At 41.6% G+C, this 72,089-nt stretch overlaps 1 protein-coding gene across 1 annotated transcript; it reads right to left on the bottom strand.

Annotated features, from left to right (window-relative positions):
- Nucleotides 1-15,418: 15,418 nt before the first annotated feature.
- Nucleotides 15,419-67,594, bottom strand: prr35 (proline rich 35). Its single transcript, XM_048551780.2, has 3 exons — nucleotides 67,510-67,594; nucleotides 25,947-27,711; nucleotides 15,419-21,627 (listed from the first exon to the last, which is right to left on the bottom strand). The coding sequence occupies exons 2-3, from the start codon at nucleotides 27,563-27,565 to the stop codon at nucleotides 20,742-20,744; spliced, it is 2,505 nt and encodes an 834-aa protein (XP_048407737.1). The 5' UTR covers nucleotides 27,566-27,711; nucleotides 67,510-67,594; the 3' UTR covers nucleotides 15,419-20,741.
- Nucleotides 67,595-72,089: the final 4,495 nt, after the last annotated feature.

Raw genomic sequence — 72,089 nt, 5'->3', positions numbered from 1 at the left:
CCATAAGTATGCTGAGTGAGTTGAGCATCTCTTCCACACTGGCTCCATGCTCTGCCCAAAGCCTTGTAATAATTTACTGCTTGTCGCGTTTACTCTCCTCGTCATTGACCGAAGATTTTCGGCAGGGTTCCAAAGGATCAGCATTTTACTATGCATTGTATATTGTTATTGTCCTTCTCCTGCCTCATCATGCTGCTCACCTGAGTCTTCTACGAAAGGACTTGTATCTGACCTCAGTCTCTGGAGAGCTGGCACTTCTTAGCATTATTTTCACCCATTCCTGTTGCAGGCCTCTTCCAAGCCTTTGCCTCACCACACTACTGTGCAGATCCTGCCTCGTTATTCTGTAAGTCACATGTGGTCTCAGAATCTGAGCCAGTGCCTGCAAGAGTGAAATCGTGCTTTCGGGCCTATGTCTTCATCATCATTATAACATTGAAGACAGAGCTATACAGCACAGGGACAGGCCTTTCGGCCCATGATGTTGGGCCAAACATGATGCCAAATTAAACTAATTCCTTCCGTCTACCCTTGGTCCATATCCCTGCTCATCTGAAAGTCTCTTAAGTGACCCTATCGTATCTGCCTCCACCACCACTCCTGGCAGCGCATTCCACACTCCTACCACTCTCTGTGTAAAAGACTTATCCTTCACATCTCCTTTGAATTTTCCCCTCTCACCTTAAGTGCATGCCCCCTAGATTTAGACATTTCAGCTCTGGGAGAAAGGCTGTGACTGTCAACCCCATCTGCGCATCTCATAAATGTACAGACTTCTATCAAGTGTAGAATGCCTCAGGATTCTCTTTACCCTTATTTGCCAAGGTTAGTTCATGGCCCCTTCTTACTCTCCTAATTTGAGTTCTTTCCTGCTTTCTTGATATTCCTCGTGGGCCCAGTCCAAGTTGAGCTTCCTAAACTTTACATATGCTTCTTTTCTCCTTTTGACTAAATTCACAACCTCTGTCGTTACCCAAGCGTCCCTTACCTTGCCATCCTTGTCCTTCCTCCTTGCTGGAACATGCTGGTCTTGAACGCTCATCAGTAGGCCTTTAAACAATTCCCATATGTCAGATGTGGACTTGCCTGATGACAGCTCCTCCCAATTAACACTCTCTAGCACCTGCCTAATACTGACAAAATTTATCTTTATTCATAGCTATCTTAAAACCTAAGTAGTTGTGATCACTGCTTCTAAGATGTTCTCTCACTGAAAGGTCAGTCACCTGGCCAGGATCATTAGCCAATACAAGGTCCGATATGGCGCTTCCTGTCGTTGGATTATCCATATACTGTTTTAAGAAACCCTCACGGATGCATTTAACAAATCTTACCCCTTCCAAGCCTCTCACTCTAGGGGAGTCCCAGTCAATTTTGAGAAAGTTAGTCACACACTATGCCAACTCTTTTTTTTACATCTTTCAATAATCTGCCTACATATGTGTTTCTCAATGCCCCGGTGGCCTATAATACAATTATATCAGAGTGATTGCCCCCATCTTATTTGTGAGCTATTCCCATATTGTCTCAGTGGATGAGCCCTTCAGTATATCCCTTCTGAGAGCAGCTGTGACATTCTTCCTGATTAGTAATGCAACTCCTCCACCTCTTTTAACATCCTCTTTATCTTGTTGCCTTGCTTTTCCTCCACTACCTTAACATATTGGACAGTTGGGGTATCTGAAAGGAGAAAGACACAGGGATAACATTGTTGAGCGTTTAGACTTTCTCAACTTTCTCTAACAAATCACTCCTGAACTGGAAGTTTTACAAACTAAACTCTTTCACTGAGGTAATTTATTTCCTCATTGCTCTGAATAATCTCAGTTTGAAGATAAACTATATTTTCATCTGAGATAACAAGGTGTAGAGCTAGATGAACACAGCAGGCCAAGCAGCATCAGAGGAGCAGGGAAGCCGACATTTTGGGTCTAGACCCTTCTTCATCTGACTTCAAACTTTAAACTGCTTAAAAACTTTCCCAACCTTTGCATTTCTTTAAAAGGTAAATGCATTTGAAAAGCAAAAACAATTTAATATCAAACTTTAAACTCTACACTATAAGCACTTCCCTTAACATCCCCAGGGGACACACACTGGTGCAAAATAATTGTTCAAAAATGACAGACTCAGGTTAAATATTAAATCCCTTCACAAAAATGCACTGACACTTCAATGCCTCTAGTTTCAAATCCAAATTCTTAAACAATAATTTTTTGCATATAAATCATATATCTCTCATCACAATATAATATCTGATGGCATTCCTTATTGGTAGAAGTTGTTGGGAGGTGAGTGCTGCAGGTTTAGTGCATTGAGCAGTGCCGAGATTTGTGCTCCAGAGGGTGGGTAATAGAATATGGGGCTATACTTTCTTACCATGACCACATGGTGTACTCACTGAACTTTTTGTGGCACCGAATTCAGGCCCTTGGCTATTGACTCCTTGAATTGGCCTCAAAGACTATCATTGGCTACTACTACTGAGAATATGTGTGGAGGGGTCCTAGACCCGCAGAAGTTCAGGATATCCCTCCTCTTTTTGATATCATCTAGCAAGGCTTCATGTGCAGTATAGTCCAATAAGCTTAAAGGCCACTCTGTCCCATGGCCATTCTTCTGTCTTTCCCATGTCAAATTCGAGTCCATAAGCCTCCCTGCTCCCAGTCACTTCCCCTTTAAGCAGAATAGGTTCGCTTTAGTGGAAACTGATGCCTCTTTATGTTGCTCCCTTGCTGATAGCTGCAGCTATTGAACAACTAGATATCATCAATCTGTTCAGCGATGTTATAATACACCTCTGGGCCAAGTGTTACTTGAACCAGGGTCCCCTGGATCATAGATAGTGACATGACCACTGGATAACAACAGCCCCCAGTGGCACAGTTAGTACTGGTTGCACTTAGCAATGGTCCAAATGAACAGGAAGCATGAAACTGGTAAGCATTTGGTGACTAATTATTGTGCATCCTGACCTCTGTTCAAATTCTAGGGCTATCAAACCACCCCCACTTTGTCTCTTCAGAACCTGTTGATCTTAATGCGCCAAATGAGGTATTCTGCTGCAGCGGGTTAAGGAAAATATAAAACATCATGGTCTGAGCATGTAACAAAGCTCCAAACAAGTCCCTTGGCCTTTGGAATCCCCACCATGTAGCATCTTAATTATTGGTAAGTCAGGATTTTCAGATGAATGCAAAATGGCATAGTTCACAATGCTGTGAACAAAATAAATACTGCTTGCAACCTGGGTGCAATTTACATTTCTCTCAGGAAGATGATATACAAGTTGCCACCAATTCATCCTTGAAGCAAATCATTTGGCCCCTGCAGTTCTGAGGAAAGGTCACTCAACCTGAAATGTTAACTCTGATTTCTCTTCAAAGATACTGCCAGGCCTGCTGAGCTTTTCCAACAATTTCTGTCTTTGCTTCTGATTTATAGCATCTGCAGTTCTTTCAGCTTTTATTTGGATCAAAGATACCATTTGCTCTTCAATTAGAAATGTACCAAGGAAGCCCACACACTTGTTGACTGAAAAAATGATTTTGACTGAAATGCTCTAAGGCATACTATTTAGATGTAAGCAGTTCTTTCTTTAAGGGAACTTTGTTCAATAAGGTATGAATCGACGTGGCTGTCTTTAACATAACTAGTTTTGTCCATACTTCAAGCCCTTTAGCTGAAATGTGAATGTTATTCAGTTGCCTTGCTAACAAATTTATCTCTCAGCATTACAGTTGAATGCCATATCACTGGCAACAGCTTTAGTTTAATACAAAACATATACAATACCATTCCAGTGAAGGAATAGCGATGGAATGATATGAAATTGAATTGGAGGATGCTAATGAGTGCAAATACCAGGAAGAATCAAAATAAAAGGCCTGTTTCTGAGCTTTATATTCTATGTAAAATTAATTAATGGAACTGTTAAAGTAACAGATTGAACGGGGAACTCAGGAAAGGAAAGAAGTGCAAAGTTTTTTTTTCAGTTTAATAGCTGATGGTGCAACAGATGTTGTCAACCAAATGGCAAATTACACTTGCAGTGTAACACGTACATCAAAATAAAAATGGACAGGCAGGAACTTTTAAAGGCTCTATCGATTTCAGGGAAGCTGTTAATATAACAGGGAGAATTCTTTCAGATATTTTCCTGCAGCAGCTGACAGCGTGCGTCATAGACGGACAATTTATATATGGATGAGCCAGCAACAGAGGCAGCAACATGAACATTTGTTGAACAAAACCCATTGTTCCAGAGGCTGTATAGTGTACCTACAATTCAACATCCATACATATAATAGAAGGCATCAAAAGTATTGGCAATTCCCAAAAGTTTACAAAAATGCATACATTTTCTTTGCTTATTGCGTGGAATTAAAAGGTGTCATAGAACTTCCCATGCAGATGAGCTAGAAGACAAGGTTATTTAACAGGGAAGAACTTGTGTTGATTTTAGTTTGCATGCACCATGGGCAAGTGGGCAAAGTATATCAGGCTGGCCAATACCATGAGGGTCAAGCCAATTAATGCCTGGATCACATTTTGCCAGTTGCTTCAGAGCATTAGGAAGCAAGCCAGTGCTCTGAGGCAATTCATTGTTTGGAACATGCAGGATTCTGGACTTCAGAGCCTCTTTGGAACAAAATAAACATTTAAAATATAATTGCATGGTAGCACAAAACCTGTGTAAAAGAGACAGGCTGTTGCAGCTCTTTGTCTTGCATGAATCAGGGCAGAATTGCAAGAGTACCAAATCTTAAAGGGAACTGCATAAGAAAAGGTGTTGGCAAAGGGATTCTGGTAGAGATGATATGATGGAAAATGCACCAGGGAACAGATACTTACCAAAATTTTGTTTAAATTCAAACCAAAGAATCAGACCAACTCTGAGACTTACACCTTCTTTGCATCCTCTGTCGAAGGGAGCAATAAACAAATATGTAACTCTTGCAATATAATAATACTTATACTCAGCTTGCCAATGTTACTGATTCTGAAATAACTCCACAGAGGGCAGTCTCCTGTCACCAAATCACTGTTTATTTACATGTGGAGAGTCCTTTACATTGATCCAGCTCCCTCAGAGCAGCTCTCAGAGTGAGCAGAACCTCTGACCCTCCTGTTTATATTTGTCAGCCAGGGCTGCCTGATTGAACCAGGTTCACAGCCCCATTCAGGGAACTCATATTCTGTGGCATCTACCTGGCTGTCTTGTTACAATCATTGCAGATTCCAGCAGTGTAAAATGTAGCTTTAGCTCTAGTGAGTCAGAACATCCCTTCATTAAAGACCTCTGCAAGCTCCATTTTATCAGCAGGGTGAGGACTGCATACATATAAAACCAAACACGCAGATAGGGAAGAGATGAACCATGTGGAAGAAAAAGAACTGTACCAAGCAGACCAAAAGTTTATTAAAAAAAGTACTCATTCATTTATTCATGGAAGGGAGATGATGGCCTAGTGGTATTATTGCTAGACTATTAATCCAGAGACCCAGGTAATGTTCCGAGGGCCTGAGTTCAAACCCTACCAAGGCAGATGGTGGAAATTGAATCCAATTTATAAAGTCTAGATTAAGAATCCGGTGATGTGAATCCGTTGATTGTTGCAAAAACCCATCTGGTTCACTAATGTCTTTTACAGACAGAAATGGCCGCCCTTACCTGGTCTGGCCTCCATGTAACTTCAGACCCACACCAATGTGGTTGACTCCTAACAGTCCTCTAATTAATTAGGGATAAATGCTAGCCTAGCCAGTGATACCCACATCCTGAGAAGGAATAACAAAATGCGTAGGGCCTGTCAATGACAAGGTCAGCATTGATTGCCTATTGTTAATCACACTTGAATAGTCACCAATATTGTAAACTGTAGGTTACAACTTTAAACCCAAATCCCAATATCATTTTGTTCATTGAGACTTTAACCGTTCAGGCAGGAAACTGAGGCAACTTTAATGTGGAAGTGCTGGCGTTGGATTGGGGTGGAACAAAGTCAGAAGTCACACCACACTGGATTATAGTTCAACGGGTTTATTTGAAATCACAATCTAGTGGAGCGCTGCTCCTTTGACGAAGGGGGCGAGAACCTGGTGTGGTGTGACTTCTGACTTTGTCCAGGAAACATTACAAAGTTGTAGGTTAACACTTAACAAAGCCAGTGAGTGACCTTGTGATCAGTTTTGTTACTTATTCTGATTGGCCTTGGCGCAGCGAGGCTCATTTCTGATTGGCTCAAAGGATGTGGGATCACCTGCAATCGGCCCTGTCTATTCAAGTGTGAGATGTGGTTGTTGCTGTCTGGCCAGCATTTATTGCCCGTCCCTAATTGCCCTTGAGAAGGTGGTACAGAGATGCCTTCTTGAACTACCGCATTTCCCTTGCTGTAGGTCAACCTGCACTGCTCTGAGGGAAGATTTTGACCCAGTGACAGTGAAAGAGAGATGATATATTTTCAAGTCAGGATGGTGACTACCTTGGAGGGGAACTTGTAGGTGGTAGTGTTCCTTGCTGCCCTTGCCCTTCCAAATGGAAGTGGTCTCATTTTTGGAAGGTGCTGTCTAACAATCTTTATTGAATTTCTGCAGTGCATCTTGTAAATATTGTACGCTGCTCCTACTGAGCATCTGTGCTAGAAGGAGAGGATGTTTGTGGATGTAGCGCCAATCAAGCAGGCTGCTTTGTCCTGGATGGTGTCGAGCTTCTTGTGTCTTATTGGAACTGCGCCCATCCAGTCAAGTGCGGAGTATTCGGTCACAGTCCTAACTTGTTTCTTGCGGATGATGCATGGATTTTGGGGGATCAGGGTGTTTGTTTCTCACTGCAGTATTACTTGCCTCTGTGCTGCTCTTGTAGCAATGGTGTTTATGTGGTAAATCCAATTGAGTTTCTGGTCAATCATATGCCCAAGGATGTTGATAGTGGGGAATTTGGTGATTATAACATCATTGAATATCTAGGGGCAGTGGTTAGATTTTCTCTTATTGGTTAATGCCTGACATTTGTCTGGCATGGATGTTACTTGCTACTTGTCAACTGATGCCTGGATATTGTCCTGATCTCATTGCATTTGAACATGGACTACTTCAGTATTACATTGCGCAATCATCAGCAATCATCCAACTTCTGACTTACGATGGAGGGGATGTAACTGATGAAGCAACTGAAGACGATTGGGCTGAGGACACTAACCTGAGGAACTCCTGCAGAGATGCCCTAGAGCTGAGAATACTGACCTCCAACAACTACGTTTTGTTTTAACATGATGGAGATTGATTGTAATTACTTCATGCCAGCTCCTGATTGGTTCCTTAAGCTGTCAATCATACATGGGGCCATCCTCTTCATGCTGGCCTTTATGAAGAAACTTTTATGAAGGCTAAGGTAAGGATTTTATTTCCTTATTCTATGATATTCCCTGTGACTATTTGTTCAGAACACCACGGTGCATACTGTCTTTTTCCAATGATTGATACTCTGGCCTCATTGTTTCAGTTTTTGATGGATGTTCCTCATTAGTCAAGAACCTATAATTGACTACTTATTTTTGCAGGTCACTTGTTGGTGACATCTTCCTCTCTGTAGTTGTGGGTGCCTGGAACAATTTTTTTCCACCTTAACAATAGAAGATAGAGTGGAGAACTTGCTTATAATCTTAGGACTATATAAGAACATAGGAAGTGGAGTAGGCCATTCATCTTGTTAAGCTGTTCCAACATTCAATGAGATCTTGGCTGAACTGTGACCTAACTTGATATACCTGCCTTTGCCCATAACGCTTAAAGCTCTTTTTTGGTTAAAATTAATCTATTTCAGATTTAAAACTAACAGCAGACACAGCATCCACTGTTGTTAAAATAGTATCAGAGATAATGGGAACTGCAGATGCTGGAGATTCCAAGATAATAAAATGTGAGGCTGGATGAACACAGCAGGCCAAGCAGCATCTCAGGAGCATCTCTGATGAAGGGTCTAGGCCCGAAACGTCAGCTTTTGTGCTCCTGAGATGCTGCTTGGCCTGCTGTGTTCATCCAGCCTCACATTTTATTATCCACTGTTGTTTATTGATGGGAGTTCCAAACCTCTACCACCCTTTGTGTGGAAAAATGCTTCCTAACATAGTCTGGAACTAATTCTCAGGCTATGTCAACCAGTTCTCAAATCCCCAACTAGTGGAAATAGTTTATCTTTATCTACCCAGACATAAAACATGTTACAGGGCTGTAGACTGTCTCAAATTCATTTGAATGGTTGGAGATTCAATATAAGGTTTTGCAAACTCCAGGTAAGCAAGGTTGTTGTTTTTACAAATTACTTCACTGTTCATTGATAGCTGCCGACTACTTCCGCACAAAATCTGGTCAACTTTTCCCTATCACGGAAAACCTCTCAACTGCTTTTATGGGACCCCAGCTGTGTTGTTATTAGTATGAGCAACACAGAAATTGCCTGACTCTGGGGAATCTGATGGGATCAGACAAATTAACCTTGATTTGATGTGATTTTATTGTCCGGTGCATTCAACTACAAAAGTGCAAAGGTACAGTGAAAAGTGTATAATGTCACCACATAAGGTGCCATCTTAAGTGCAAGTACTACAAATAAAACTTACAAATTGCAAACCTCCTACGTTTTAAGTTGAAAATAAATAAATAAAACTGAAAGTTCAAATATTACAGTCTTTCTTAAGTGCTTAAGCATGGTGGGAGCGATCGAGATTGGAAGTCCATGCTGAGGCTACGCTGGGCCGAGTCACCGCCACATAGAATCGAAAGACCACCATGTCAGGCCAAGAGACCACCATACTGGGTCACTGAGAGACCACATGCCAGGCCAAGAGCCTGCCAGACTGTGCTGAAATATTACCAGCTCTGGGAGGGGATGGGGGTAGGGGCTGGGTGGATGGAGAGGAGGGAGATCTGGACATCTGTCGCTTCTTCAGTACAACACAGATTTAGGCTGCATCTTTAATAATCTTGCACTTTGCTCTGAATAGGAGGAATTGTGTATGGTGCCTTTAGACAATTGAAAATCAAATCAAGTGAACAATTCATCTTTCACAAACACTGGGGAATTTTTCATTTCAGCATTACAATCAGCTAGCTATGACTATCGTAATTCTGATCACAGACATGTTAATAAATATGGGATATTTACTGATTGCTGATATGTTTTAGCTCGGTCAGATTACTGTATCCAACAGCCTGCTCCAAATTTGACCCTTTGTTCAGACTGACTGATGGAGATAACTATCTAACTTCTATTTATTTAACTAAGTGGCGAGATAACAGTTTGTGTCCTTTGAACTTGCACTTTCGCTTAAACATTTAATCTTGAACCTTAATCTGGCTGCATATTGGGTGATGTATTTACTGGAAAATTTTAAAACCAGGCAAAATCCATTCAGTCAAGCATTGATGGAAAGAACCAGATTAGGTTGGCTGATGGATAGGGATGCCAAACGCCAACAAAACTCAGTTTGAACTGCATTATATTTCAAAAAATAGTTTGGGCAATGACATGCAGTCCCAAGTTTGCGGTGACTTGGAAATGCAATGTCTTCTATAACTGGTCTCATGTATGACTATAAGCCAAACTGTATAGTCCGTACACCCTCAACTCAGTAACTTTTATCGTCAAGATAACGAAGTGTGGAGCTGGATGAACAGAGCAGGCCAAGCAGCATCTCAGGAGCACAAAAGCTGACGTTTCGGGCCTAGACCCTTCATCAGAGTGGGGGATGGGGAGAGGGAACTGGAATAAATAGGGAGAGAGGGGGAGGCAGACTGAAGATGGCGAGAAAACAAGATAGGTAGAGAGGAGGGTTTAGGTGGGGAGGTAGGGAGGGGATAGGTCAGTCCAGGGAAGATGGACAGGTCAAGGAGGCGGGATGAGGTGGTAGGTGGGAGATGGAGGTGCGGCTTGAGGTGGGAGGAAGGGATGGGTGAGAGGAAGAACAGGTTAGGGAAGCAGAGACAGGTTGGACTGGTTTTGGGATGCAGTGGGTGGGGGGGATGAGTTGGGCTGGTTTTGTGATGCAGTGGGGGGACTTCATTCTTGGGCATCACCGAACTTACATTTATTGCACATGTCTAATTGTCCAGAGGGAAGTTGAGAGTCAGCCACATTGCTAAAGGTCTGGAATCACCTATAGGCCAGACTAGGTAAGGATAGCAGTTTCCTTCCCTCAAGGGCATTTGTGAACCAGGCAGGATTTTCCCTTGACAATGGTTTCATGGTCATCGTTAGATCCTTAATTCCAGATATTTATTGGATTCAAATTCCACCTTCTGCTATGGCAGGACTTGGGCAGAGGTCTACAGAGTATCTGGGGAAACAATCTAGTGATAATACTGCTCGAACATCACCTGCACCTTAGAGCACAACCATTGACTAGCAATATTAGGAATCACGTTTTCGCTGAAAAAAAATCCATCTTTTCCCAACAACCCACAGATTGCTGATTAATTATTGATACTGAGAATGATAAATGTTTATTAGGAATGGGTGTTACTGATAACAGAGCAAAGAAAGGTCAATGGAGTTGAGATATATGCCAGCATGATCTAATTGAAAGCTAGAACTGGCTGGATGGGCTATTTCCATTTCTCTGATTCTAATTCATATTCACAAATATAACTTATTTAAAATATCTGTCTGCATATTTAATCAGAAGGGTGTGTGAAGAAAGCTACACGTTTGTTATTCTGATTTCCTTTTAACTTGTCCAACAGTGCACTCTGACTGTCCTGTTGTTTTCAGTGAAACAAGTGGCTAAGCATTCAATAATCACAGATTTTCATCTGTCTCACTTTATATGTTTCTTTCAATCGAAGTCTTCAACAGAACTTGTGATACTGACCATAGACGTACTCTCAGCTCTTGTACTGGTATAACCAACAAGATTTTATATTGGTTTGTGTAAAAACTTTGTTTAGAATAACAGTCTGTCTCAATCTTTAAATGCTATTGACTGAAGTGTTTTTGATGAATTGGAGACCACAAAATCTCCTTCTGGTGAGTAGAACCCCTGTTATTTTGCCATATTGTAGTGTGTATTGATCATTTTTTATATTACATTAACCTAAGAAATCACCCAATTGCATGTTAAGTTGCACTATTTCTTTAATAAATCATTCTAATTTCTATAAACACTGGCATTATGCTTGAAATATGGACAGATGTTTTCACTGAATTTGTAAATTCAATTGCCGTGTGTTTTGCCTCTGTTATGAATAGATATCTGTGTTTCTGTATAACAGTTGAGGCCTCAAATATTTGACTGTAAAATATGATTAATTACATGTCTTAACTAATATGAAGCTGAAACAATTAGGAATTGCCCTTCATAAAACTTGATGGATTAATAAGGGAACCGTGATCCAGTGAGATACCGTTGTTCCGCCAATTGCTAAAACAAGTATTTGAGAATATGAAACTGGAGACCATAAGATTGTAAGAAATAGAAACAGGAATGGGCCATTCAGCCCCCTCGAGCCTTCTCCAACATTTAGTAGGATCATTGCTATTCTGGCACTCTTCATGGTCACCCCCCTCCCTTTCCCCAGAACCCTTCATTTCCTGACTGATCAAGAATCTATCTTTCTCAGCCTCAAGTGTACACGAGGACTCTGCTCTACAGCTGTCCATGGTAAGGAGTTCCTAAGACTCACAAGCCTGTGCGAGAATAAATTCCTACTCTTCATAGTCTTAAATTGGCATCCCTTTATTCTGAGACTATGCCCTGATGTCCTACACTCTCCCACAAAAGAAGAAGCATCCTCTCAGCATTTACCATGTCAACACCCTTAAGAACCTTACGTGCTTGAATGAATTCATTTTCTATTCTTCAAAACTCCAATGAATTTGAACATGCTCAGCCTTTGCTCATAAGACAATCCCTGCATGCCAGGGATCATTCGAGAGAACCTTCTCTGAAGTGCACCCAATGAAAAGATGCCTTTTCTAAAATAAAGAGATCAAAACTGCTCACAGTACATCAGATGTGGCCTCACCAGCACCTTGTACAGTTACGGTAAGACTTGTCTATTCTTATACTCCAAACCCCTTGAAATAAAGGCCGATATTCCATTACCCTTCCTGATTACCTGCTGCCTCTGCGCGTTAGTTTTCTGTGTTTCATGCACAAGTCCACCAAGTCCATTTGTGTGGCAGCTTTCTGCAGTTTTTCTCCATTTAAATAATACGCTGTTCTCTTGTTCTCCTTCCCAAAATGAGCAATTTTGCATTTTTCCACGTTATGCTCTATTTTCCAAATTTTGCCCAATTATTTAACTTAAGGGATAAGAAAAGATTTACAAGGATATTGGAGGGTTTGAGTTATAGGGACACACTGAACAGATTGGGAATATTTTCCTGGAGTGTCAGAAGTTTATAAGATCATGAGGGGCACAAATAGGACTAATAACTAAGGTCTTTTTCCCAGGTAAGGGGAGTCCAAACTAGAGGGTATAGGTTTAAGGTGAGACGGGGAAGATATAAAAGGAACCTGAGGGGTAACTTTTTCAAGCAGAGGGTGGTATGTGTATGGAAAAAGCTACCAGAGGAAGTGGTGAAGGTGGGTACAATTATAACATTTAAGTGGCATCTGGATGGGTGCATGAATAGGAAGGGCTTGGAAGGATATGGGTTAAATGCTGGCCCATGGGACTAGATTTATTTAGGAAATCTGGTTAGCATGGACGAGTTGGACTGAAGAGTCTGTTTCCATGCTGTACATCTCCATGACACTATGACTCTATCAATATCTCCTTGTGAACTGTTTGTCTCCCTCTCGCACCTTGCTTACATTATCATTTTAGACATTTGACAATATCAGTGCTGTCCTTACAGTTCCATTTACTTCTTTTGATGAAGTGCGCTGCATTGTCTTTATGCATAGTTTTCTTGTGACTGCCATCCCCCCTAGCAATCCCTTCCTCAGAAAGTTGAGAGGCTGGTGTAAGGTCTTTTTCTTTCATGAAATGTGAATATCATTAGCAAGGCCATCATTCCTTCTGTCTCCCTAATTTCCTCCTGAGGACAGTTGCACATCAACTACAATATGATGGATCTGAAATCAGACGTAGATTGCCTTGCCTATAGTGAATTAGTGAAGTAGGTGGAGTTTTATGATAGTGAATAATCATTCCACAGCTGCTATCATTGCAGATGATCATCAGTGGCCTCTCTCCTCCTTTTAAGACCGTCAGTAAAACCTCCCTCTGACTGAACTACTGGCATCCTGTCAAGATCACTTTCCGAGGTGATCTTGGTAATGGAAAGCATGTGGGGTCTCAGGCTTAGCTCCAGATCATTAAGGCCGTGAGGTTGCAACTAATGTTCCTCAGCCTGAGATATTGGCGAGGCACGGGATAGCAGATATCGGCTAGAGAATGGAAATCATGATGTGTGTGCTGAGTCAGTGGCTTTGGCCTTCCTAATGATTAATTGGAGGACTGTTAACAGTAAGCCTGCAGTGTGAAAGTGATATTACTGATATTAATAGCGACATAGTGATCTGAAGGCTATGAAACAGTTAACCTCGTTGCACATAAGGAATGAATTAACTGGAACCTTGACTCCTGATCAGTTTGGCAAACATTAGCAAATAGACGGGAGACTGGAAAAGGATGAATGAAGAAAGAAGTTGGGAAAGGGACAGAAGAGATTTAAACCTCTTGACAATAGAATGTCCAACTGCCTGGGAGAGAGATAAACAAGAAATCATTATGGTAATGGATTCCTTGAAAATGAATGTGGAATCTCTGTCTTAAGGTTGTAGAAGATCAGGATCTGCTAATTGTGGAGAAATGTGACTGATGCTATTGTATTCAATGTAAATTGTGAAATTTAAATTTGTGTTTTAGATCTGAGATGCAGTAAAAAGGACCCTATTTCAATCAGTTGAGGTAGTTTTATATTTATGAGATGGAACTGCATTAACTGTGAACTTATTGTGTTTAGGATGATGGGTTTTTAAGTATATGAATGTGTCAGTTAATTTGAAAAAAACTTTTGTTTTTAACTTCGCCCGTTATCTTATGCTAATTACGTAGTGTAATATCCAGGAAATTAACAATTTCCTTTGGGTCACTGTTTTAAACTAAATCGAGCTGTTACTGATTGAAGACATTGAGAAGTTTTTTTGAATCTATATGAGTCCAAACACCCCATATGTAAACATAAAGGCAGAAATCATTGATGTTACATGATGGCATCACCTAAGAAATGAGTAATGACAATGACAAAAGAGAACCTGAGAAACAAAAGCAGCCTGTAAATAATATGAAATTAGTCCTCTGATAGAAATTATGTTGACATGGTGTCAGGTTCAAAGAAGCAAAGCTAATTGCGTAACACAAAGAACCAAGTTGTGTGCAATTGTCTGACAAAGCCATATTCTGAAAATCAAGCTGTCGATGACCTTTATAAGGAGTAGAATGGCAAAGAGATTTGCAGAAATTATATAAAACAGTTTGACCTCACTGCAACTGTGGTTTCCAATTCTGGGTAACAGAAGCCTTTGTAAAGGGTCTAGAAGAGATTTACTAGAACATCTCTGGAGATGGGGTTTTACAGAGAAGCTGAGAACATTCTTCTGAAAGCCAAGATGCCCAAAGAGATTTGATGGAGGTGTGTCAATTCATGAAGGGTTTAGAAAGGATAGAGACAAGCTTACTTCAACTGCTGAATGATTGATAATCAAATGATCCAGATTTAATACAGTTTAAATTACTTGGCACAAGGATTAGAAGTAACAAAAGACACCAATGTGGTTAATATTTGGGATGCATTTCCACCCTTTTTTGAAGTGTATATTGATTCAAGTTATTCTTCAATTGGACATTGAATAAATGTTTGCTGAAAGAGAAAAGGAAAAGTACATGTTTTGGAGTGGGAAAGGTGTGGAGCAGTGGTAGGACTAATTTGATTTCTTTTTGAAAGTACAGGTGCAGACTCAATGGACTGAATGACCTCCTTCTGTGCTGCACTGATCTATTGGACTCAGAATGCATCTCTAAGGCACTTAGTAGAAGCTGTTGAAAGTTGAAGATGGGGATGAAGGGCCCAGATACAGAAGAAGCAGCAGGGCCCACATTTCACTCTTTGGCTCAACCCAGAGGGAGAAGGAAGCCAATCGAGCTGAATTAGTAATGAATAATCAAATTAGGGGCATAATAAAACACAGTGGCAGACACCAAAAAACCCAAAACTTGACATTGTTGCTCCAATTCCACGTGCGGGGAATCAAGAGGTGCATTTGCTAAGGTTCTGGTGCGCAACTGGCCCTTAATGTGTGATGTATTGAGAAAACAATGCAAGGACAAAGAAGGAGGCACTCTGAGCTATCATTTTCCAAATTTATTTGCCAGTGTTAAAATCACGAAGGTAAGAAGTATCTACACATTTAAAAATAAAGCACAAGGAGCAATTGCTATTGATCCAATGAGGTAAAAAGGAACTGAGTTTCTGATATGGAATATATTCACAGCATGCTTAAACTACCAAAAATTAGCTCATATTATCAAACTTAATACACATTACACAAATAAATAGCTATTACCAGAACATTTTATATAGTTTAATCTTAAAGTGCCTTTTTAGTTTCTGCAATGTTATACTTTATGCGTGATACATCCTAATAGTTTGTATATTGAGAACAAAAACCTACATCCCTGTGAGATGCTCAGTTTTGAATATTCACTATGATATCCTAGTAGTGTCTTTTTCATTTAGCATCAGAATTGTTTGGAGAGATTAAATAATGTAAGTTCCAAGACTACATTAATGGGTTAAGAGGGGATCTGACAAATGAACTTGTACATACCATTACAGCCATGTTTTCCACCATTATCAAATCTGTGAATAAAGTTCACAAAATTTATAAAAATACAACAGATATAAAATTAACTATTGCAACATTGCTCAGGCTATTTTAGATGTTGGAATTGTTCCAATCACCCATATCACATATCTGAGGGCTAGTCTGTGTCTGCTTCCTAACTCTCATAATTGCTTCATTATTACTGAGTGACTTCATGCTTGCTTAGAGCTCAGACGATGTTGTGTAACCCATTTAAAAAGTGAATTCATTGCCAGCAAGATACACAATGGAAATGCAACACGGGAGCTGACATCGAAGGTGGCAGCTGATATCAGAACTGACAATTCTCAGTCAATGGAAACATCAAGAACCTGCTACTGGAGACAGATGGAATCAAACCATGGCTGCTGGTGGTTTGGTAATGGAGAGTACCTCAAATGATTACACCGGCCCACCTTAAGCCTCTCCATTAATCTATTCTGGATTACTTGCTACTGGAATGATAACAGCTGCAAAGATGGGTGGCTCAGTCATTAACGCTACTGCCTCACAGTGCCGGGGGCTCTTCGGTGGGTTAGTGCAGGCTTGGTGGGCTGACTAGTCTCTTTCTGTGCCAAAAGGGATTCTATGAAAAATTAATCTTGGTCCAAACAACAGGTGGAGAAATGGGTAATGTTGCTATGGGGTGGCTCAGATGTTCCACAATTACATTATCTGCAGAAGTAACTTAGGACCTTTGAATCTACAACCCAACCCCCGCTCCCTTTCAGTGAGATCATGGCTGATTTGATTATCCTTACCTCCACTTTCCTGCCATTTCCCCCCAACCCCTGATTCCCTTACTGAGCCTCAAGTATACTTAATGACCCAGCCTCAACAAGCTTCCACAGTTAAGAATCCAGTGATTCACAAATCTCAGAAAAGAAAGTACTCCATGAAATAACTCCACAGAGGGCAGGATCCCAGTGCTGAGTCGTCTTTCATTTACACATGGAGAGTCTTTGACATTGATCCAGCTTCTTCAGTGCCAGCTCTTAGAGTGAACAGAACCTCCGGCCCTCCTGTTTATATCTGTCAGCCAGGGCTCCCTAATCGAACCAGATTAACAGCGCCAATCAGGGAATTTATATTTTACGAGGTCCACATATGCTGATCTCATTACAGTCAGCGCACACAACATCTCTTCGTCTTAAATGTGCGACCCCTTATTGTGAGATTTTTTTTCTGGTCCTACGCTCTCCTATAGGGGAAACAAACATCCCTGCATCTACCCCTATTCAGGTGACCAAGTGAAGATAGCTCACTACCAGATTAGAAATTACAAAGGCGTAACCAGAATATTATAATTCTGACATGTACAGTTGTATAGGGTAGAAATAGCTCTGAATTATGCACATAGTGAATATTTGCTTGGACCTTTCACTTGATCATGTGACCACAAATGGACCCACATTTGCAGCTGATGAAATGAAATCCAATAGACAGGCCACCAGTGCTGGTGACATTGTTTACTGGGTCTCCTTCTGATCTTGGCGGTGGGCAGTAACGAGTAAGCTTTTTGTGTGTTCCTGTTGGAGTTTAACAACAATGTACCTCTCTCTGATAGCGAAACGACACCTTGTCCATGGGCAGCTCCCATTGTGGATTGTGGACAATGGTAGATGTAGTTAGACCCACCACCTGACTCAATCCTAACGGCAGGAGGAACTTCAGCCAAGCTACCCAGCCTTCTGAACGGGCAGTGATGGCAGTGTCAATGCATACAGAGCTAATCCATGATCAACCCTATACCACCTACTGCTTTGCCATTCAGTGATGGCAGAGTGGCTCTGTGGTTAGCACCACCACCTCACAGCACTAGGGACTGAGGTTTCATTCCAGCCTTGGATGACAGGCTGTGGGGGATTTGCACACTCACCCCTTGTTGGCATTAGTTTCCTCTGGGCGCTCCATTTTCCTCCTGTAGTCCAAAGATGGTGGGTTGGCCATGCTAAATTCTCCAGTAGTGTCCAGAGATGTGTAGGCTGGGTACATTAGCCAGGATTAATGTGGAGCTATGGGGTTAGGGTCTGGGTGGGATGGTCATCAGAGGGTCAGTGCAGGCATGATAGGCTGAATGGCCTTTATCTGCACCTGTAGGGTTTCTATGTGTCACTGCCTTTCCCCTCCTCAATTTCCAGCCTCCAGCTGCTATCACTGCAGTATATTTCTCTATGCCAGCCTCAGCTCCTAGTACAGTATTCTGCATTCTCAACTGTTACTTCCCTTACATACTTATGCCATTGTCATCTGGCATGAACCAGGCAGTCTAACCTTAACCTGACAAACTTTTCTTTTTAATATATTCATTCGAGGGATGTGGGGATCCATGGGCTGACTATCCTCATTGCCCACCTTTAGCTGCCTCTTGATCTGAATGGCTGGCTAAAGTCATTTAAAATGGAATTAAAAAAGGAATATTTATCTGAGCCCAGAGGTCACATGTGGGCCAGACTGGGTCAGGATGACAGATTTCCTTTCCCTACGGTGAATCACATTGGCTTTTGCAAAATTCGACAACACTTGACATTGGACCAGTTTTTAATTCTAAATTTCTTCGTGTTGAATTCAGATTTCACCACCTGTCGTGGTGGGACTTGCCCATGTCTCTAAAGAATTAGCTGGGGGTCTCAATTAACTAGGCCAATGACAGTACTGCTACTCCATTTCTTCCACCAATACCAGACAGAAGAAGAGGGAGAAGGCTACGATAGGTCATCCTGAGCTGTCTTCATTTGAAGAGCAGCTTGTTGACATCATCAAGGGACAGATCAGAAACATGGTGTCTGCAGGGATTTGTAACCAGCTTTTGTTTCATCCCAATATTTTGTCAGGATATATGAATGTACCATTATTCTGTCCAGACAAGTAACCTAAACTAGGCAATAAAGAAATAGGGAGTCAAAGTGTCTTGTCTTGTGCTCTCCAGCACTGAAAAACAAGAAAATCAATTTCAGAAAGGGAACCACAATTTATACTGCACAAGAAGAAGGTGCTGATAGGTTGGACAATGGTTGAGATGGAGATGCAGCAGTAACTGTTAACTGTCGATCTGAGCTAACTAATTGCATTCAAACCAAGAAAGTCAACTTTGATTGATCTGTATATTGCTACAGCTACTGCAACAGGTATTGGCTGTCTCCGTTGCCCCTTCCTCATTGAAAAAGATACAATGTGTGGACAAATTCCTTTTGCCTAGAAATAACATGTGTGTACACCATAACGGAAAACATAAGATTATCAGGCAGGCACACAAAATGAATCATTTGTAAGTGTTATATTTATTCACACACAGATCTCAGTTCTTTTAGGCAATCGTGATGTGTCAATACATTGAAAAGATTCAATGAGGAAAGAACAACAGAACAATTCTTCTGCCTTTATATTCTATGTTTTGGTTGATTTTTCTGTGCATTAAGGTAGCGCCGGACAGTGGTGACATTACACAACACTTTACACTTATGACAATAAAAAAAAACAAGTAAATCATGTTACAGAACTCGTTGCACCATTTCTAAACCTGATTAATTTGCATTTCAGCCCTGGAGTGCGAGACAAAAGGCTTCATGTGTCTTTTTAGCAAGGTCTAAACAAGGCATTTCAATGAAAGTGCAGTGAGATGAAGGGGTCAGCTGTATAAAACACTGGGAGCTATATGGATGATGCGGTGCATGTTCAGGTAGTGGGTTTCAATTTTCTGACATAGCGTGCAGCACAGGTAAGTGATGGTCACATCCGCCTTATACACTGCCTGTGCGTGAGGTGCACACGTGGTCATCGTGTCCTGAAGAATCCAGACTCATCTTTGCTTTCATCTTCTACCTGCATATATCCTTGCAGCCAATCCTTGCTGCCTTTTCATGGCCTCCTTCAAGAGTCAAATGGTAAAGTCCAACAGCATTCCTCAGGTTTGAACTGAATGACTCAGTTGTAGACCTTGACAACTGAACTCGAGATATTTTTAGATCAACCTTTCCAGAGACATTGTGACATGCCTCTGGAGCAAGTAGGACTTGAAGCAAGGCCTCCTGGCTAAAGGCATGGACAGTACCACTTCACTATAAGGGCATTTAACAGATTAACGCTACAAAACAGCCAAACAGTTATAGAAGCTGCAACCCTGTCTCACAGGCAATCAAAAAGTTTAAAACAACTGACCAGCTAATTACCTTCATGAACGTGAATAGCCCTTTAGTTATGAGTTCTACAAGCTGCTTTCAGGCTGATTCCACCATGGTGGACAGATTAAGGAAATAACATTTCACAGGCAGTTAGGCATTGATTTGCTGGAGTGTGATTACAATATTTCAATGACATCTGTGCTAATTGAATGAGATTGTGGGGACTTCCTGTGCCTGCATCACAATGACATCTCACGCACATTTCTGTCACTTTTATTGGCACACTCCCGAACATGGTGTCCACTTTGGACCCTGTACAGGCACCAGGTACATCACAATTTCTACCCTGTCATTTTCAAAAAAATACATTGGTTTATCTAAATGGGAATAATTTTGGAGGAAAACGGGAGTTAAAATTTCTCAGACATAATTGTATCATGTCTATACATCTGCCTATAGTAAGCAATGTCAGAGCAAGAAGTTGTAAACACTAACACATAGAATATACATAATTGATGAGATATGGAATTGATGGGACATATTCTGTCATGCAGTACATAGGAGATTGAGACTTGGATTATAAACACAATTTCATTTTGTTCTTTTTGATAAAATTCTGATTTAAACAATGTTTGCATTTCAGTTCTAATATTGTATGGATCTGTTCCAGTGCTGCTCAATAATTGGGCGTGTATGTTTACATATGCACCAATTTCACAGTGTTTCCTTCCTCACATTGCCGAATTCAAATGATCCTGCTCTGCTTTACCAAACCTAATGTCTCTGCTACTAAAGGGTTGAGTGTGCACAATTTCTCGCCTTCATTCTGTCTATTGCTTGATAGGGACCTTAGAGGCACACTGGAATCTGCTTCACACTTTGTGGTTCTGCTTATAAAAGTTCGTTCTGCGGAAACACTTCTGAGCAGCTGGGGGCTACTTGGTTCAGTTAGGTTTGCCTTACTGACTGTACTTGTGTTGATGTTGGAGCTAGTCTTCAGTCTTTCAAAGTTGTGTATTTTGATGCACAAATCTAATGAGGTGTTTTCAGAATCTCCAAAGCAGTTCTCTTGTACCATCAATTTTCTTCCTTTACACTTGTTGCCCATTAGCTTTATTTCCTCTAAACTTCTTTTCTGATTGGCACATTTTTCAACTGCTTCTTGTGAGGCATCATTGCTCGTACAGCTCTTTACAAAGCCATCAAGGGACTTTTTGACAGACAGGTCAAGGGGTCCTTCACTCTTCTTGTTGGTCTCTTCCAGTGCCTGCCGGATGTGCAGCAGTTCCTTTCTAATCTTTGTGAGCTGGCCCCTCAGTTGTTTCTGCCCAGGCGTGTCTTCATTATCCACCGTGCAAAGCTGTTCTTCAACATCTTGATATTCATGTATCGCCTTGTAGAGATCGTCTATCAGCACTGCAGAGTCACCTTTCTCCTGGGCTATCTGAAAGTAGTGGGACATTTTCCTAGATTTACAGAGGCTGTTACTTTTCAGAGAAGATTCAGCTGGGGACAGATGTCTAAACTCTGGACTGTTCCTGTGATGTTCTTTGGCCATTTCGTCAGTCTCTGTGCCCCACTGGGGAAACGCATTTTGATGAGATGAAAAACTCTCCATGCAAGGTTGTAAACTGTAAAGAAATGTTAGAATTCTTGTTACATAAGCATAAAGAAAGGTTGGGATGAGTCAAAACTTCAGTTTGGGTATCATCTTATCTATCTAGGTTTCCTTTGTAAGTCTAATTCACTTATTAGTAAAAATCAACTATCACTGAAGGTGACAGTGAAACATTTCAGATACACTACCCCATGTAAGATGCCTTTATACAGTTAACTGCTGTTAAAACCATCAAGTGCTTCATTGCTGCAGTTCATATGAAGAGTCAAATTTCCATAACAAGGCAAGTAGCTCTACAGAGTATACTTAATATTGAGGCTTCAAATTCAATAGCTCATTAAATAAATGATACAACTTCAGTAACTACGTAGAGTTTCCAACCATGGACGTGTGCTAAGAGTGGGTGGGAGTTGAGCCTGTATCAGGATGGGTTGTAGTTGAACCTGTATCTCAGTGGGTAACCTGCATCAGAGTGGGAGGGAGTTCAACCTGTAGAAGAGTAGGCCAGAGCTGAAGCTGTATCGGAGTGGGCTGTAATTGAACCTGTATCAGAGTGATCAGGAGATGAGTGTGGAGCAGAGTGGAATTTGGAAAGCAGGAGATTGTTTCAATACTTTACCAATTTCTCACGTTTAAATGTGAATAGTTGTCAGTGGTTTGACAACCTTTCCAAATGAATATTGTCAAATGTCAGAATTCCAGCAATTTCTACCTTAATTGTCCTTTAACAAGTGAAGTTACAAACATGCCGTAGAAAGTTAATCCCATTCCCCATCTGTGCACCCAACTTAGATAATGTGCGGCAAAGAAATCAGGAAATATAAAAAAAGAAAAGCCAAAGACATGGAAAGGTTCTGTGCTGTGGACATAGAGTCTTGTAGAGTCAAGATTGGGTGCAAAGCCTCCTTACATCACAACATTGACCATAATTTGAAAGAAATTAATTGGCCAAGGAATAATTTGAGGAGTTGTTGAGAATTAAGACTGCAATTTAAAAATGCATTTTTAAAGATCTCTCACAACATGTTTCTTTAGCTTGCAATTTACAATTATTGACATATTTGAAGAAAGCCTCATCACGCAATTCTATCTTGAATGTGTAAGTACAAAACCCAAGTGAGTTTTTATCTGTTGTTTAAATTTGAAGATATTTATTTAGAAACAGTTATCTTGAGCAACTAATGATTGCAAAATCTGAATTATCAAGTTAAGAGTCAAAGTTCATTTGAAGTTGATCATGTTTTTCAAATAAGGGCTATCAATCACCACTCATAAACTTATTTTCCTTGGTAAATTCTATGATTTACTTGCACTTCATTCGCCTTATCCATAGAATACCTACAGTGTGGAAACAGGCCCTTCAGCCCAATGAGTCTACACCAACCCCTGGACCAACACACCCAGTCCCAGTCCCCAAACCCACCTAATCTATACATCCCTGAACACTATGGGCAATTTAGCATGGCCAATCCACCTAGCCTGCACATCTTCGGACTGTGGGAGGAAACAGGGACCCCCAGAGGAAACCCACACAGACACAGGGAGAACATGTAAACTCCACACAGACAGCTGCCCAAGGGGGAATTGAATCAAGGCCCCTAGCACTGTGAGGCAGCAATGCTAACTACGGAGCCACCATGCACCTTGACTTATTGGTGGATCGTTCTGTTCTTCAGAGCCCTCTCCCTGAAAACTTCGGCCTTGTTACCTCCGTGTTCACTTCTCAGTTGTCTGGAAACCTTGCTTACTCTCAAAGAACAAAGAAAATTACATCACAGGAACAGGCACTTCAGCCCACAAGCCTGTGCCAATCCAGATCCTCTAACTAAACCTGTTGCCTATTTTCCAAGGATCTATATCCCTCTGCTCCCTGCCCATTCATGTATCTGTCTAGGTACATCTTAAATGATGCTATCGTGCCCACCTCTACCACCTCCGCTGGCAACGTGTTCCAGGCACCCACCACCCTCTACGTAAAGGACTTTCTACACATATCTCCCTTAAACTTTTCCCCTCTTACCTTGAAATCATGACTCCCAGTAATTGAATCCCCCACTCTGGGAAAAAGCTTCTTGCTGTCCATCCTGTCTATACCTCTCATGATTTTGTAGGTCTCAGTCAGGTCACCCCTCAACCTCTGTCTTTCTAATGTAAACAACCCTAATCTACTCAACTTCTCTTCATAGCTAGCGACCTCCATACCAGGCAACATCCTGGTGAACCTCCTCTGTACCCTGTCCAAAGCATTCACATCCTTTTGGTAATGTGGCGACCAGGACTGTACGCAGTATTCCAAATGTGGTCAAACTAAAGTCCTATACAACTGTAACATGACCAGCCAACTCTTATACCCAATACCCCATCCAATGAAGGAAAGCATGCCATATGCCTTCTTGACCACTCTATTGACCTGCGTCGCCACCTTCAGGGTACAATGGACCTGAACACACAGATCTCTCTGTGCATCAATTATCCCCAGGGCTTTTCCATTTACCGTATAGTTTGCTCTTGAATTGGATCTTCCAAAATGCATCACCTCGCATTTGCCTGGATTGAATTCCATCTGCCATTTCTCCGCCCAACTCTCCAATCTATCTATATTCTGCATCTATATACTCTCCTTCAATTTCCTATTCACATCACCTGAGAGGATGTTCCTGCTACTGAGATTGTTTTGCATTCTAATGACTAATTGGGTGGATTCCATTTTCATTTTCCTTCTCAATTCATGACTTTGATGTAGAGGCTCCACAGAGAGTTAGTAGATGTTGAGTCAATGAAGTTATTCTAAGCTGAATTGGATAGATTTCTGACAGAGAGCGGAGTCCAAGTTTATGAAAGGCCACACAAGAAAGTAGAGATTGTAATCAAATCATCGATGATCCTGTGGAATGCAGAATGGGCTTGAGAGATTGAATGGCCTGCTGCTGTTCCCAATTCCTTTGGTCCTCTGAGAAACTAGAATTTTCACTTGTATTTTCGCTCAAGTTGTGGTGTAATTCTGGCTCACGTCTTTTCAAAACCCAGTAGTGCCAGTTATGGAAGAAAAACAGAAAGTCTGTTGGAGAAATTCAAAATGTTTGGCAGCGTCTCTTGAGGGAGCATCAGACTTTTGAGTCCAATACATCTCTTCTTCGGAACAAGAAGGAGCTGAAAGAAGGATAATTTTCATGCTGTTGGGAAAGGGAGGAAAGAGGAACGGTGGAACAGGTCATAAGAGTGCTGAGGCCAAATGATAAAGGGAGTGGTGAGGGGAGGATGGAAGTAATAAAGATAAAGAGTTGGTGTAACTGTTTGGTGTTAATGGCAGAACTATGCAGGTCAACTAGATTGAGATTAAACCCATATAAACAAGAGATAGTAGGAACATCAAACAGATGTTCACCTGCACATCTGCTAATGTGGTATACTGTATCTGCTGTTCCCATTGTGGCCTGCTCTATATCGGGGAAACCAAACAGAGGTTTGGGGACCACTTTGTGGAACACCTATGCTTGGTTCTCAACAAACAACTGCACCTCTCAGTCGTGAACCATTTCAACTCCCCCTCCCATGTCCATCCTGGGCCTCCTGCATTGCCACAATGATGTCACCCAAAGGCTGCAGGTACAATATCTCATATTTCACTTGGGAGCCCTGCAGCCCAAGGGTATCAAACTGGACTTCATGAGCTTCAAAATCTCCCCTCCCCTGACACCCAGCTCATCCCCGCCTTCCTAACCATTCCTCCCACCTCAAGCCCCACTCCCATACCTACCCACTAACCTCATCCCGCCTCCTTGACCTGTCCATCCTCTCTGGACTGACCTATCCCCTACCTAACTTCCTACCTACATTCACCTTTACTGGCTCCAACCCTGTCACTTTGACCTGTCTGTGTCCTCTCCACTTATCTTCTCCTCTATCCATCTTCTATCCACCTCGCCTTCTCTCACTATTTATTTCAGAATCCCCTTCCCCTTCCCCATTTCTGAAGAAGGGTCTCGACCTGAAACGTCAGCTCTCCTGCTCCTCTGATGCTGCTTTGGCCTGCTGTGTTCGTCCAGCTCTACACTTTGTTATCGTATACAAACAAGACCCTGGGTTGGAGGGGAGATGAAGGGAGGGGTTTTAATCTATTGGCAGTGACCATTAATGCCTACCCTTCATCTGCACTGTTAATGCCAATGCCAGTAATTAGTTCATTAATTAGTAAGTTTGTTTAACAAATAGAACACACATGTACAAGGAGCAGGAAGGAGCAGATTCCTATCAGGTAGAGCAGTACCATTAGAAAACCTGAGTTGTCGTCCAGTTGGACATCTTACAAATTTGTTTAAATTGTTAACTCACCCATTGTTTGGTTGCTTTAGCGTTTCTACTGTAAGAGGATGTAACGGCAGTGTTGATCTGGTTGAGTTTGTGTTTGGGTCTAGTGAAAACACTGATGACTGTGCCTCATGTTCTACAAAGTTTATTGAAGGTTCACTGACTCCAGCAGAAATTTGCACGCATGCCTCTTGCCCTTTTAGGAGTTGGGGATGAATGAGCACATCTTGGATATCTCTCGAGTCCTTACTAACTTCGGTTGGTGACTTCAAGGTGATCGTATTCTCGTGAGATGTTGCAGTCTTTTCGATGGATGGTGTTGAGCATTTTTCTTGATCATCACGTGACAAAAGGGATTTGTGACTGGTATCAGCTAAGGACACTTCCAGCTGACCAGAACAGTGGCTCATTTGAGGCCTCAGAGTTGGAATCTTATGCAAGTGGGTTTTATCGGGAATATCGAGCGATCGAGGTGTAAGAATGCTTGGAGGTGTGGAATTTGTTGGCAGCTGGTCTTCTCTGCCTGTTGTCACCTTGCTACCTACTGAACTGAACGTGTGTTCGAATAACAGCGGGTAGAAGAATCTTGATGGAGCTGGCAATCTTTCTGGGAGATGTATTGCTTGTAAATGCCCAGAGTGAGGATGGATTAGTTGGGCAGATGAGGCTAGGAAAGGCAGGTGAGCCGGGGTTGTTGCGTTAGGAATGATCTTGGGATTCAAATACGAGAACAGATTTTGGTTCATTGGGTGATTAACTCCAAGAACTGAGAGATTTAGCCCTTGTGCCTCCTGGTAGTCCCTGCGTGTTGGTGGTGGATAGCATGGAATCACATTAGCATTAGCACACGGTGGAGAAATGTCAGCTGCATTTCTTCGCTGCCCAGATGTGAACAGCCTCCACTGTTCCATGAGGATACCATTACTGCTCACACAGTTCTTAGGGAGCTTGGACTGCTTCAGTTTGGCTTCCAGTCCTGCAGCTGGCAAAATCTTATTCTTCACGACTGAATCCTTCAGGGCAAAGACATCAGTTATGATGAAATCAGTTTCAGTCTTTTTGCTAAGTTTAGCCATTTTATTTCTTGGGGGAGGCTGCACATCAGTGTCAGGTGAACATCTGGACTCCTGCACTTTCTCTGTTGCCTCTGCTTCAATGGAAAAGGTTGGCTTTTCCCTGTCTCTTAAAGAGTGGGCCAGTTTATCTATACCTTCCAAAATGGTCACATCTGGGCTTAATTCTCTACTGGCACTAGAGGCATTCCATCTGTCAGGGACTTTGCCCGAAGTGTCTCCTGCAACTGAATTCCTATTGCTGCTTTCTGGTGCCTCGCTAGCTTTTCCTGTTCGAATGTGTTCAGCAGCATTTTGTAGTAAGCACAGATCTGAGTTGAGAATATTGCTCTTCTTGTAAGGCCAGTCAGAATCAATTAGCAATGATAGGGAGTTCTTGCATAAGCTGTACTTCATGTGGTTGTAAAGATGTGATTTTTCCATGCAGGTGAAAGGACACTGGAAGCATTTGTAGTTGTATGGTTTTCCCCATGGTCTTGGAATATAATGAGGTTTCTTTGGCTTCCTCTCCTTGTGTTTGTATACTGCACTAATCTTGCAGGTCACCTCGTCTTTGGACATTGTATTCATGCAATGCAGTGAAAATGTACTTGCTTTATACTATCACAGTAACATGCGTCAGCTCAGTCAATGTTCTATATGGGCAGGCACATTTCATTGGCAATGGAATACTTCTGTTCTTGTCCCATTCATGGATATGTTCCAGAACCTAAAATCTGTAAATAAACAATTAGCTAATCCACTCTTTAAAAATAAACAAGTAACAACATCACTTTAAAGCAACAAAGCATGAAATCATGTTGATAACACTTAAAATAAACTACATTGGCAAATTATTATGTTCATATATCTGAAATAAACTTTGCACAGGTATGTTAAAACAAACATGCCCATTTTCGTACAAATATGCATTATTAATAGCACAAACGCCAAGAATATCATTTAGCTTCTTCACCCAAATGTGTTTTCTTCAGGTCATAGTTAGACATTCAGGAACCTTAGCTGAATTTACACTCTTATCCTAAATGACTGAATCCAATTGAGATCAAAAAGATGATTCAGACCAGCAATCAAATTTGGGGCCTGCTGGTCTGTCCAACTTAATAATCAGCGTTGTACCATTCTCCACTGGGCCTCCAGGGGATCTATGTACAGTATGTTAATAATAAAACTAAAATGCCAATTTGACTGTGAGAACAGACGAAGGCAAATTTAATCTGACTGCACTTTGGTCTTTTGGGAAGTAACTTCAATGGCCAGCTTAATAGAATTTTAACCACATTTCATTTTAGGTTACTTTGTAAAAAACTGAACTGTTTTTAACAAGTTTGCAGACTAATGTATTAAATTCATTGTAGCTGCCTGACATTTCATTAAAATATTACAATGTCTTCTTTGCACAGAACTGTTGTAAAACTTATCTGTCAAAATGAAAATAAGCCAACATGGGGCAGTATACATTTTGATTTGACTTTTGGCATTCAATCACACAGGTCTTTAACTGCTGTATTCCACTTAGACTCAATATTGCAAATCATGTTGTTCAGATATCATGCTTTCCTCCTTTATCTGCCACAAGGTGTTATTAACACTTGACTACAAAACAAAGTAACAATTGAACTATGGCCTCCAGGCATAAAGATGCAGAAGAATAACACCTGTTTCAGGGAATACTCTCTGTCTGAATGACTCACAAGTATTTCCTCTAGGAAAGCTTAACTAATGGCAATAATCATGTATATATCCAGTTAAATGATTTGCTAAGCCTGCATGCATCAGTTACCATGACAGGTGTCAAAAGATGTTTCAAAAAATAATTTAATGCGCACAGGTTTAAAAACAAATATTTTTCTTATTCAAAACTTGTGCATCTGCAGGGGAGTTAAAAATCGGGTGCTCTATGCTTCGACTGAAATGCTTTGTGCACAGATAACATAGAATTTATAAGTCATCATATTAACAACTAATTCATTTCTTTTAGCATCTACCTAATTTTTCATATAAAAAGCACCACATATACAGTGTCTTTCCATTCGTCAATATCTCCTCAGATGTAACAAAGTGTGGAGCCACCAGATGTACTCTACTGGACAGAAGGCACTGATGATAAATTGACTCTGTGTTCTGTAAGAAGTGACGCAGCCCTGCTCTAACAATATAAACAGAAAGTGCTGAAGAAACTCCGGGCAGATCTCATAAAATCTGTGAAGTGAGGAGCAGAGTTAATGTGTCCAGCCCATTATTACTCTTATTCAGAACTGTCACTCCTTAACACCTACAAAGAAGAGAAAGTGTTTCTTAGAGTTTTGGAGTCATACAGCGCAGAAACAGACCCTTCAGTTCAACCAGTCCATGCCAAATATTAGCCCATATCCCTCCAAACATCCCTTATTCTTACTTATCTTACTCTTTTATGCAATTATCTAAATGTCTTTTAAACATTGTAACTGTACCTGCATCCATCACTTCTTCTGGAAGTTCATGCCACACACGAACCACTCACTGTACAAAGAATTTGCCCCTTATATCTTTTCAAAATCTTCTTTCTCTCGCCTTAACAATATGCGCCTTGTCTTGAAATCCACACCACCAATGGAAAAGACACTTGCCATTCATCTTATCAGTCCCCATCATTATTTTATAAATCTCTGTGAAGTCACCTCTTAACCTCCCACGCTGTAGTGAAAGAAGTCCCCACTTATCCAGCCTCTCCTTCTAAACCAAACACTCCATTCCTAGAAACAACCCGTTAAATCTCTTCTAAACCCTTTAAGAGATGAAGAATTACATTGTACTAGTGGCCAGGACAGTTTAGAGATAGTGTGATGCTGATGGAGGTAGAGACAAATGACATTGCATGTGCTCTCAGGATGCAGCAAGAACAGATGTCTGAGGGGCATTGTGTGCTTTGGGCTGATTCAAAATGTGAAGAAAGGATCTTCAGTTCGACTTAGGGATAAGTTGGAGCTGGAGACAGTCACTAAGCAGGGAGAGGTGCCTGTCAAAACAAGTTTTGGTGAACATGTTATCAAAGACAAGGAAGGAAATAGAAAGCAACAAAAGTGAACATCTTCAAGGTGAGACCTGGAGGAGAAATGGCAGTAAAATGAACACAAAAGGACTAAAGATGCTGGAGATTTCAAAACAAAAACAAAATAGAAAATGCTGGGGAAATTCAGCAGGTCTGGCAGCATCAGTGGAGAGAGACAAAGTTAACATTCTGAACCTAATCTGACTTTTATTTGGAAGTTGATTTTGCAATAATATTAGATAAATTTAAATATCACACCAAATGACCAAAAAACTATTTCCTCTGCAATAAGACTGCATACCATATACCATTCTATTTTTGTTATATATAGTGTCTAATCTATTAAGAGAACTGAACAAATCCTTAGACGAATTATTTTATCAGGTGCCATTCAACGACTGCTTTGTTCTAATCTTAGAAAATCACAGTTACCTAACAGTAGGATGCTGTGTGCCATATATTCTTATGTAAAAGTTGAATCTTTGACATTAGATATTTTTGGCAAATAGAACGGGATCGACAATTACACGTGCTCGAGTTTCAAGATGCGGAACTCCACGCCGATTTTTGGGAACTGCCCACGGTGACGTTACCCGGTGGTTGCTGGCCATGGTCCTGAACCCAGTTAGGAATTGCTGCCAAGGGTTACTAATTTTGATAGTTTAAATGAGAAAAGAGCAATTGTGATACCGGAAACTGTTGCTGACAGCTCCAATCCCAAAACTAGAATGAGGTACTTGAAAACTGCAGAAATTTTTGGCCAAACATTGGTGGTCGCCTATAAATGATATCGATTATTCTGTGAGGATATACAGCAATTTCCTAATTATTATTTTGCCCAATTCATTATCAGATAAATAGTGCAGTATGGATAAAGGTTGTCATTACAGTTTTACCTGAGATTACCAGTTTATAATGTAAATAACTTATGAGAAGCAAGGGATGACAATGTTAGTGTATAAAGGGACAAATTGTACTTATGTGGTGAGACCTTGAAAGGAGTGGGAACTTTTCACATGTTGGTGGGTTTGGAAGGTTTGAGCTATAGGGAGAGGCTGAGTAGGCTGGGGCTATTTTTCCTGAAGCATTGGAGTCTGAAGGGTGACCTTTATAAAATCGTGATGGTCATAGATAGGGTGAATAGCCAAAGTCTTTGTCCCAAGGTAAGGGAGTCCAAAACTAGAGGACATAGATTTAAAATGAGAGGGGAAAGATTGAAAAAGGACCTAAGAGGCAACTATTTCACACAGGGAGAGGTGCATGTATGGAATGAGCTGCCAGAGGAAGTGGTGGAGGCTGGCAGAGTTACAACATTTAAAAGGCATGTGGTTGGGTACATGAATAAGAAGGGTTTAGAGACATATGGGCCAAATGCTGGTAAATGGGACTAGAATAATTTAGGATATCTGGTTAGCATGAACTAGTTGGACTGAAAGAGAGATAATGGGAACTGCAGATGCTGGAGAATCCAAGATAATAAAATGTGAGGCTGGATGAACACAGCAGGCCAAGCAGCATCTCAGGAGCACAAAAGCTGACGTTTCAGTCCTAGACCCTTCATCCCTTCAGTTGGACTGAAAGGTCTGTTTTCATGATGTACAACTCAATGACTCTATGTCTAGCTATGTGGGCCAGCAATTAAAGAGACAAATTGTATATTAGATGTAATGCCAGAACATTGAATTATAAATACATAGTGGTTTATACTTGTACATTACACCAAGCATGAGTTTAATTGCATTACTGGGCTGAATGTGGTGGTGGTGGTGCTACGGATATTGTCCACCAACTGGCAAACAGGAAGGAAGTCTTTCCACAGGACACCAGACTCATTCATGTGTAATCAGGTACACACCAAAACAGCCTTCCACTAAATTAAAACCTCAGTAAGGTGGAAGTTCTGCCCCTGAGAGCTGGCAGCCAATCAGAGGCAGACAGCTCTGTAGTGCCAACAGTGTCCACTGGGAGCTGTGGCCACTTCGGATGTTGTACTGGGACCTGCACTGAGAACTGGTGATGGATTCCCAGACAGAGATGATTGAGGGTAAAATGAAGAGTTGTTTGTAGGGAACAGGGTGTGGACCAAGGGACAGGGGATGCCAGCTGATAGCACAATGGCTTGTCTTGGATTTCTGGGGGCTCCCCGTCCTGATGCTAGGATGTGCAATCAGGCAAGATATCCACCCTTCACTTCTCTGACCACACAATACGCACCTGCCTACTATCTCCAACCTTGCCTACATGAGGAGGTACGTTTATGTCCATCCACCATCCTGGGCACCATACTTCAAATGGGACATATGCATACTTTTGTTAGTATGCAGAAAACAAAAACAACAATGATCAGTCTATGTGCAAAGTTTGGTGAATACTTTTTAAATTCTTGAAAAGCTCTAGTCTCAAAAGAAAATGTTTGATCTTATTCAAGTTCATAGAACAAAAAGGCATTTTACACTTATGTGAGGAATAAGAGAATGGTCAAAGAAAGAGTAGGGCCAATCAGGGGTAGCATAGGGAACTTGTGTGTGGAGTCTGAGGAGGTAGGGGAAGCCTAAATGAGTTTTTTGCTTCTGTCTTTACGAAAGAAACGAACTTTGTAGTGAATGAAACCTTTGAAGAGCAGGTGTGCATGCTGGAATGGATAGAGATAGAGGAAGCTGATGTGCTGAAAATTTTGTCAAACATTAAGATTGACACGTCGCCAGGCCCGGACCAGATATGTCCTCGGCTGCTTTGGGAAATGAGAAATGCAATTGCTTCGCCACTAGCAAAGATCTTTGCATCCTCGCTCTCCACTGGAGTCATACTTGAGAACTGGAGAGAGGCAAATGTAATTCCTCTCTTCAAGAAAGGAAATAGGGAAATCCCCGGCAATTACAGACCAGTAAGTCTCACATCTGTCGTCTGCAAGGTGTTAGAAAGGATTCTGAGGGATAAGATTTATGACCATCTGGAAGAGCATGGCTTGATCAAATACAGTCAACACGGCTTTGTGAGGGGTAGGTCATGCCTCACAAACCTTATCGAGTTTTTTGAGGATGTGACTAGAAAAGTTGATGAGGGTCGAGCTGTGGATGTGGTGTATATGGACTTCAGTAAGGCATTTGATAAGGTTCCCCATGGTAGGCTCATTCAGAAGGTCAGGACGAATGGGATACAGGGGAACTTAGCTGCCTGGATACAGAATTGGCTGGCCAACAGAAGACAGCGAGTGGTAGTAGAAGGAAAATATTCTGCCTGGAAGTCAGTGGTGAGAGGTGTTCCACAGGGCTCTGTCCTTGGGCCTCTACTGTTTGTAATTTTTATTAATGACTTGGATGAGGGGATTGAAGGATGGGTCAGCAAGTTTGCAGACGACACAAAGGTCGGAGGTGTCGTTGACAGTATAGAGGGCTGTTGTAGGCTGCAGCGGGACATTGACAGGATGCAGAGATGGGCTGAGAGGTGGCAGATGGAGTTCAACCTGGATAAATGCGAGGTGATGCATTTTGGAAGGTCGAATTTGAAAGCTGAGTACAGGATTAAGGATAGGATTCTTGGCAGTGTGGAGGAACAGAGGGATCTTGGTGTGCAGATACATAGATCCTTAAAATTGCCACCCAAGTGGACAGGGTTGTTAAGAAAGCATATGGTGTTTTGGCTTTCATTAACAGGGGGATTGAGTTTAAGAGTTGTGAGATCTTGTTGCAGCTCTATAAAACTTTGGTTAGACTGCACTTGGAATAGTGCGTCCAGTTCTGGTCGCCCTATTATAGGAAAGATGTGGATGCTTTGGAGAGGGTTCAGAGGAGGTTTACCAGGATGCTGCCTAGACTGGAGGGCTTATCTTATGAAGAGAGGTTGACTGAGCTCAGTTTCTTTTCATTGGAGAAAAGGAGGAGGAGAGGGGACATAATGGGCAGAAATGGCTAACACGAGGGGTTATAGTTTTAAGCTGGTTGGAGGAAAGTATAGAGGGGATGTCAGAGGCGGGTTCTTTACACAGAGAGTTGTGAGAGCGTGGAATGCATTGCCAGCGGCAGTTGTGGAAGCAAGGTCACTGGGGACATTTCAGAGACTGCTGGACATGCATATGGTCACAGAAATTTGAGGGTGCATACATGAGGATCAATGGTTGGCACAACATCGTGGGCTGAAGGGCCTGTTCTGTGCTGTGCTGTTCTATGTTCTATAACATATTTATCAATAATATCCACTGCTTTCATTTCAATTGCTTACATTGTTCCATCATTGTTGCTATGTTAAATCCAAGTATTCCCAAACTAATGGTACACTGACTTCAACAGTTCTAAAAGATGCAAATTGTAGCACCTTATGAGCTATTAGTAATAAACATTAATTGCTAGGTTTGCCAGTCACATTCACATTCTAAAAATAATAAGAAAAAGGAAAGTGCTGAATTACAGAGAGTATTGTGGAAAAACAAGAATCTACGCTACATAGTTAAGATGTGTTAGCTTACTTTCTATAGAATGGGTGGACCATTAAAAATCTGTTTCATCAATAGTCCTTATTTCTTAGTGTAACAGTCTGATAAGATGGCAATGCATGTAGTCATGTAACTTTGTACACTTCATGTTAACTGAGATCGCTGCTGTGTTTTACGGGAATTTCGTTTGAATGCATTTTAAAAGTACTGCCTGTTTTAGGAACAGGATACGCAGGGGACATTTTAACAATGGACAGTGGAGTCAGTTGGGTGATATTAAATTAAACAATGCAGATCCACTTCCTTAATGATTTACACATTCAGTCAAAGATAAAGTATCCCCACTCAATGGTTTCTTGTGCCAGCCTCATTGACATATCCTGCGCATGGTATAACAACAGCTTGTATTTGGGATCTTTATTCTTCCATAGGATATGGATATCAAAGGCATGGCCAGCTTTGTTTGAACACTTCTAGCTGTCCTTCAACCTGAATGGCTTTCTTGGCCATTTCAGACAGTTTTAGAGTCCATTGCATTGCTTGGGGTATGGAGTCACAAGTAAGCCTACTAGTTAAAGATGGCAGATTTCCTTCTCTGAAGGACATTAGAGTTTTAAACAACAATTTTAACCACTAGTGAGATAAACTTCCTAACACAGCTTCATTTATTGAAGTCAAATTTTACTAGATTATGGGTGAGGTTTGAAACCTGACTCTCTGGATTAGTCATTGCAGGATTCTGAGCATCTGGCCTGATTTTGTAGCCACTGTTTTTATATGGCTTGACCCATTCAATTTCTGGTCAATGGTAACCCCAATGATGTTGATAATGGGGATTTCAGTGATGGTAATACCATTGAACTTTGACATCCAGTGGCATTACAATCACTGAGACCCCTACCATCTACATCTTGGAGGTTACCATTGACAAGAAATTGAATGGACTAGCCTCATTAATATAACAGTTACAAGAGCAAGTCAGAGGTTAGGAATCTTGGAATAAGTAACTCACCTCCTGACTCTCCAGAGGCTGTCCAAGGCACAAATCAGGAGGGTAATGCAATACTCTTCACTTGCCTGGATAAGTTCAGCTCCAAAAGCACTCAAGAAGCTTGGCATCATCCAGTCGACAGTTTTTCATCCAGCATGAAAGCTACACTGGGATTTTCAGTGCACAACAGGTCTGTAACTTTTTCGTTATAGGTATTGCTGGCTAGGCTAGAATTTATTGCCTGTCCCTAGCTGTTCTTGGGAAGGTGGTGGTGAACTGACTTCTTGAACCACTGCAGTCCTCCTGCTGTGTGTACACCCACCATTAAGGAGGGAGTTTCAGGATTTTGACTGAGTAACATAGAAGGAACATGAATATATTTCCAAGTCAGGATGGTCTGTGGCTTGGAGGGGAGCTTGCAGGTGGTGGTGTTCCCATATATTTTCTGCCTTTGTTTTTATAGATGGTGGAAATTACAGATTTGTAAGGTGCTGTCAAAGGAGTTCTGGTGTGTTGCTGTGGCACTGCATGCCTGGATGGGTGCAGCTCCAATACTGAAGAAGTTTGACACCATCCAGGAAAAAGTAACCCAGTTGATTGGCACCACCTCCTCAAACCACCACTCTCTCCAGCACGGATCAGTACTGTGAACCATCTATAAATACACCGCAGAAATTCACCAAAGATCCTCAAACAGCACCTTCCCAAACCCACAGTCACTTCTACTAAGAAGGACAAGTGCAGCAGATACATGAAAACACTATCCCATGCAATTTTCCTCCAAGCTACTCACCAACCCAACTTGGAAATGTATCACCATTCTTTCAGTGTCTCTGGGTTGAACTCTCTCCCTCATGGCTTTCCGGGTCTTCCTACAGCACATGGGCTCAGCGGTTCAAGAAGGCAGTTCACCACCACCTTCTCAAGGGGCAACCAAGGACAGGCAATAAATGTTGACCCAGTTAGCGATGCCCACATCCCATGAGTGAATTAAAAGAAACTAGCCCAATGACATTACCATGACTCCACTATATCCCCTCTTTGAAAGCATCATTAACATAACCAAAAGTAATGAAAAGGATTTTCAGTTAAATGGTTTCCAATGTAGTATTTATTTAGATTGTGCATAACCAATAATGATACAGCATTGAATGTTCCTTGACTCAATCAGACAGGGTTAGGTTCACTTTTCGTCCTCACCTTTGCCATGTCTGCTTTCCTGGATTGAGGGTCCATATATATATACATGATGATTGGCTTGTGAAAGAATGGCTGCCAGTCATAGGAGTCTATTTGTGGCATCAAGGAAGATCTAGACGCTGCTGACGAGACTGCTGCTGGTGTCCCTGTGGGGGAGCAAAGCCAGCTTATAGGGGAAATTAGAAGATTGATGATGTAGAGAAATTGTCTATTGAGATTTTCAGTAGGTGTGTGATCGAAGTGGAATGGATAGGAGGCTAAGACTAAGTCCTTCCTCTCAATTGAGAAACCACTGGGCTACTCCTTCTCCAGATCAGAGATCATCAACAGTCTTCACCTGGTGATGCAGAGAGAATTGAGAGGGATATGACTCAAAAGATATGTGCCCCATCTCCATGGACCCTCGTCGGGGTAGCTTGTTCAGATTCCACTCTTTGGTGAGATCCTACTGTGAAATCAAAGTTGCATTGGAAGTAGGGACATAGGAAGGTATGAGAATGAGTCAGCCATTCAGTCCATTGGGCCCACTGCACCTTTAGGCTGGATCATGGTCTATCTTCTAATTTGACAACATATACTCACACTATCCACAAATGTCTTGCTGCATTTCCTATCTAGAAATATCAATCCTTCACCTGAATATACTCAGAGACTGAACCACCACAGTCATCTAGCAGACAATGCCAAAGAAGTGAATGAAGAAATTCCTCATCTTCTCATCTTAAAGCTCTGCCCCTTATTCTGAAAAGGTGTCCCTAGTACAGTGCTGTGCACCTCAACTTCCCAGCAGCAAGTGGAAAAAAAATCCTTCCTCCAACCATTCTGTCAAGCCCTCGTGAGAATTCTGCATTGTGCAATGAGAACGCCTTTCATTCTACTCAACTTGAGAGAGTTTATAAATTTGCCTGCATGTTTAATTGCAGCAGAAAACAGAAGATAAACCTAACTGCAAAGCAACAAAGAGCAGGGTTTACTTTGAATTTTTTTTTAAAATGTAAAAAAAAGGAAAGATTTACCCTCATAAGAAAGTCAAATTTCTGTCCAAGAATTGTAATCTAAACATTTTGCAGTTATATTGCTCTAAGGATCTGTGCATTCGGAATATCTGCAATAAGCTGGTTGGTGATGATGGAGCCACCTCTGCATCATATAACTCCACTCATTAATTTGTTTAAAATCTTCCCCTTCAGTACAAATTATCAGGAAGATCCTCACAACAGCAGAGTGCCTCAGGGCTACATGTCTTTGCATTCCTACCAGATTATCTTTTCAGTCCTTGTGTCTTAAAAGCATTTGGCTCCAATTTCCAGCTGATTGCTATTATTTTTAAAATATATATTTGTAACACGTCTTAAGCCACAGTTAATGATTATGTCAACTTTTGTTTCTTATAAATGAAAATATTAAAAAGAGGCTGGGCACATTAATAATGCAGTATGGCGAAAGTAAAGTACTAAAGGGACAAAATATTGGGATTTACTATACCTTCATTTTTGATGAAATTAAAACTTGTTTTTTATTTCATATTAATCCAAGTATATGCAAACTGATTACATTTATGGAACTGGTACTACTGCTTTCTATTGTATGATTTCTGTAGCTTACCATAAACTGTTAAAATCATAAAATTCACTGATTTGGTGTTCCTGAATGTTTATGCAAATCCAGTAAAACAAAATGCTCCCTGGCTATTTCCATTGCTATTTTCTCTCTCTAAAATGGTTCAACGGAGTTGGGTAATAACAAATTAATGATAACAGTCAATACAATACCATGGCAGATGGCTGATTGCAAATACAGTGGAATGATGTGATCTTTATCCCATTCCACTTCACCACAGCAGTGGCTGATTGATTGAACATTATTGACTAATGGTTCAATGAAGGGGTAATGTGGTGTTCCTGAAACTGCCAGTACTTTGTACATTCACAGAAAATTTGTTATCCTGGAACTGCCTTGGTGAACTGTCGCTGAACCTAAACTATTCTCTCTCTTTTTATGACTTGTGCACCCGATTTGAAACTTTGTTAATGGGAAGAAAAGAGACAGTTGCACAAAGGTTATTAGCTTTCAAATAATAATTAATGTTTAAAATGTAAAGTCAGAGTCTGTACAAAGTGTTAGATACAGACCGTACATGGAGTGTGGATACCTGCAAAGATGTCCATTGACATTGAATCGGAAGTTGTGCGAAAATGGATTTGTATTGATCCTTTTGCCAAAGTTAGAGCCGACAAACATGAGAATCTCTCTAAACATGAGAAATAGGTTAAGAGCATAGAAACATGCCACTAACAAGGAAGCTATTCAGTTCATCATCCCTGTGCTAGCCATCTCAAAACGCTATCCAATTAGTCCCACTCCCTTCTCTTATCTCCACGTCCCTGTATGTTTTTTCTATTCAATCATTTGTGCATAGCTGTTTTGCATGTTCACAATGAAACAGTTTCCATACTGTACAAACAGCAACTTTCAGGTCAATGGCCAGCAGGCGGGACTTCCCAGGACCTTGGGAGAACCAGCAACTTGAGGGAGGTGAGAATGACTGGATAAGTCAGGGAAATGCTTTACCAAGAGCTGTATTTCCCCTGATCCACAAAGCTCATTGGTTCATATGAGTTTGCCTATGACCCAACCATGATTCCCCCAACATCATGCTTCTGCCCCATCCCCTGTGATTGGATAATTGACAGATGAACAAGAGAGAAACAGAGGTGATGGGATGATTGAGTAAGATGATATGATGTTTACAAGATCGCATTCAAAAATAGAGAGAAACACTCTACATAACCAAATGTTAAGATTATTCAATTGGAATGCCTGATGAAAATTCTTTTACTGAAGCCCCAACACTCTGAACAATTCCCTCTCCTCCATTATTTCTTACGCATGCCATCACAAGAGCACCTCTCTTTCTCATTCCAAACATACTTACTTCATCCTCCCTTTTCTTCACATCACACATCAAGCACCATTCTTTTTTCACATTCTACCAATTTCATAACCACCAACTCCTCTATGAATTCCTTGCTCAATTTCCATGGCACATTAGTTGGCCTTATGTTCACCACAATCCCACTGCCATTCTATCTTGGTCCTGTTCCCTCCACCTCAGTGCAAGGACCATGTGCTCAAGCTGAATACATACACACTTGCTGTTTAAATGGCCAGTCAACCTAATTTCTGCTGGATCTTGTGAGGGAGGATCGATGACCAAGATGGGGGCAATATTCTGAAACCAGCAGAGAAATTTGAAATTTTCCTTGACTTAAAACAAGTTTTCACCCTGGTGATTTTGGGTGCTCAGTGTCTACTGAGGATAGCCTTGATCTCAGTCTGAGCCTAAATCTTTTAAACACATCTGTTTAAAACAGACCTTCTTCCAGATCAAAGATATTTAGAAATAAAAATCATTGTGCATCAGAACAGCACCTTGGGGAAGGTGAACTTCAATGTGACCTTCTACATTATCATCTGACAGCTCGGGGTTAAATACCAGGAAGTAACAGTGAGGCTCTGCAGAGAATTGATCTGGTCCCCTCTGAAACATTATGGACAAGCCTGGTCATACAGTGGAACATTGTTGCATTGGAAAGTGCAATAAAAGGGAACGCCAACTGATGACTTGGCTGAGGGACTGGTGCAATGAGGAGAGGTTACACTGAGAGCAATGGCTGCTCAGAAAAGATGTGATTGATGAGTGCACGCTTTTACAGAAGGTGGTTGAATGAGACCCTCATAGAATGTCTACCATAACCATAAACATCATGCTGAAGTTTCTCAAACTCCAGTTCCTGTTGTTAACAGAAATATGATGTAGGTGAATGTGGGAAAGTAAAGATAATAGGGAGAAGTTTGCTGGATTATCTGGCTCTAAGTGATGTCAGATATTTGGCTGAATGGGAATGCATGCTGTGATATACATAGTGGAATATATTTAATGTCATTTGTTATTAATTTGGGTTTTTGGTGTGTGTGATATTAGTAATTAAATTGTATGTATTTCTGTAGCCCTGGTGAATTCTTTTAATATAGTTTTTGTGTTCTGCTAATGGTCCTTTTCATTTGTTTATCTTAGATTTATTTATAAGCCAGCACAGTAAATAATGAGATCTTGAGGTTTTTTTTTAGAGATTTCAGGAAGTGAGGCTTTTGGTTTCAGGTTTACTTTGAGTTTTGTGCAGTCCTGTGAAGTCCTTGGATGAGGATGGCTATGTAGACCACAGTTCCTGGGAAGGACAGGATATAGTGAACTGGATTACTTTGGAATGAAGAGTTAATATTCATTCCAGACCAGAGGTGTTAGGATAAAACACTGAAGAGGTTACTTAAAGCTAGTACAATCTATGGTAAGTATAATTTCAGATAAAAATAACAGATAGGAAGAAGCTATCTACAGTTAGAGTCTACAGTTAAATTTGTAAGTGACTGAAAACTGCTGAAGTGTTAAATACAAGGCCTCTGGTATGAATATCGTACAAGTGATGTTTTGTGTATTGCATCTGAGGCGTGTATTGAGTAAAATATCAAACTGTTTTAATTTTCAATTTATAAAGATATGTTTAAAAATTTTTGAATTTGTATTGTAAATAGATGATTTGGTTTATTCTATGTTACCTTCATTTTTTTGTTAATAAACCTCTATTTTATTGTTAATAAAAAAGGTGCAGCATTGTGTACATGGCAAGGGCTGGAAAGCCCTGAGTGGAACTGCAGCAGTGGAAAGGAAAGTTGGACTCTTAATTTATCTTTTCTTTTGTCTTATTCTAAGTTAATGTGAATGGCGCCATGCATGTATGGTGAATGTACACACTTTTCACTGTATTTTTACATTGAATATACGAGACAGTAAATGAATTAATTCAATTAAAAAAATGATTCAACTGTGTTTCAGCGACAGACCGCTTTGTTAAAACCAAAGCAAATCGTAATAAGATCCATCCAGCCATGTTTCAGTCTGAGGTCTGATCTGTCCCGTAATAACATAAGCTAAGATTATAGCAGTGAATATGGAGAGGCAAGCACAAAACCAAATTGTTTCTTTTGTAGGTATGCCTATTTTTAAAATGTTTATTGCACCCAGGTAATCTAGGGTATTTAGGTTCTGATCCCAGAAGATATAATCCCATGCATTACGCTGCCTTTATACCATTCTATAATTAGCTTTACCTCAACATAAAATGAGAAAAAGAAACATGTATTTTTTGCCCTCTCCACCTAGACTCTAAAGTTCCCCAGGCCTCTGCTGTCTCAGCTTATTCACATTTTGGTGTTCTTACATACTTCTCCGTAAATTTTATATTTCTTGATGCATCAGTCAAAGAATGATGCGGAGGTACTGATGTCGGTCTGGGGTGAACAAAGTCAGAAGTCACACAACACCGGGTTATAGTTCAACAGGTTTATTTGAAATCACATGTCTTTGGAACATAGCGCCTTCATCAGGTGAGGTGAGGGAGAAGCACACAGAACACAGAACGTATAGGCAGAGAGAGATCAAGGGCAGAGAGACCAAAATGCCATACAAATGGTATGACGAGAGTGCCAAATAATAAGCCCCTTCATAAACTGATCTGAAGCGTTAGATGGTGTGAGTAAAGTGTCAACAGCCGAATAACAAGTGAAGGTTACACTGTAATCCAATTAATTGAGGCAGAGAGATAATTACAAGAAATTGAAAATAAGTTGGTGCTGGAGACAAACTAAATGACCAGAATAACGTGGTAGGTATAAGAGTCGCATGTCGAGGGTTTAACCAAAGTAGGAAGTAATCCAAAACTATACAATCTAATTAAGGTAGAAAGATCATAATAATTTATGTTGACGATGGTGATAAAACAGGACAGTAAGGAAGATTTTACAGATACAGAACAGTGTCGTGGGGTCACATGTAATGCTACATGAACCCGAAAAGAGCTAAGATAAACTACAAAAGAAAACTAGCACAACATATCAAAAAGGATAGCAAAAGCTTCTACAGGTATATAAAAGAGAAGAGAGTTTCAAAGGTGAATGTCCCTTGGAAGATGAAACCGGAGAGTTAATAGAGGGGAACGCTGAACTGGCAGAGAGGCTAAATCAATACTTTGCCTCAGTTTTCACAATGGAGGAAAATAGTCCCATTCCTATTGGAATGGGCTTGTCAGAGGCAATAGAAAGGGTAGAACTTAGAGCAATTAACATCAATAGAGAAAAGGTACTCAGCAAGCTATTAGGATTGAGGGCAGTCAAGTTCCCTGGGCCAGATGGACTACATCCTAGAGTGTTAAAAGAAGTAGCGGTAGGGATGTGGCTCCATTGGTTACAATTTTCCAAGATTCCCTGGACCTGGGAAAGGTTCCAGTGGATTGTAAAAATACTAACGTAACACCTCTATTCAAAAGGGAGGGAGACAAATTGTGGGAAATTATAGACCAGTTAGCTTAACATCTGTTGTTGGCAAAGTGTTAAAATCAATTATCAAGGAAGCAACATCAGGATATTTGGAAAGTGAAAACATATGGTTTTATGAAGGGAAAATCATGTTTGACTAATTTGCTAAAGCTCTTTGAAGATGTAACAAGCAAAGTGAATAATGGGGATCCTGTAGATGTAACATATCTGGGCTTCCAGAAGGCATCTGATAAGGTGTCACACAAAAAGTTATTTCACAGGGTTGGATCATTTGAGATTAAGGGTAATTTATAAGCTTGGATTTCTGACTGGCTGATGGACAGAATGCAGGGAGTCATGATAAATTGGCTTTTTTTGGATGGCAAAAATTAAAAAGTTTGGTGTCATGGTGTTCTGTCCTTGGACCCCAGCTATTTTCAATCTACATTAATGACTTGGATCAGGGATAGAAGATTCTACATCTAAATTTGTGGACAGCACAAAAGTAAGTGTGATGATAACTAGTAATGAGGAAACAAGAACCTTACAAATGGAAATAGATAGCACAAGAGAGAAAACCAAAATGGACAGATAGTGTTTAACGTGGATAAATGAGGGCTTATGCATTTTGGTTGGAAAAATGGGAAGGCGACCTACTATCTAAACGGGGAAAGACGTGGGGGTGTTCCAGTGCAGAGGGATCTGGGTGTCATTGTTCATGAGTCACAGAAAATTAGCAGATAATAAAGAACGTGAATGGAATGTTGGCTTTTGTAGCCAAAGGAATAGAATATAAAGGTAAGGAAGTATTGTTGCAACAATACAAGGCATTGAAGAGACTGTACCTGGAGTATTGTGTACAGTTTTGGTCCCCTTATTTGAAGAAAGATGTAACAGCGTTGGAGGAACTTTAGAGGAGGTTCACTGGATTGATCCCAGAAATGAGGGGCTATAGTATGAAGAGAGATTGAATATTTTAGGCCTATATTCTCTGGAATTTAGAAGAATGAGGGAATATCACATTGAGGTATTTAAGATGATAAAAGGTACAGATAAAGTAGAAGTGGAGCGGATGCTGCCTCTTGAGGGGGATTCTAGGATGAGAGGTCATAGTCTTACGATAAGGGGTAACAAATTTATAACAGGGTCAAGGAGAAACTACTTCTCCCAAAGGGTTGTGAATCTGTGGAATTCACTACCCCAAAGTGCAGTGGATGCTGGGACAGTGGGTAAATTTAAGGAGGAGTTAGACAGATTTGTAATTGGTAATGGGTTGAAAGGTTATGCGGAGAAGGCAGGAAAATGAGGGTGAGGAGCATATTAGTCATGATCAAATGGCAGAGCAGACTTGATGGACCAAATGGCCTAATTCTGCTCCTATTTCTTATCAATTTATGAAGATCATGGTTGAGGCCCTTTTCATGGGTACAGAACTTGGCTATCAGTTTCTACTCTGCAATTCTGCGTTGTTCTGTCTCTCAAAGGCTGCCTTGGAGAATGTTTACCTGAAGATCGGAGGTTCAATGTCCCTGACCACTGCAGTGTTCCCCACTGGGAGAGAACACCTCTGTCTGGCAATTGTTGCATGGGGTCTATTCATCTGTTGTTGTAGCAGCTGCATGGTCTTGCCAATATACCATGCCTCTTGCTTGCGGTTAATGAGATAGACAACATTGGCTGAGCCACATGAGAACCTGCTGTGCACGTGGTGGGTGCTGTTCTCATGTGTGATGGTAGTGTCCATGTCGATGATCTGACTTGCCTTACAGAGGTTTCCATAACAGGGTTATGAGATGTTGTGGTTGATGTTGTCCTGAAGGCTGGGTAGTTTGCTGCGAATGACGGTCTGTTTAAGGTCTGGCAGTTGTTGAAGGAGAGAAATGGAGGCTTGGGGAGGATCTTGGTGAGATGCTGTCATCATCGATGACATGTTGAAGGCTGTCAAGAACGTTATGTATTCTCTCTGCTCAAGTGAAGTACTGCATGACAAAAGGCACTCTATCAGTTATATCCTGTGTCTGTCTTCTGGGCAGGTTGTTGCAATTTTTTGCTGTGGGACATTGGAAGGGGCGATTGATGAGTTGAGCTTTGTATCCTGCTCTTATGAGGGTGTCCTTTAACACCTTCAGATGTCCATTGCATTTCTCATCATCTGAGCAGATTGTCTGAATACTCAGGCTTGTCAGTAGAGGATGGCTTCTTTAATATGTTTAGGGTGGAAGCTAGAGAAGTCCAGCATCGTGAGGTTATCTGTGGGCTTGCTCAGTGCCTCACTCTACTGATGTGTCCATCATTGATAGAGATGTGTGTGGCCAAGAACGAGACTGATTCTGAAGAGTAGTCCATGGTACGGCTGATTGTGGTATGAAACTTGTTGATATCGCTATATAGTCGTTTCAGTGATTCATAGAACATAGAACAGTACTGCACAGTACAGGCCCTTCAGCCTGTGATGTTGTGCCGACCTATTATCCTACTAAGATACTGCATACGCTACATTTTACTATCCTCACGGGCCTATCCAAGAGTCGCTTAAATGTCCCTAATGTATCTGACTCCAGCGCATTCCACACACCCACCACTCTGTGTGAAGAACCTACCTCTGACTTCTCCTCTATACCTTCCTCCAATCACCTTAAATTATGCCCCCTTGTAATTGTCTATTACACTGCTGCATTTGTATGGTATGATCTGCCTGTAAAGCACATGAAATAACACTTTTCACTGTACCTTGGGACATGTAACAGTAATAAATCAAATCAAATCAAAATATTTCTTCCTTAATGAAGCAAAGTCACCAGCAGAAGCACTTCAGTGGTTTACAAAGGTGGCTTGCCACCACCTCGTCAAGGACATTTAGGGACAGGGAGCAAGTACTGAACTTGTGCAATGCTGCCCACATTACGAGTGAATAAATTTTAAAAAAATCATATGTGGGGGATGTGATTACACTAAATCTGGTCAGTGTTGTAACTGGTCAAAATGATTGACTTGAATTGAATTGAATCCCAGTCACCAGGGCCATGGATTCTCAGGGCTTGAAAATCTTTCCTCCAAAGCTCCCACAGACAAGTTATACCAACTTCATTCACCAATAGCAGCAACACAAGAAGCTAATATAATGTTGTTAAATTTTTTACCAGGATGTTGATAGGGTTGGAGGGTTTGAACTGCAGGGAAAGGCTGACTAGTCTGGTGCTGTTTTCCCATGAGTGTCAGAGGCTGAGGGGTGACCTTACAGAGGACTATAAAATCATGAAGGGCATGGATAGGGTAAATAGACCAAGTCTTTTTCCCAAGGTAAGGGAGTCCAAAACTAGAGGGAATAGATTTAAGGTGAGAGGGGCAAGATTTAAAAAGGCCCTAAAGGGGTGACATTTTCACACAGAGGATGATGAGTGTGTGGAAAGAGCTGCCAGATGAAGTGGTGGAGGCTGATACAATTACAACATTTAAAAAGCATCTGGATGGGTACATGAATAGGAAGGGTCTGGGGAATATGGGCCAAATGCTGGAAAATGGGACGAGATTAATATGGGACTTCTGGTCGGCATGGACGAGTTGGACCGAGGGGTCTTTTTCCATGCTGTACATCTCTCTGACACTATAATTAGCAACAATGAAGTTTGCAAAAGAGATAGAGTGCAATGGAGACCCACACCTGGAAAGAAACTAAGCTTTAATATAAAGGAGCTGTAGGGAAGTGGAAAATGTGAAGGAGAAAATGTCCAGCTTGGCAGTGTTTTTGTACAGCTGCAGGCCTCTGGTTTGATTCAACAGCTGGAGACAGGTAAGAAACCCTTTCTGAAAGAAAAATAAAATCGCTGTCATAGAAGGAAATACACAAAATATTTTTCAAGTTGAATATTTACAGCGAAAAGGGAGAAAATAAGAAGAAATTTCTAATTAGGTCCTTTGAGGTTTGCAACAATAACAATAGAATATTTTCGTAAATCTTTTTGTGCTGATGAGAGATCACCTCTGGACATTTTTTGGTGTGATTTGCCAAAGTGGTATTTGTCACTTATTTGGGAAGTCTTTCTTTTATATGTTAAGAGAAACAACAGAAGAATGTACTGTTCTGTTCATAATTCCCATTTGCAATATTAGTATAGTTATATTTATACGCACTGAGCTCATAATATTCAGGGTGAGATTCTGTTGGCTGACGGAGTATCTTTCAGCACTGATTGGAAATTCAGTAGGAAACTGTCCAAGAAATTCTGCAGGGCAGGCACTAAGTGATTGCTATCCTCCGGGATTCAGGACTTCAGTGGTGGAAATCCCAGTCACTGAGAGCTGCAGGCCAATCAGCAGGTCCTCGTTGTTTCCAGTGCTGGTGCAAACAGTATCAGCCGCTGGTAATTTACCCACTAGAGTTCCAGGATTGATGGAAGGCATCCCAGGCCAAAGGTGAAAGAAGGATGGATGGTGATTCTGGGATGAGGGTGGGGATGGGGGTTGGTGGGATTTAGAGGCAAGGGGCAAAGGATGTCTTTCAGCAGTCTACATCTGCTTTCCCTCAGTTCTTGATGCCCAATCTATTGATCAGGCAGTGAGCAGCCTGGCATCATGGGATGGTCGAGAGTATCAAATTCCAAGAAGTGATGATCAACAATAATCTGTCCTGGTCCGCTCAAGTTGATGCTATGGTCAAGAACGTACAACAATGCCTCTACTTTCCCAGGAGGTGAAGGAAAATTGGCATGTCCTCAAGGACATTTGCCAATTTTTATTGATGCACCATAGAAAGTATTCCATCTGGATGCATCACAGCTTGGTGTGGCAACTGTTCTTCCCAAAAAACTACGGAGTCATGAACACAGCCTAGTGCATCACGCAAACCAGCCTTCCATCCAATGACCCCAGCTATACTTCCTGTTGCCTTGGAAAAGCAACCAACATCATCAAAGGCCCCTCCCACCCTGGCTATACTCTCTTCCAGCCTCTTCCATCAGCCAGAAGGTATAAAAGTTTGTATAGGTGCATGAATAGATTCAAGAACAGCATCTTTCCTGCTGTAATTAGATACCCAATTGGACCTCTTAGATTTTAAATTTAATGTTGATCTCATTCTTGGCGCACTTTCTCTATATTCGTAACATTGTATTTTTTGCTCTATTCTACTATCCCAATGCACTTTTTATGGTTTGATCTGCCTGTACTGTGCGCAAATCGAAACCTTTCACTGTGCGTAGGTAGATGTGACAATAATAAATTAAATCAAATCAAATCAAATTAAATGATCTAGGACAAAGAAAAGGCCATTCAGCCCCTGCTCTGCCATTCAATAAAGATCATGACTGATCTGACATGGCCTTGTCTTCAGTCTCTGCCCTGTCGCCTACAGCTGGTGTCTCCACTGTCAATCACAACTCTATCAAATTAAACCTCAATAATATAGAATGAACCAGCCTCCACAGCTCTCTGGGATCAAGACAATATACTAATAACCCATTGGGAGAAGGATTGTTTCCTCATTTCCATGTTAAACGGGGGCATCTCTTCTTTTCAAACTGTGTTCTCTAGTTCCAGATCTCCCCTGAGGGGAAGCATCATCTGAGCATCTCCCCCATCTAGGTCCTCTCAGAATCGCATATGTTTTAGTAAAATCACAAGATAAGACAAAACAAATTCTGGGAAGATATTCGAGGAACTGGGATGAGGGAATGGCCTGCATTCACAAATGGCTTGGGCTGACTAAATCCAGTGGTCAAGGTTCAGATCCGGTTCCACTTTCTGCAGCCTCATACGCTGCTAAGGCCCTTAAAAGAGTTTAACAGGATAGAACAAGTTGGCACCTATGATGGAATAGGTTTTAGTTTGTGCCTCAGACCACTGTCACTGTGGTGTTCCTGAGCCAAAAGGCTGCAGCATTGACGGAAATTGGTTTGGGCCCTTTGCCAGCACAAACAGCCATACATTTACATATTTAAGTGTGGGGCGAGGGGGAGCTGAATGTTGCTTTAGGCATACTGCTTGACGTAGATGTACATGGTTGGAGTAAGAAATGTTCTTTTGGGGCCATACACCGTGATGATAGGGCATCATCAACAGGTTTTTACATCTGTTAGACGATGCCTTGTAAGCCTAGCTTTCCAATTCCTCTTCCAGCAGATACCATTGGGTGGGAGGGTGTGGAGGAAGTAGAATAGTGTTGAGGTGGGTATATATCTGCAGGAGCCTGGCAAGCTGGTTCGAAACCCATCTTGCTTCTGGGAATTTGTCAATTTTTTATTGTAGGTTGTCAGACACTAAGGCCCTCACCCCTCAACCCTCATTTCCTCTCCTCCACATTTTCCCATACCACTTCCATGCCAAGACATGTCCTTCACTCAATCACATGTCACCTCAAACCCTCGACTGTAAAAGTGCTTAATTGTGTCTTCATTATGCAAGTTTAGCCTATAGTGCTAACTCATAACATAATTATCTCAATGAAGGGTTTGAGCTCTGAAGAAAACAGCAAACATTGTTTGATTGATACCTTTAAGTGTTTACAATAAGTTATTCTTTCTGTGATCACTTTTGTCAATGGCTTGAATTTGTTTGTCCAGGATTATGAGATGTGAAGTGCTTGAAGATTATGTTATTGGTAACTTAATAGTTTGTCTGTCTAACACTTTTATAGGGTTTAGGAATAGCAGTATTGTTTCAAAAGAAGTTGTAAGCCTGTGCATTTTCTTACTATGCATTTCCATACATGCCTTTTTTTTTGCTTTCAGCGTTTTTTTAATTCTGTATGCCCCGTGTTCAAGGTAAACAGACCAGAAAGCCACAAAAGACATGAGTTGGAGTGGGAGTCTGTAAAGGGTGGGCGGTACGAGTTGGTAATGGATTGGAATGGAAAGGCTATGGAAGAAACATTGGGAGTGTAGCTAAGACCTTTTGAAACCCCTTTCAGGGACCAAGAACCACAAGTCGTGGAGAAGCCAGAACAACTTGCCGAGTTGTGCAAAGTCAAAATCAAAATCAAATCAACCCTGCGATGGTGCTGACCGGGTTGGCAGCGAAGAGTGTGGGATCACTGTGTGTATCCTCGTCCTTAGCAAAAACTGGGGTCACTGGAAAAAGTGGTAGGAGCTCCAGAACTGGTCCTAATTGTTGTTTCTAAATAGCTCCAAAATCGTTCTAATTCTGAAGTAAGTGTTCAGAACATGTTATTTCATATTGACTATTTAAGAGCTGGACAATTTGCAGTCGTAATAGGGTAAGACCAAATAGGAATCTCAGCCCAAAGCTAGAATCAAATGTCCCCCATACTGATGAAAGCTAACATCACGAGAGTTACTTTATGCACCCAAGTAAAGGCTGATCCTCTGTAAAATTGAACCCATGACCTTTGTCTTAAAATTCATTGATTCTCGCATGCCTCACAATGAGGTAGATTGTAGTTTTTATTCATTAATCAAAGCCCATCACTGCTCCTCTTGCCTTCCGCAGTCCTCTGTTTTGTGCACTCATTAAAAAAGGCATCAGGTAGGAAGTGCAGCCCAGGAAAGCACCAGCATCGAACTGTTTGTCTGCTGGGAGCTGCTTGAAGTGACGTTCTTCCAACTTCAACTTTACAAACCGCCAAAATAACTGCGTTCCCTGAGGAGGAGCCATAAACAAGACTGAACAATCTTCCAATCACACCCTGGCTGCCTTTTTGACTATGGTAGACTTCATCAGGGTTAGCCCATCAATGCCATAGCAACAGGCTAAAGGAGACTAGCCCTCAGTGCTTCATCTAGACCACCAATACATGTATAGGATGCAACGTTACGAAAGCTAGCAACGTAAACCCCTCAGGATATCCTTGTGTCAAAGTCAACTGTTAATATTTTGCCTCAATTTTGGTCTCAAAAACATCACATTTCATATGAACAGCAAGAGCAATGAATAGCAGGAGCAATGAACAGTAGAAGCAATGCTACATGTATTATGTTGGAAAGAATGAAAGGTCTGTACATGTTGTCATATTATAAAAGTTAAATAAAAAAAGATGGAGTTGAGGAGAACTGCCAAAGGTAGGGAATTATCAACTTACTTTAAATTCCACTCACTGTCATTATTTGCATTGCTAAGTATATTGATACTCATTCTTTCTAAAAATATTCAATAACACACTGACTAATGACTATCATTAAAATAAAATGAAAATACTTGTACAAATAACATTTCTCAAATGATTTTCAAAAAGTTACTATAGCCTTGTATCCTGTTCCTTAGGTGTTATTAATTATTTTTCTCGCACTGTTCGAGCAGCTGACAGACTGAACTTATAGCTGTCGCTGTTGGCTACTGACACTCACCTTAACCACTGGGTCCCTCTCCAACTCTTTTGATTAATATCTTTCTGCTGTATATAACCTGACAGCTGCAGACAAACTGACCAGAAAATCCAGTGAGTTGTAGTGCTTGAGACCACAAGCATGTAGTTGCTCAGCAGAAACACTCCACGCTAAGGGCTGATTATTCAAAATATTTTCTAACTTGTCTGACAGCAAAACACCTAGAATAAGGATCATACTCAGAAGAGGCTGGTGCATGAACAGCCAAAACAAAATAGAAACTGAAATGGTTTCTAGTTCCCCTTATTTTTTGAAGTTTTTACTTTGGAGATGTCCAAAACTTTAAGCATAAAATAATTAAGAGATTTATTTAAAATAATTCTATGTAACAAGCAGCTTTCAAAATGGATCAGAAGGTGTTGGGAATTCATACTGAGGATCTAGACAGGGCACTGTTTGTCGTCCATCCCTAGTTGCCCCTAAGAATGTTGTGGTGAGCCACTTTCTTCTGTGGACCATTCAGGTGAAGTTGGTCACATACTGCGGTGCTGGGAGTTCCTGGTTTTTGACCCAAGGACTATAAAGGGGCATTGGCAGACACGGAACAGGATGTCACCTCCCGGGGATATTGGAGTGGATGGTGTCCCAAATGCAACAGCAGCCCTTGCCCATCCAGGCAGTTCTGTGTTTGGGAGGTGCAGGTATTGGCTTGTAAAATGGTTATATTGTGTTCAGTGTAAAGTGGCTGGCCAATGTTTCCTTAGAACATATTACTGGCAGATTATGTGCATTTGTAAAGCAACAACTGTATGCTTGCGACACAAACTCTCCTGCAATTCACACTGTAATGAAAGGAGCATGGGTAAAAAATATGGATGCAAATGGAAATTTTTAAAAATTAATTTCTGGGATAAGGGCATAACAGGCCAGGATGGCATATATTGCCCATTCCTAATTGCTCAGCTGTCAGTTTAAGAGTTAACCACATTGCTGTGGGTCTGAAGTCACATGCAGGCCAGACAAGGTAAGCTTGGCAGTTTTCTTCCATAAAGGATATTTGTGAACCAGATGGGTTTTTCCTGACATTTGATAATTGATTCATGGCCATCATTAGATTCCTATTTCCAGATTTTTGTTGAATTCAAATTCCGCCATGGCGGGATTTCAGATTGGGTCTCCAGAACATTATCTGGGTCTCTGGATTAATAGTCCAGTGTTAATATCACACATTGCCTCTTATTTAAAATAATTCAGGGGATGGGAAAGCCACTATTTCCACAGTCAACTGTTGAATGAAAGCTGTTAGAAACAGCATAGAGGCAAGAGCTGTCCAAACTGGTGGTTGGGAGCCCAGGAGAGGCCACTGTGTGACCAGATGCCAAGGCAGCAATGGCCATTTTCAATTGTGTGCTCCTTCTCTAACAGGTCTCTTCTGATCTTACAGGTCTCTGCGCTCCACTCTCACTCTCGCTGGCTGTCCCTTCCCCTTCCCATCGCTCTCTGCCCCATCTCCCCTCAGATCTCACTGAGAGATTGCACAAATCTTCAAGCCTTGACCTGGAGGACACAGTGGGGAAATGTTTGAGAGGCACTGACACAGGGATAATGACTGTGCTATGACATCAAACCCTCAACTTCCATTTTTAAAAACAAAAACATTACTCAATTTTCCTTTCCAGGCGAACTCTGTAAATACTATGGATTGTGACTAATTGACCTTACAAGTTACAAAGAAGAGTCATTTTAGACTCAAGCCATTAACTCTGCTCTTTCTCCACAGATTCTGCTTTTTGAGTTTCTGCAGAACTTTCTGTTTTTATAACAGACCATTGTCATTGCCCTGGTCTGATTAGAGGCACCAAAAACATGTTCAATTAAAATGTCTCAGGACACTTTCAAAAATCAAATGGGGCACGAAAAAAAATTGCAAATAACTTTAAAGTCCTTTGGGGCTTGTCTATTTAGAGAGAGAAAAAAATATTTTTCTTTAAGGAGCAAGTCCTAGTGCCATCACTTGGGAACTGACTTAATGAGGCAGCTTACCTAACAAACAGAATCGATGAAGAGTGATCTTCCTGAATTAACAGTCGCTCACTTGCGTTGTTTATGGAGTCAATATTTCAGCAGCATTTTCCAGTGATGCAATCAATACGCACTGGACAAACAAAAGTCTTCAAAGATATCATTTAAAATGAGCAGAAAATTCTCCCTCCAAAATATATTAAAACCTTACAGAGAAATGTCTTAATAGATGAATCTTAAGAGGGGTTATGTAATTGATGCTTCCCCTTTAAGTTAAGCTGTGCGTAAAAAATCAGAAATTATTGCCCTGAAGCGGCTTAATGAAAGCAGATAGTGAAATACAAGCGGATCACCAGCTAAAAATAGAGCTTCGCAGAAACTATTGCCACACATCATTTGGGAAAGAATCCTGCCATGTTCTCGTAATTAATGTATGCTTACATCATGTCTTGAGAACAGCACCTGAATGAAAGAATTGTCTGAGGAGAAGCCAGTGCTAAACATGTAGTCAGGTGACTTTTATTTCATCACAAATGCTCACTTTGCAATTGTGAGCGGGTTCCCTGATTGAAATCACTGATTCATTTCAATATTAGCTGAATGCCAGGCAAGCAGAGGAAGTTGTTCAAGGCAAACAAACATACGAGTAAGGAGCGAAGCCCCTGGAGCCTGCTCTACTTTTCAATAAGATCATGGCCGTATTTTGACTTGTATGTTCCCATCTATCCGCGATAACCTTTAATTCCCCTGCCTGATTAGAAACTATCTGCACCCACCTTCAAAATATTCAATGGGCCCACACCTCCACCGCCTTCCAAAATCACTCAAACCTCCAAGAGGGAAAAACGTCTCTTCATTTCTATCCTGACAGGCAGAGACCCCCAATTTGAAAACCGCGTTCCCTGGTTCTGAACTGAGTTGCAAGAGGGAACATCCTTTCCATATTCTCCCTGTCGAGACCACTCAGAAACTTATCCATTTCGGTCAAGTCACTCCCTACTCTTCCTGCACATATTTGGACTGTTGTCATCTGTTATTCTGTTAAATTTTCTAACAGGGTTAAGTTTTTACAATTTCTTCTTTCTTTTGTTGGATTTAACTATAGTGTATGAATAAAGTGTATTTTGCTTCAAGCCTGGCAGTTTAACCAATCAAATTGCATCCAAAAACACAATTCATAGTGTTTGTCTTTAAAATAAGAAAAGGCTGGGTGCTAGGCTTTCATCTTAATATAATTTGAGGGGGTTTGGTTTGGTCATTAACAGTCTTCACAGACAGACAGGGCAATGTCAGAGGCACCCAACCAAAGGAAGAAACATTAACAGGTCCCCAGGACATTGCAGAGGTGACCGAGCCCTCCACCTCCACCCTGGCTGCCTTACTCCTCTGACACCAGGAGGTTCAGGTCAAGAAGGGTTTGCCATCACTTTGGCACAAAGACCTTCAGCATGTCTGGCTCATCCACACCAAGATGTTGGACTTGCCTAACCGAACCTCAAGGGCCAATGACCTCCATTATGGAGCTAGCTCCCTCCAGCCATCTGTAGAATGGGGATTGGGGGTATGCTCCTGCAGCCTGGTGGGAGGGAAAGAGAAAGAAATTAAACTGAAGGTACATGGGGGTCATGGCTGGCAGTGATATAAGTAGTTAAGTTTGTTTTTCACTGTTTGCTGTGGTAGGCGCTCTCTCTATGTAGGGGTCTAGACATTTCACTATGCCCATGCCTTCACTTTCTGGGTAAGGGCGCGCTAATGGGTTTGGGATCTCTGATCATCAGCAAGTACTGTACACCATGTGTATGTGTAACTAGAGCAGCGAGATGTGTACACGGCATCAGTTCTTTCTTACACCTTACGGCCTCACCTGATTCACCATCGCCTCCTGTTGGGCTGTGTGTACAGGAGGGTATATCTCAGGAAGTCTCCCAACAGAGTTAGTGACAGGGAGATGGAACCAATACTGTCAATGCTGCAGCATGGCCAGGGACTAGGCTCCCTGTAAGCGCCCATGTGGACAACAGGTCATGGGTTGGAGAATAATGTGTTCCCCAGTGAAGGCCCAGTGGCTGATTCCCCACAAGTCAGCTCACTTATCTCCTGTCCATTGCAAGCACATTCACAGCCACTCTGTTCTTTATTGCCCACACTCCAGTGTGCCTTATTGACGTGACAATGAGTGAGGCTCTCTGCTACGTGTTTTCCACCTGAGTATTAATATGCTGCTGAGAGATCCTCAACATTACCCTCTCCTAACCCTAATCATCAGTAACATCATAGAATCACAGAGTCAAACAGTATAGAAAGGGCCCTTTGGACCATTGAATCTGTACTATCAAAGATACACTATGACCTAAGTTTGTCCCACTTTCCTGCATTAGGCCCATGGTCTTGAATGTTACGACATTTCAGGTGCCCATCCAAGTACTTTTTAAACATTATAAGGTTAGCTACCTCAACTGCCTAGCAGCTATGCTTCAAGATGGTAGTGAAGTAGGGCACTCCAGCCAGAGCTCATCCTCTCCATCGTTCCTTTTCTCTTTTCTTCTAGCTTGTGTTTTTTCTCTCTTCTGCCTTTTCCCTCTTCTGCCAGTGACCTGGAGCAAAGATGGCTACTGGTTGGGAACTGGTGGAGTCTTCCACACAGAAACCCCAATAGAAAGACTGCAATGTTTATCCTTTTAGCTTCATTTCTTATTTTCTAATTTACGCATACACTATGTTTATCTGTAATATAGTGTAACCCTTTTCTCTATTTTCTCTATTTTTGCACCTATGATCTGTATCTAGGTATTTTGTACCTAAGATGTGCCATGTATTAGTGACATTGTACACTTTTCACTGCACTCCTGTTCTTTTGTAATTTGAGTTCACGTGACAATAAACATAATTCTAATTCCACCTCCTAGACAGTGCATCCCAGATTCCTGCTAGCCCCTGGGTGAAATCTGCTCTAAACCTCTTGTCTATTACCTTAAAAGTGTGCCCACTTTTTAACTGACCCCTCAAGTAAAGGGAACAGCTGCTTTCTATTCCGCGTCCCTCATGATCTAATACATCTCTATCAGCTCTATCAGGCTCTCCTCCCAACCTTCTCTACTCCAAGACAACAGCTTGAGCCCATACAGCCTCTCTTCATCGCTGAAATGCTCTATCCCAGGCAACATCCTGGTGAATCTCCTGTGCACCCTTTCCAGTGTAATCACACCCTTCCCGTAGTCTGGTGACCAGAACTGCACATAGTACTCCAGCTGTAACCCAAACAGTGTTCTGTACAGCTCCAACATGACCTCCCTGCTGTTATAATCTGTGTCTCGATGGATGAAAGCTAATGCCCCATCATTTAAAAATGCAGCATTATTTCCACATGCGCACCAATGGTGTTTGGCTCTCCATGACTCCTCAAAATCTTTATAGAAGATAAAGCTACAATATTCCACATTTACCCAACATCCAGAGGCCAAAGTTGTTGATCCATGCCTCAAACCCAATTCCCAGTTATTGATCCCATTCCTCTCCCTGGCAACTGCTTGAATGTTTAAAATGATGGCATCACCCCCAGTATAAACTTCCATTCATTTGTGCACATCATCAGTGAAGATGTCTATTTGCACTTATGTAATATCTTCTGACATTGCCCCTCTCAGATCATCTGCCAGTGAAACCATTATTAAGCCTTCATTGCCCCTAGACTCGACTAGTTGAATCCACTCCTGGTTGTTATCCCAAGTCTACACCCCATGCATTGCAGATCAATTTGAATGGATGATGCCAGACATGCCTGAAGCAGCGACACAGAGAGATGAAAAATATGTTGCTCCAGTCGGATAGTCTCGGCTTATCTCATGTAAGCAGTTGCAATCACTCTGTCCCTTTCTCATTGGCATTTGGCCAAGAGGCAGGGGAATGAGAAAGAGAGTTAGAGGGTGGTGCATAAGTCAGCAGGAAGTGGAGGTCACCGATGACAGGAGCAAGATAATGTTGATTTGGAGATTGATTCAGGAACTCATACAAGCAGAGAACTGTAGAATCATGGAATTGCTACAGTACAGATAGAGGCCATTTGGCCCATCGAGTTTACACTGACTCTCCAGAGAGTATGCCACACAGATTTAGCGTATCCCCACAACCCCACATTTCCCATGGCTAACCTACCCAGCCTGCATCTCTATGGACAATACAGGATGATTTAGCATGGCCAACCCACTTAAGTTGTTGCATCCTGATGGGGGAAACCAAACCTTGTGGGGTACTAGTCTTATAAGATTTAGAGTCATAGAATCATGCAGCATAGGATATAGCGTGTCTGAAAAACATTGGCTCTGAACTTACAATTACCATCAAAATACATCCATCTGATGCTAATCAAAAAAATGCCCACTGAGTATTTTACGTTCTTTATGGCCAGATGTCCAAGATAAGCCTTTTCCAGATGCCTCCACTGCAGTCTCTATTATCTGGTTTTCTATGCACCGTAATTGAGGTGGTACCATTCACTCGCTCTGATGAAGGGTCTAGGCCCGAAACGTCAGCTTTTGTGCTCCTGAGATGTTGCTGGGCCTGCTGTGTTCATCCAGCCTCACATTTTATTATATTGGATTCTCCAGCATCTGCAGTTCCCATTATCACTGGTACCATTCACTGTAATGATTCCAGGGGACATGGGGAAGCCTCTTGATGGCAGCAGTAAGCAACATGCGACTAGGTATTGAAAATTCTGGAGCATTGTTTATGGTACTACATAATCATTTGTTCCTTTTCCAAGGCAGGTTAGACTCAAACCTTTAGCTCCGTTTAGATCTCTCTCCACAGATGCTGCCAGACCTAGATTTCTGGGACCTGGGTTTGATACCATCCTCGGGTGACTATCTGTGTGGAGTTTGCATGTTCTCTCTGTGTTTGTGTGGGTTTCCTCCGGGTGCTCCAGTTTCCTCCCACATTCAAAAGTTGTGCAGGTTAGGTGGATTGGCCATGCTAAATTGCCCATGGTGTGCATGGATGTGCAGGTTAGGTGAATTAGCCAGGGTTACAGGAATAGTGTAAAAGTGTGGGTAGGGTTCTCTTTGGAGGGGTGGTGTGGGCTCAGAGGGCTGAATGACCTGCTTCCACATGTACAGGATCCATGTGATAGCTCCAGGTATATCTATAGCAGAGCTCTTGCTGGCAGTGATATCACAAATTTGAAACACTTCACCTGTAGGAAGTCAATGCACTGGCCTGCTGTCAGAGAGCGAATCCCATGGCTGATCTGTACCACACCTCCATTCAGCCATCCTTTGATCTGTATTGTTCAATCCTCTGGCCGTACACTAATCTCAGTCTGAACAGTGTCAATTAATGTAGCATCCAGTCCTTTGGAGGCCTAAGTTCCAGATGCCCAGAACACTTTGCTTGAGAAATTGGGACCATTTGCAACTTTTTGTCTGGGTAGTAGGAGTGTCCTTAAACATCTGAATGCCATGTGTGGCACCCATCAAAAGAACGGCACTGGATGCCACATTGCTGATGTATCAGAACGTCTGTAGTGAACATTGGGAAAGAGATAGGGCAGGCTGCCCAAGATCTTAGGGTGGATCACTGATGTGGATGGCATCAGTGTTAATTTCATAGTCCTACTTCAGCTCTAAAGAAATGGGATGCTGAAAGAGGTATTGCTGACTTCATGGCTTCCATGCAACCTTTTGGTCCCAGACTGGGATTTGCATCAACTATTTCCCCAACAATACAGTTTGTCTGGGAGAATGAACAGAGGCTACGCCATTTGGGATACTTTGCCGGAAAAGGGAGAAAGAGAAGGGAAAAGGATATCCATGGGATACCAGCATCTTTCAGTTTGCTTTGGATACAATTCTTTCTCTGAACCTCAGCAAGGAACAGTGTGAAAAATGCCTGAGCTTCAGTGACTCACTGAAATATCACGCACTGAATCTCACAGTGCAGGATGAAGAGTACATTGCAAGTAACATTGGGCAGCTAGGTCTCCACTGATTCATAAGAGGTGTCTCTATCTCTCTATTTCCAGACAGCTAAATGGATTTCTGTCTCTGCCAGACAACTGAGATGCATAAAATTATGTGAGGCATAGTTAGGGTAGACAGGAAGGAATGTTTCCCCTTGATGGAGGGATTAATGACCAGGGAGCATGGAAATGCCCCCTCCCAAATAGAATCAGAGCCAGACAGAATTCTTTCCTGCCAGAAGGAATCAGGGACTATCAGCATGTGGGAACTGCAGAATTCCCGATTGTGTAGACAGCCATTGATTTCACATGGATAACTTTGCAGGTTATGCATATTGGCCCCATCTTGGGCTAGAACTGAAAGGGATTCAGCTCCTTCAGTGTTCCGCTGGTGTGAGATCTTAGGCAATGAATCATACTGCTCCAGGCCCAATATCCTCTACAGCTGCCTTGCCACCTGCATTTGAGTCACCTTGGGGCACCAAACAGTACCTACTAGGTGCCAAGAGCTACACTGTCCACATGACTAAAGATTGCCATCCTTGCCCATGTGTCAAGCATGAGTTTGGTAGTACTCAGCCAAGTAGATGTCAAGACTTCTGGTGGTTCACTGTAACCTGACTATCATGAGGAGCTAGGCCTCACCATGATATGTGTGGTGTGAAGAGGAGAAGGGGGGGCAGGTAACCTTGGTAACAATAAATGGAAAAGTCGCAACAGCCCTACCAGCCCATAGGGCTGCTCTCTCTTCAGAGACAGGGACGACGGGTGTTGGCTTAAGCTGAGGATCATCGTGGCTCAGGTAAGGTGAGAGGTTGAGAAGCAGAGTCCATTATGTTAATGTCAGCCAATGCAGAAATTGAACCCACACTGTCAGTACTATTTTGCAATGCAAACCAGCTGTCCAGCCAATTTTGAACCTGGGTAACTCCTTTTTGGTTAGTTTGTCCACAATAAGCCCATCCAGTGGGATATGCACTCTCAATTCCTCTTCACCAACAATCTGTTCCCAGACCTTCCCTCTGTCAGTGTCTGATTGGTGGCTTTAATTTCATGTTGTGACCAAAAAATACTCATCACAAACCAAACTGATAACTAATTACTACACACACAAGTCAAATAATTGCCCTTAGTGCCTGTCTTCTGGGCTCCTTTACCTGTCTACAGCGCCAGACTCCAAGAACAATGTCCAAGTCATAGAGTCAGGGAGATCTACAGCACAGAAAAATGCCCTTCAGCCCATCAAGTCTCACTAGTCAAAAACAACCGCTGAATTATCCAGCACTTGGTCCACAGCCTTGTATGCTTTGGTATTGCAAGTGTACATCTAAATACTTCAATGTTATGAGGGCTTCTACCTCAACAGCCTTCCAGGCAGCAAGATCCAGATTGCCACTCTCTTCTGGGTGAGAAATCTTTTCCTCACATCTCCACGAAACCTTCAGCCCTTTCTCTTAAATCAGCAAGCTCTGGTCATTGATCCTCCATCAAAGGGAAATGCTCTTTCTTGTCTACACTATCTATGTCCCTTATAATTTTGTATATCTCAATCACTCCCCCATGTCAATCTCGTCCGCTCTAAGCAAAATGACCCCAGTCTGTCCAATGAGTGGCTGGTGGAAGAGACTGCAGATAGCTTCTTAAGGCTGGCCTCAAGCTGCCTTTTGTGCTTAAAGTTAAATTTTAAATTCCAGTCTCAGACTGCTCCACCTTGGCATGGCAGCTGCAGCCTGGAGAAGTTGATATCTGGCCACACTGGCTCTGTGGGCAGTGGTGGGAGGGTAAGTGCCCGTCTTCCTGAGAGAAGGCAGTGGGTCTGTGCTGTAGGGAGTTGCCAGTTCCCTGTGGCAGTGCATCAGTGATCCCAGCAGCCTGCCGGAGGACCAGGCTGAAACCCTCTGCACCTTGTAAACTGCAGTCGCTTATGGCAGCAGCCTGGATATGCACAGGCAACCAGCTGAGCTGGCATGACCTCAGTCTGAGCCAACCTCTACAGAGCTTAAACATTGAGCTCTGACATTATGCAATGTAGCACAAGCAAAAATGGCATCGGCCATGCAACTCTCCAGGATAATTACGTGCACAAGTGTGTGAATGGATTTGGTCTTGACTCCACAGTATTAACAAACACAGAGTACGTCGGAGAAACTCAAGCAGATTTAGCAGTATCTGGAAGAGAGAAGCAGCGTTATCATTTCAAGTCTGGTATGGCTTCTTCCAGATTTCTGAAGCAGAGTCATATCAGTCTCAAAGTGTTAACTCCGTCTCTCTCTCTCTCTCTCTCTCTCTCCCCAGAAGCTGTCAGACGTGTGTTTGTTTCAGGTTTCCAGCATCCACAGCATTTTTTTCATTTATTCCACAATGGGAAGGATGGGCTCCACACTTGCACAGTCCTATAGCAAGTTGATGCTCCTTGACTTTGACTGTGGTCAGCTTTCCCAATGCACGAAATGTTCGGTCATATAAATCCCTCAGCATTCTCTGACAGCCCCATTGAAGAGATCTACAGAACTGATACATGGCATCTGCCTCTGCTGAGCTAGAACCTGCACTACCCTTGCTCCTTTGATGGTTTCAGCCCTGGTATTATCATGGCTTTGGGACAGGCAGCCCAAGTTAAACCCTGCTGCTCCTGGTTTGTGTGCTACCTTGCTCTGCAAGGAAAGGTAAGTGTTGTGCATTTAGTGTGGGGGTTGAGGCAATCAGTTAAAGAATAGCTGGCGTGGTCATTGGATGTGATGTGAAAGACATAGCAATAGAAAGTATGTGAGGTTGTGATGGAAATTATGAATATCAGGCATGAGTCCTGATTGTTGCAGCGATAGGGATGCAACAGATTCATGAGTCCCTGAGGCCTGTAGTGTATTTGGTGAAATTTAACATTGTCACACACATTCATTGACCTTGAGAGATAGTAAGAACTGCTGATGCTGGAATCAGAGATAATGCAGTGACAAGCTGGAGGGATACTGCAGGCCAGATAGCATCAGAGGAGCAGGAAAGCTGACGTTTCGGGTCCCATTTCTGAAGAAGAGTCCCGACCTGAAACGTCAGCTTTCCTGCTCCTTTGATGCCGCCTGGCCTGCTGTATTCCTCCAGCTCCACACTGTGTTATCAATTTTGAAGTATATGTTTTGGCTACCTAATTATTTCCTGGAATATATGTCACTGAACTGGGCAGGAAACAATTACAACAGTGCCTTACATTCTGATCATCTTTGGTTAACAGAATAATACATTCAGATAATGCATTTTTAAGCAGCTTTTTTGATGCATCTCATAGGTATTCTAAGCCTAGAACTGGAAACTGGTGATATTTGCTGGCAAAAATTCAAACCATTACAAATGAGCATCCTTTTGCTGCCATTTATGACCTTTTTATTTTAACAATTTTCATTAAATGGTGATGACATGGCTGTCACAGATATACTTTAAATCGAATATCATGAACAGCCATCATTATGCTTTAGATTGAAAATGAGCCACTTAGAATTATGTGGGATATAAAATAACAACAGCTTTTCACTTCAGAAATTAACTGTGTATTTTTCCCAGAGGATTGCTTCTCATTTGTCATTGACCTGATGATGGTTGTGCCAAAAATTGGTGTACTTTAGATCAAAGACAAGCCAGCCAGCTTCACAGTCAACATCTCCTGTGTTTGAGAGTACATAATCTTCTCTTATAATCTCATTCTATTCCTCATCAAATTATAGTTCTATTAGTCCTTCATCTATAAGTAACTTTTTGGATTTGAGGTTTGAATAACAATTAATGTAATCTCTCTGGGCACCATGTGCAGCATTGTTCCCCTCTTTCTTATCTTCTGGTAACTTCCATTCCTAGTCGATCCCATTACAATCATCCCCATTCTGAGTCATCTCCTTTCCCATCATCCCCAATCCCAGTCAACTCCATTCCCAATTACCCCATTCCTATTCACCCCTCATATTTGCAGCTGCTCCAATTTCCAGTCATCCCCATCCGCAGTAGATTCTATTTCTAGAGAAGCCCTTTACAGTCACCCATATTCCAAGGCATCCCATTCCCAGTTTCCCCTATTCCCAATTACCCACATTCCCAGCCATCGCCCTTTACATTTGTCCATATTTTCAGTCACCCCCATACCCAGTCAACCCCATTTATAGTCAACTACATTGCTCAGCACCCTATTGCCAGTTGATTACAATCTCAATCATCCTGATTCCTAGTTGTCCCGCATTCCCCATTCCCCACATTTCCAGTCATCTCCAATCCCAGTTGGCTCCATTCCTGGTTGAACCCCTTCCTCGTTTAACTGTCGGCCATGTGGAATTCCCACCCCGCGCCCCCCCCCCCCCCCCCAAAATCTATGTTTCTTCAATGGCTAAGAGTCCCTCACTAGTAAAGCACATCAAAACTAATGCCTACAGTTGACCTGCTCCCCATGCACCAGGTATGGGTCAGTATGTATGCATACAGAAGGTATGTTATTGAAGACTAAGCTAGTAAGCGTTTCCAAAAATCAAGTCAGTGTTCTCTCAAGGGACAGAGAATACCATTGTGCCATTTTCATAATGATTTCCTGTGGCAATAATGAACTGATGCATTTCAGAAAATTGGTTTTGAGTCTTTATTTCCAGTTGCCAAATACTTTTCATGAAGGCAGCTCCCCTTGTATAAAAATAGCAACATGAATACAAGTGCACTTGTATTAATGAAAGTTAACACTGATTTACTGGTTACTGCTTCTTCTAAATGCGAGATGCTAAATAAAAGGCAGGTGACTATAGTTCAGCAATGAAGCATATGTTTTAATTCAGACATCTTTTGTTTTCTAGGTGTATGCTTCTGTGAAATAAAAATAAAAGTTGAGCTCAGCATAAAATCAGAAAACTCCCTGAGGGAGCAATCAAAATATTTGCACTCAGAGCCATACCCAGCACTGAGGCTGCTTTACTTCATTGTTTCAAAGTATCCAGTTCTGACTCAATGTCAAACATAGAAAGTTAGAGGCTCCCTTAAACTGTCACTCAGTTCACTTTGATTCTCTTTGAACTTCTCTTGCACAAACAGACATTTCAAGTACCCTGTATTTGCAGTATCAAGTGTAGGATCATTCTGGCCCACATGTACCAAGGACAGCTGGTGATGGAGATGGAGCCGGGAGAATAGAATCTCCACAGCATGGAAAGCAGACCATTTGACCCATCCAGTCCACACATCTCCACTCAAAGCATCCCACCTAGACCCACCCCTTTAGCTTATACCTGCATTTCCCATGGCTAACCCACCTAGCCTGCACATCTTTGGACACTTTGGGCAATTTCGCATGGCCAATCCAGCTAACCTGCACATTTTTGGACTGTGGAGGAAACTGGAGGAAACCCATACAGACACAAGGAGAATGTGCAGACTCCAATCAGTCACCCTAGGCTGGAATCGAACCTGGGTTCCTGGTGCAGCTAGGCAGCAATGCTAACCACTGTGCCACCATGCTGCCATGTGCATCCCACCATGGGAAAGAAAGGCTTCCAGGAGTCAGCTTCCTTTTCAGTAGGAAGACATCACTGCCAAAGTCAATGCTAATTCCCTGCTGGGCAATCCAATGCCTTGGGAACTTGGATGAATACAATCATGGTTGTGGAGAAACATCCACTGGGTGTTACTTCTGCACCCTGTTGTTGCAGAGAGCTGCTGGGGTGTGACTGCTGTGAAATCCCGGGAGGGTACTCCTGGTTTCCTGGCTATCTATCCATTGTCCTCTTCCACCACGCTCCTCATCAGAACCCTTGTTAGGGCAGCAAGACCTGGCATGACAGACAGCGCCAGCTCATCACTGCTTATGGACACTCACCACAACCACCTGAATGTCCTCAAAGGAAGCCTACCAGCACTCTAAGTCCCAAGCTGTAGCAACTGCACTGTCCCTCTATAGAAGCACTAGGATAAGAAAATAACCCCAGGAAATTGGACAATTGTGTGATGTAAAATGGATTGCCCAGAACGATTTCTGTTAACTATTAGATGTCAATATTGTTGAGTTATTTGCTAAATGGGTTTTATGGTCCCTGAATTAGTGCTCATATTTGCAATAATGGTGAAAATTCATCCTTGCTGGATGAAGCAAGGATGGTGATGGTATGGCTACTGGAACGCACGGCTAGATGTTAGTTCGACTGAGGATGTAAGGGATGGATCACGTGAAGTGTTCCTAATGAGCAGGAATTGTGCTGCTGGTCGATACTGTTCAGCAGAGGCCTTGTTCTGGCTTGCCTTCTGCTACCATTATGATGGTGATATTGAGGAGCATACAGCAAGGGCCCAGAAATCTAGATACATGCTCAAGGCTATATTGCAAAGGTCCTCTCAAAACACTGCAAGCAGTGAAATGGGTTCCTCAAGCAGACGGTCTGCTCCTGGTAGTCAGTTGCCTCCCTGTGTAGACCAGCTCCAGCCTCCTGACCCAACTCCAGTGGGGATATCCCTTACATTAGTAAGCTAGATATTGTTACTGAGACTGTGAGGAGATGTGAGGGTAGAAGTCCTCATTCTAAAAGATCTGAAGAAACCTTTGTACTAACCAAATCTTTATCATATCATAAGACTGGGTGAAGCTTAATGCTATTTTTGATGTTAACCCTTTCAGAACCATTAACTTATAGAACAGATGCTCCTGGATGTTAACCAACAGCTTCTGTTGATAAATTAGTGACCACCTGCATATATGCTGGACCAGCCTATAAAGACATTGCTGCCTGTTAGTGCCAAAGTTGCTGTTATAATTCTGGTATGTGAGAACCTTAGCTCATCCTTTTAAATGCTCAAAATGGTGGGTCATGCACTTTTTCAGTGAGCTGCTTTTAAATTTTGATGCCATTGCTTCTCACTTCTACATTAATCTTCAGCAGCACCAGTTAATTAGTAAATACCACTGTGTCAAGTGAGTGTCAAGTGACACCACATTATTGTAGAATATCATTTCCAGTTTATTAATGCAATGGTAGCCATTTGGGTACACACCAAATCCACTAAACCACTGTAATCTCATGCTAGAGACAGGAAGGGGTAATTTTGAATTGAACAGCAATGTGATATCGATTCAGCTGTGTGTTATACGTCACCCTGGATTTTAATTTCCATGCCATTGAATGGAGAGACGTATAACAGGTCACTGCATCGATGTTGCTCATTTTACAATAACACCCAGAGTTAAAGTTCACTCTATCGAGAATTCCTTTACATCTACAGAATAGTAACAGATCTTATATTATCTTATATCTTAAATCTGACTATAGATTTAAAACTCATTGAGAAATACAAACAGCAAGAGAGTTTCAGGTGACGTGACCTTATGCACTTGTGAAATCCATTCCCTGCTCCCATTTTCTCTATCTGTGAAACATTCATTCATCCTCTACTCAAGCAGTAAAAACACTTTAAAGGCTGAATGTAAATCCGTTTTGTTTTTCAACTGGTGTTGATTCCGGCCCCTCCCCCACTACACAGATATTTCACACCATTGGATCAGATCAAACTTTTAGGTAATTATATTTTTGTTTATATTTTATCTGTTGCCTAGATGTTACTCAAGGAGAGGTGAACTACTTCTACCAATGTAGCTGCCTGTAATAGTGGTGATTCTAGTGCAGAAAACAATATTGAAAAACAAGGTGCATTTGATGTGCAGGCATTGCTGTTCTGAAGGTGAAGTTTACAGTTCCCAGTAATGTTCACATACCGTGCGCACAGCATAGTTCTGTGACAACTACTGTCAGTTGAATTCTGAGTACCTGCTTCAGATGCTTTATGCATTTCTTCTGTTTGAATCCTTTAATTGATCACTACTTAATATATTAATTTCAGAGTAAGATAAGTGAAGTTGTTTGAACTAAAGTGCAGTTGAGAGAATTCTATGTTGTTATATCACCTGACCGTGGTCATTTCAAACTCTTCCACATTGTCCACCTAATGCACAATTGGAAAACCACTAAACAGGGAAGTTTTGGAGCGTCAAATAAATTTAAGGCTGTATATTTCCCTAAAACACGATGTGACTAATTTTCATGTTCTTCCAGTACTATGCCGTGTACAGTATTAACACAAATCTAACTTAGTCCTCGATCTAACCGATCTATTCATTTTTAAACAGTCCAGGTGTTGGAAATGGCTTAGATATTTAAATGTTGCTTGCGGTTAACTACAGGTTATCACACAAATAAAAGATTAAATCACAGGAAAACAAGCAAGCGACTCACCTCAGAAATGCTGTACGCTCTCTCTTACTCTGCATTTTACGTTCTACAGTGCGATGTTCTCAGTGGCTTTTCACTTCGATCTCCCCATCCGAAAATGAAAACAATTAAATTTTGTGTAAGGTATTTATTGTCTGGGAGTTGGGCCCCGGGGCTGCTCTGATCGAGCTGAGCTCCCCCTTTTCCCTAAATGGTATAGTCATGTGCTTTGTGCCTGGAAGCTATTTCTCTTTCAGCCACGAAACATTTATAAATACAGCATTCGCTCTTTTGATGTAGTTATTAGCACACGGCATGGTCACACTTTTCTCATTTTGTTTAGAAAGCGAAAGCCAAACTTGCATGGGAATGACAACTTTTCACTGCTTTCTTTCATTTTAACAAAGCATAGAGCTAAAGAGAGTGGACTCACTTTCACTGGCAGAAAATGCATAATCCTCAAAAAAAAAGTCTGTTTTAGAGGCACTATTTCACATCACCTCCAACTTGTCTCTTTTTGCCTACTTTGGGAGAAGGTCCTGAAATGAGGGAGAGATTTTACACCAGGTGGAAAATGATGTCTTGAAAACAGGACTGTTCAGTTAAATTCAGCCTGTGCACAATCTGTTATAGAGTTGGTTGTTTGACACAAGCCCAATAAAGTTTTCGATGAGGGAGCCGAGCCAGCAGGCAAAAGCAATATTTATTTGAACAACCTCACCAACAGACACCACAAGCTTAGGGAGTGCAAGATATTACCCAGCTTCGTTCAGAATATTGGAAAAATGGCATCAGGCAAATGGTTTATTAGCCATTTGGAAAATGTATCATGTAATATTCTTTTGACAAGTCCTGCATAGCACAATAATCTATTTTTTACAGACGAATGTAGAGACAACAGACTTTTTTCTAGATTTTAGACAAGCTTCATTTGAATGATAAGTCCTGAGTAACTCAAAAGGATGCAATCTTAACTATCAGGCTGTGGCTATTGGCATGTTATTTTATAAAATTCATGTGTTGAGTGACAGCTATGTACAAATTCATTTAAAAATGTGTAAAGATGCTAATTTGAATGGTTCTGATGCGTATAGTTACAAGGTCATCATTAGGAATCTCTATTTTAATTAATTACAGAAAGGCTGCTTAGCAAAACAGGTTTTTGCTCACTTTTACGTTATTAGTGATTTCGTGGTTTGAGTCTGTGAAATACAGTATGAAAATTAATGTTATTGTTATTTGTATGCTGAAAGAGTTTCAAAGCCTTGAGCTGATTATAATTATAAATTCCTTGTGCATTATCAATATTTTGTCTATTTAACAATAACTGAAAGACTCACAAATATGTTTAGGTTTCCAGCAACACTTCAGCTTGTCACATTTAGGTAAACCTGAATGCCAGGGAAGAAGATTGAGCCTCTAACTTTAAGTTCAGCGCAGTGAGATGTGAGTGCAGTTGTGCTTCAAGTCCACAGGCATTGTATCTAGCCTCTTCTTGTAAGCATTGAGTGCCGCCACTCAGGGCCTGCAGGCAGCTCAGGGTGCTCAGCCTTTCCTCAGTCCACTGCAAGGCTTCTTGAGGGCTCATCACAAAATGTCAGGGTCCATGTGGTCTTCATGAAGGCTTTCAGATATAATCAGACCCCTTGTCATGTACATGACTGTAAATCAGCATTGACAGCCTCCTCCACCATTCCAACCATCTGTACCAAATTTGTCAGCAGGCAAAACTGTGAGAGAATTAGAAGGGAAAAGTGAGATGGAAAATACGTTATTTATTTAGGTTCGTCGTGCTTTCGTTGCAACCAACGACATGAACGTGCGATCCACGTTTTCACCGATAAAGTTTGTTTTTTAATATTCAAATTGAATTCACATCTGCCTGCCTTGAACAGAATTAAAAGAACCCTTGAGCATTAAATGCAGAGAAATCAAATGTTCCTTGTCAGTTGCACCAGCTGTCATTTAACAAGGTATCTGGGCTTTACTCCTTCAAAAACCTAACCAAATAAAGTCACGCAGGCAAAAGATTATGATGTAAGTACTAACAATTCTGCATCTAATTCTCCTTCTTTCCAAATAATGCATTGCACTTTACAAACAGTATGGGGGGGGGGGTTTGAAAAGGTTAGCTAGTTCAGTGCATTCACTCACAATGAACATGTCCTTCATTAGCCTGATATTGAAAAACCGCTGCCCTTTCTTCGCTCACTAACAGCTGAGCAAAAGCAGATGATTGTGTGTATGTAACAGAAGAGCCACTAATATCACTTTTAGTGATGGGTCTACTGCTGTCTTGAATTCACCAAGTATTGACAATGGATGAGGGAGGAGGTTGCTGTGATTGGAATTTGCCAAAGCATCTCACCACCACACACCGTTCAATTTCCTCCCCTTCCTAACTCCATCCCACCATCCCCCATCTCAACCTCCCCTCCATTGCCACGTAATAGGGAAGGGTGCACAAGTGAACTCTGAAAAGCAAATGGAGATATTACAAAATATACAAGGTTCACGAGATTGAGAGGTGAAATATAACATCTGGAGATAATGTAAACTGGGCAGCCTGTTGAAAAATTATATATGGAGCATAATATGGCCTGCTAATCTGTTCTGAGATACCTCTTTGTATTTTTTTTAATGCAGAATTCCTACAGTGTGGAAACAGGCCATTCAGTCCCATACCACCCTTCTGAAGAGCATCCCACCCAGACATATCTAACCCAACCATCCTTGGGCACTATAGCATGGCCAATCCACCCAACCTACACATCTTTGGACTGTGGGAGGAAACCATAGCACCTGGAGGAAGCCCATGCAGATATGGTGCGAATGTGCAAACTCCACACAGACGGTCGCCTGAGGCTGGATTTGAACCCAAGTTCCTGGCACTGTGAGGTAGCAGTGCTAACCACTGACCAACCGTGCCACCCTTCTTCTGGTGCTTTCCAATGGTATGGTCTGTCACCACAATGCTGATGGACTCATTTTGGTTATCATTTTTGGACTCTGAGTGGATTTACCGTCAAATTCTGTCTATACTCACCCTCCATGTTTATCTGCGTTAGGTTTTTGACACCCAGTGACTGATTTCCTTGTTCTGAGATGCTGTCCAATATTAATTTGAATTGAACTCCAACCCCTGCCACATTTTGCAAGAGCACAATCTCTTAGGAATCACTGCTGACAAGATCAGCAAACATTTATAAATGATGGCGGCTCAGATCATCTGTTCCTGTGAGAGACAGGGAGTGGGTGTACTCTGAAAGATTTGTGCTGATTCATTTAGATTTCCACTGAAGTATGATTTAATATTTGCAAATATCCCCGATTAGGAGTTAGAGTTGGAGTCCTGACAGGGGTTTCTCTCACTTGAATATTTAGCCAACTAATGTTAGACGGATTAAATCCTGCTGTCACTCCAGGATAACTGTAAGACTGACCACACCCCAAACCCTCCAACAAAGTAACTGTGTGCTGTTAATAAGGTGTAAATTTTCAAGCTCACTTGCACTGAGTACCTCCCCATTACTCACAATGTCACCCTCCCCAACCCAGGTACCTGATTTGACATACTCTCACTTACCCTGCAGCCCCGCAATCTGCAAAGGTGCACAAATGCCTCCCCATCATGGACACTTGACTGAAATCCCAACCCCTATGGCACCTTACCTGTTAACCTACCATCATCTGTTCTCCCTCGCCCACCAGGCACCTTAGCCTGTCACCCACCTGCCATCTTTTCCCCTCACGTGTCTGCCAGCTGATTACTCAGTTGCCACTCTAATACCTAATCCACCTACCTACCACCCTATTCTCTGTCCCCACTTACCTTACTTACTTACTTTCTCTCTGTAGTTGTCCAAGTGGCTTCTGTGATGTTTAAACATTTTGCCAACTGGGATATAACAGTAATTGGCCTGAAAAAAAAGCATGGCATATCTACAATCATCGAAATGGTGGATTGCCCATTGCAACACCTACACAAGTCAGCACCCTCTTCCCATATGTTATGAATTGTGCTCATAGGGTAAGACAAAAAGCTTTGACACACTCTGTATTTTTACAGTAATTCTGTGCTACCAGGTGATCGCAGTGTAAATTGTTCTGCTTCTGGGACAGACTGACTAATTTGTGCTGTATTGACAACTGATGTTGTTAATAAGGCACTTAGACTGTTACTTCCTGAGTTCTGAGACATTTTTAGCAGTTGGTTTATCTGTAAGTCTACATGGTCTATGAACCAATGGGGATGGGTAGGATGGGATGCCACTTGTATGAACAAACAACAGAGTGGTACAAATTGAGTAGCATGTTCTGGATATCCACAATGGACCTAAAGCTCTGAGCTCATTCATTACAATGATAACTGTGCATGCTATTGACATGGTGTTCATTTCCAAGCGCAATTTAGCTCGTTGTCTTTGATATTCTCTAAAATTATTTCTTTAAATTATATTTTCTTAAGTTAAATTGGAATGGCCTTCCTCATCTGGCTGTAATTCTCCAATGTATGTATTTTGTGAAGTCCAAAAACTAAATAATACAGAATTTATATTTCAGCTGTGCACATTTATTTGCGTCGCAGGGAACAATCCCTCTCC

The sequence above is a fragment of the Stegostoma tigrinum genome, chromosome 23 (genome assembly GCF_030684315.1).
Source record: "Stegostoma tigrinum isolate sSteTig4 chromosome 23, sSteTig4.hap1, whole genome shotgun sequence".
Taxonomy (NCBI): Eukaryota; Metazoa; Chordata; class Chondrichthyes; order Orectolobiformes; family Stegostomatidae; genus Stegostoma; species Stegostoma tigrinum.
The sequence above is the reverse complement of the archived record's forward strand: the minus strand, read 5'-3'. Positions and strand labels throughout refer to the sequence as shown.

Bases quoted from the DNA above. Each gene is read 5' to 3' on its own strand.
- prr35 (XM_048551780.2), bottom strand. From the start codon at position 27,565: ATGAATACAATGTCCAAAGACGAGGTGACCTGCAAGATTAGTGCAGTA. The intron at 21,628-25,946 runs GTGAGTTAACAA...ATTTCTTTACAG, and splicing joins CTAAAGCAACCAAACAATGG to TTTACAACCTTGCATGGAGA.